Source organism: Bos mutus, chromosome X, assembly GCF_027580195.1.
Source record: "Bos mutus isolate GX-2022 chromosome X, NWIPB_WYAK_1.1, whole genome shotgun sequence".
Classification (NCBI taxonomy): Eukaryota; Metazoa; Chordata; class Mammalia; order Artiodactyla; family Bovidae; genus Bos; species Bos mutus.
The window spans coordinates 83,162,947-83,235,035 of NC_091646.1; the positions used below are offsets into that span (position 1 = coordinate 83,162,947).

Sequence of the window (72,089 nt, forward strand, 5' to 3'; positions counted from 1 at the left end):
AAAGCTGAAACTCCAGTACTTTGGCCACCTCATGCGAAGCTTTGACTCATTGGAAAAGACCCTGATGCTGGGAGGGATTGGGGGCAGGAGGAGAAGGGGATGACAGAGGATGAGATGGCTGGATGGCATCACTGACTCGATGGATGTGAGTCTGAGTGAACTCTGGGTGTTGGTAATGGACAGGGAGGCCTGGTGTACTGTGATTCATGGGGTCACATAGAGTCGGACACGACTGAGAGACTGAACTGAACTGAGACTGACTTTTGTTGACAAAGTAATGTCTCTGTTTTTGAATATGCTATCTCGGTTGGGCATAACTTTCCTTCCAAGGAGTAAGCATCTTTTAATTTCATGGCTGCAGTCACCATCTGTAGTGATTTTAGAGCCCCCAAAAATAAATTCTGACACTGTTTCTACTGTTTCCCCATCTATTTCCCATGAAGTGATGGGACCAGATGCCATGATCTTAGTTTTCTGAATGTTGAGCTTTAAGACAACTTTTTCACTCTCCTCTTTCAATTTCATCAAGAGGCTTTTTAGTTCCTCTTCACTTTCTGCCATAAGGGTGGTGTCATCTGCATATCTGAGCTTATTGATGTTTCTCCCAGCAATCTTGATTCCAGCTTGTGCTTCTTCCAGCCCAGCGTTTCTCATGATGTACTCTGCATAAAATTTAAATAAGCAGGGTGAAAATATACAGCCTTGACGTATTCCTTTTCCTATTTGGAACCAGTCTGTTGTTCCATTTCCAGTTCTAACTATTGCTTCCTGACCTGCATACAGGTTTCTCAAGAGGCAGGTCAGGTGGTTTGGTATTATTCCCATCTCTTTCAGAATTTTCCACAGGTTATTGTGATCCACACAGTCAAAGGCTTTGGCATAGTCAATAAAGCAGAAGTAGATGTTTTTCTGGAACTCTTTTCCTTTTTTTGATGATCCAACGGATGTTGGCAATTTGATCTCTGGTTCCTCTGCCTTTCCTAAAACCAGCTTGAACATCTGGAAGTTTACAGTTCACGTATTGCTGAAGCCTGGCTTGGAGAATTTTGAGCATTACTTTACTAGTGTGTGAGATGAGTGCAATGTGCGTTAGTTTCAGCTTTCTTTGGCATTGCCTTTCTTTGGGATTGGAATGAAAACTGACCTTTTCCAGTCCTGTGGCCAGTGCTGAGTTTTCCAAATTTGCTGGCATATTGAGTGCAGCACTTTCACAGCATCATCTTTCAGGATTTGAAATAACTCAACTGGAATTCCATCACCTCCACTAGCTTTGTTCGTAGTGATGCTTTCTATGGCCTACTTGACTTCACATTCCAGGATGTCTGGCTCTAGATGAGTAATCACACCATCGTGATTATCTGGGTCGTGAAGATCTTTTATGTACAGTTCTTCTGTTTATTCTTGTCATCTCTTCTTACTATCTTCTGCTTCTGTTAGGTCCATACCATTTCTGTCCTTTATCGAGCCCATCTTTGCATCAAATGTTCCCTTGGTATCTCTAATTTTCTTGAAGAAATCTCTAGTCTTTACCATTCTGTTGTTGTACTCTATTTCTTTGCGTTGATCGCTGATTGGGCTTTCTTAACTCTCCTTTCTATTCTTTGGAACTCTGCATTCAAACGGAAATATCTTTCCTTTTCTCCTTTGCTTTTCACTTCTCTTCTTTTCACAGCTATTTGTAAGGCTTCCCCAGACAGCCGTTTTGCTTTTTTGCATTTCTTTTCCATGGGGATGGTCTTCATCCCTGTCTCCTGTAGAATGTAATGAACCTCCACCCATAGCTCACCAGGCACTCTGTCTATCAGATCTAGTCCCTTAAATCTATTTTTCACTTCCACTGTACAATCATAAGGGATTTGATTTAGGTCATACCTGAATGGTCTAGTGGTTTTCCCTTCTTTCTTCAATTTACATCTCAATTTGGCAATAAGGACTTCATGATATGAGCCACAGTCGGCTCCTGGTCTTGTTTTTGTTGACTATCTAGTGCTTCTCCATCTTTGGCTGCAAAGAATATAATCAATCTGATTTCGATGTTGACCTTCTGGTGACGTCCATGTGTAGAGTCTTCTCTTGTGTTGTTGGAAGAGGGTGTTTGCTATGACCAGTGCATTCTCTTGGCAAAAGTCTATTAGCCTTTGCCCTGCTTCATTCCGTATTCCAAGGCCAAATTTGCCTGTTACTCCAGGTGTTTCTTGACTTCCTGCATTTGCATTCTAGTCCCCTATAATGAAAATGACATCTTTTTTGGGTGTTAGTTCTAAAAGGTCTTGGAGGTCTTCATAGAATTGTTCAACTTCAACTTCTTCAGCATTACTGGTTGGGGGATTGGATCCCCATGATTTTGAATGGTTTGCCTTGGAAACAAACAGAGATCATTCTGTCATTTTTGAGATTGCATCCAAGTACTGTATTTCAGATTCTTTTGTTGACCATGATGGCTACTCCATTTCTTCTATGGTATTCCTCCCCACAGTAGTGGATATAATGGTCATTTGAGTTAAGTTCACTCATTCCAGTCCATTTTAGTTCACTGATTCCTAGAAGATCGACGTTCACTCTTGCCATCCCCTGTTTGACCACTTCCAATTTGCCTTGATTCATGGACCTAACATTCCAGGTTCCTATGCAATACTGGTCTTTGTAGCATTGGACCTTGCTTCTATCACAAGTCACATCCACAACTGGGCAATATTTTTGCACATATATATGTATATGTATATAAAACATTCCATCAAAAAGCAATAGAATGCACATTCTTTACAAGCATGGGACATTCTCATGTTAGATCACATGTTAGGCCACAAAAACTCCTTGGCAAATTAAGAAAATTGAATGCTTTCAGGCATCTTTTCTGACTACAACACTATGAGACTAGAAATCAACTACAAGGAAAAAAATGCAAACAACAATGACAACAAACAGACAGATACTAAACAAGATACCACTAAGCAACCAATGTATCACTAAAGTAATCAAAGAATAAATAAAAAAAATACTTGGAAGCAAATGAAAAAGAAAACACAATGATCCAAAATCTATGGGATGCAGGAAAAACAGTTCTACTAGGGAAGACTAAGTTATACAAACTTACCTCAGGAAACAAGAAAAATCTCAAATAAACAATCTAACCTTATATCTAAAGGAACTAGACGAACACACAAAACCTAAAGTTAGTAGAAGGAAAGAAATCATAAAGATCAGAGCAGAAATAAATAAAATAGAGGATATTAAAACATTTTTAAAATCATTTCATGCAAAATTAATTGAAGACTTAAGTGTAAGACCAGAAACCATAAAAGTCCGAGATGAAAACATGGACAGAATGTTCTTTGACAAAAATTGTAGCAATATTGTTTGAATCTATCTCTTAAGGCAAAGAAATCAAACACAAAAATAAACAAATGGAACCGAATTGAACGTAAAAAGCTTTTGCATAGCAAAGGAAACCATTGACAAAGTGAAAAGACAGCTCATTGAATGGGAGAAAATATATGCAAATGATATGACCAACAAGGGACTGATATATAAAATAAATTTATAGCTAATACAACTCTATGTCAAAAAAAAAAAAACTCAGCTGCAAATAGGAAACATTAGAACAAATGCTGCTGGGTTAATAAATTGCTTCATTCATTAAAAAAAAAAAGAAAGAAATGGGCAGAAGACCAGAATAGACATTTTCCTTTTCTTAATCTTTATTAAAATATAGTTGATTTATAATGTATTAGTTTCAGGTGTACTACAAAGTTACTCAGTCATATATATGTATGTGTGTGTGTGTGTGTGTGTGTGTGTGTATAAAATATTCCTTCTTACATTCTCTTCTCTGGTAGCTTATTTTAAGATATGGAATGCATTTCCCTGTGCTATAGAATAGATCCTTGCTGCTGCTGCTGCAGCAGCTGCTACGTCACTTTAGTCACGTCTGACTCTGTGCAACCCCATAGACGGCAGCCCACCAGGCTTCCCCGTCCCTGGGATTCTCCAGGCAAGAACACTGGAGTGGGTCGCCATTTCCTTCTCCAATGCATGAAAGCAAAAAGTGAAAGTGAAGTCGCTCAGTCGTGTCTGACTCTAGCGACCCCATGCATTGCAGCCTACCAGGCTCCTCCATCCATGGGATTTTCTAGGCAAAAGTAATGGAGTGGGGTGCCATTGCCTTCTCCAAGAATAGGTCCTTACTGGTTATCTATTTTATATATAGTAGTATGTATATTTTAATCCCAAACTCACATTGTATCCCTCCCATTATCCCTTTTGGTAATCATATTTCTTTTCTATGTCTGTGAGTCTATTTCTATTTTGTATATAAGTTTGTTTTTACAATTTTTAAAAAAGATTTCACATATAAGCAGTATCTATGATATTTGTTTTTCTTGATCTTGTTCAATTCGTTGTAAATGGCAGTATTTCCTTCTTTTATATGGCTGAGTAATATTTCATTATATATACATATACATGTACCACATCTTGTTTATCCATCCATCTGTTGGTGGACACATAGGTTGTTTCCATGTCTAAGCTACAGCATGCAAATAGTGGTGCTGTGAATATTGGAGAGCATGTATCTTTTCAAATTATGGTTTTCTCCAGATATATGTCTAGGAGTGGGATTGCAGGATCATATGTTAGCTCTATTTTTAGTTTTTTAAGGAACCTTCATACTGTCCTCCATAGTGGCTGTACCAATATACATTTCACCAACAGTTTAGAAGGATTTTTCCTCTACATCTTCTCCAGCATTTATTTTTTGTAGACTTTTTGATATTGATAACTTTGGCTGCTGGGAGGTGATAGCTCTTTGTAGTTTTGACTTGCATTTCACTAATAGTGATATTGAGCATCTTTTCATGTACTTTTTAGCCATCTGTATGTCATCTTTGGAGAAATATCTATTTACATCTTGTACCCATTTTTTGACTGGATTGTTTGTTTTTTGTGATATTGCTTGGTATGACCTGTTTGTATATTTTGCATAATAATCCCTTATGAGTTGTTTTGTTTGCAAATATTTTCTCCGACAGACAGATTGCTATTCAGTGACTATTCTTCAGTCACTAAGTCATGTCCAACTCTTTGTGACTTTATGGGCTGTAGTACATCAGACTTCCCTGTCTTTCACTATCTCCTGAAGATTGCTCAAACTTACGTCCAACATTTAGAATGGGAGTAAATATTTCCAAATGAAGCAATCAACAAGAGAAATCTCCAAAATATACAAATAGCTCACGCATCTCAATGTAAAAATATCAAACAACACAATAAAAAAAAAAAAAAAAAAACGGGTAGAAGATCTAAATAGACATTTCTCCAAACAGAACATACAGATGGTTAAAAAGCAAAAGAAAAGATGCTCAACAGCTTTCATTATTCACTTCAGTTTAGTTCAGTTCAGTCACTCAGTCGTGTCCGACTCTTTGCAACCCCGTGAATCCCAGCATGCCAGGCCTCCCTGTCCATCACCAACTCCCGGAGTTCATTCAGACTCACGTCCATTGAGTCAGTGATACCATCCAGCCATCTCATCCTCTGTCATCCCATTCTCCTCTTGCCCCCAAACCTCCCAGCATCAGAGTCTTTTCCAATGTGTCAACTCTTCACATGAGGTGGCCAAAGTACTGGAGTTTCAGCTTTAGCATCATTCCTTCCAAAGAAATCTCAGGGCTGATCTCCTTCAGAATGGACTGGTTGGATCTCCCTGCAGTTCAAGGGACTTTCAAGAGTCATCTCCAACACCACACTTCAAAAGTATCAATTCTTTGGCGCTCAGCTTTCTTTCTTTCTTTCTTTTTTTTTTAATATTTCTTTTTTTTAATTTTATTTTATTTTTAAACTTTACATAATTGTTATTAGTTTTGCCAAATATCAAAATGAATCCGCCACAGGTATACATGTGTTCCCCATCCTGAACCCTCCTCCCTCCTCCCTCCCCATTCCATCCCTCTGGGTCGTCCCAGTGCACTAGCCCCAAGCATCCAGTATCCTGCATCAAACCTGGACTGGCAACTCGTTTCTTACATGATATTTTACATGTTTCAATGTCATTCTCCCAAATCTTCCCACCCTCTCCCTCTCCCACGGAGTCCATAAGACTGTTCTATACATCAGTGTCTCTTTTGCTGTCTCGTACACCTGGTTATTGTTACCATCTTTCTAAATTCCATATATATGTGTTAGTATACTGTATTGATGTTTTTCCTTCTGGCTTACTTCACTCTGTATAATAGGCTCCAGTTTCATCCACCTCATTAGAACTGATTCAAATGTATTCTTTTTAATGGCTGAGTAATACTCCATTGTGTATATGTACCACAGCTTTCTTATCCATTCATCTTCTGATGGACATCTAGGTTGCTTCCATGTCCTGGCTATTATAAACAGTGCTGCGATGAACATTGGGGTACACGTGTCTCTTTCCCTTCTGGTTTCCTCAGTGTGTATGCCCAGCAGTGGGATTGCTTTCTTCACAGTCCAACTCTCACATCTATACATGACCACTGGAAAAACCATTGCCTTGACTAGACAGACCTTTCTGGCAAACTAATGTCTTTGCTTTCAATATGCTATCTAGGTTGGTCTAACTTTCTAACTATCTTTTCTTCCAAGGAGTAAGCATCTTTTAATTTCATGGCTGCAGTCACCATTTGCAGTGATTTTGGAGCCCCCAAAAATAAAGTCTGACACTGTTTCCCCATCTATTTCCCATGAAGTGATGGAACCAGATGCCATGATCTTCATTTTCTGTATGTCGAGCTTTAAGCCAACTTTTTCACTCTCCTTATTCACTTTGATCAAGAGGCTTTTTAGTTCCTCTTCACTTTCTGCCATAAGGGTGGTGTCATCTGCATATCTGAGGTTATTGATATTTCTCCTGGCAATCTTGATTCCAGCTTGTGCTTCTTCCAGTCCAGCGTTTCTCATGATGTACTCTGCATAGAAGTTAAATAAGCAGGGTGACAATATACAGCCTTGGCATACTCCTTTTCCTATTTGGAACCAGTCTTTTGTTCCATGTCCAGTTCTAATTGTTGCTTGCTGACCTGCATATAGGTTCCTCAAGAGGCAGGTCAGGTGGTCTGTTATTCCCATCTCTTTCAGAATTTTCCACAGTTTATTGTAATCCACACAGTCAAAGGCTTTGGCATAGTCAATAAAGCAGACATAGATGTTTTTTTCTGGAACTCTCTTGCTTATTCAACGATCCAGTGCATGTTGGCAATTTGATCTCTGGTTCCTCTGCCTCTTCTAAAACCAGCTTCGACATCTGGAAGTTCACTGTTCACGTATTGCTGAAGCCCAGCTTGGAGAATTTTGAGCATTACTTTACTAGCGTGTGAGATGAGTGCAATTGTACAGTAGATTGAGCATTCTTTGTCATTGCCTTTCTTTGGGATTGGAATAAAAACTGACCTTTTCCAGTCCTGTAGCCAGTGTTGAGTTTTCCAAATTTGCTGGCATATTGAGTGCAGCACTTTCACAGCATCATCTTTCAGGATTTGAAATAGCTCAACTGGAATTCCATCACCTCCACTAGCTTTGTTCGTAGTGTTGCTTCCTAAGGGCCACTTAACTTCACATTCCAGGATGTCCGGCTCTAGGTGACTGATCACACCATCGTGATTACCTGGGTCATGAAGATCTTTTATGTACAGTTCTTCTGTGTATTCTTGCCACCTCTTCTTAATATCTTCTGCTTCTGTTAGGTCCATACCATTTCTGTCCTTTATCGAGCCCATCTTTGCATCAAATGTTCCCTTGGTATCTCTAATTTTCTTAAAGAGATCTCTAGTCTTTACCATTCTGTTGTTGTACTCTATTTCTTTGCGTTGATCGCTGATTGCAGTAAGGCTTTCTTAACTCTCCTTTCTATTCTTTGGAACTCTGCATTCAAATGGAAATATCTTTCCTTTTCTCCTTTGCTTTTCACTTCTTTTCACAGCTATTTGTAAGGCCTCCCCAGACAGCCATTTTACTTTTTTGCATTTCTTTTCCATGGTGATGGTCTTCATTCCTGTCTCCTGTACAATGTCATGAACCTCAGTCTATAGTTCATCAGGCACTCTATCTATCAGATCTAGTCCCTTAAATCTATTTCTCACTTCCACTATATAATCATAAGGGACTTGATTTAGGTCATACCTGAATGGTCTAGTGGTTTTCCCTACTTTCTTCAATTTACATCTCAATTTGGCAATAAGGACTTCATGATCTGAGCCACAGTCAGCTCCTGGTCTTGTTTTTGTTGACTGTATAGAGCCTCTCCATCTTTGGCTGCAAAGAATATAATCAGTCTGATTTCGGTGTTGACCATCTGGTGATGCCCATGTGTAGAGTCTTCTCTTGTGTTGTTGGAAGAGGGTGTTTGCTATGACCAGTGCATTTTCTTGGCAAAACTCTATTAGTCTTTGGCCTGCTTCATTCTGTATTCCAAAGCCAAATTTGCCTGTTACTCCAGGTGTTTCTTGACTTCCTACTTTTGCATTCCAGTCTCCTATAATGAAAAGGACATCTTTTTTGGGTGTTAGTTCTAAAAGGTCTTGTAGGTCTTCATAGAGGCCTAATAATAATAATTTCATTATTAGAGGAATGTAAATCAAATCTATGATGAGGTATCATCTCATACTGACCAAAATTGCCGTCATCTAAAAAATCCACAAATAATAAATGCTGGAGAAGTTGTGGAGAAAAGGGCACTTTTCTGCACTGTTGGTGGGAATGTATATTGGTACAGCCATTATGGAGCTTCTTTTAAAAACTAAAAATAGTACTAACATATGATCTCGCAATCCTGTTCCTAGGCATATATCTAAAGAAACCATAATTTGAAAAGACATTGCAACTCTATTTACAATAACCAGGATATGGAAGCAGCAACCCAAGTGTCCATCAACAGATGGATGGATAAAGATGTGGTATATATATATATATATATATATATATACATATATATACATTATATATATTATACATATATATATATACATTATAATGTATAATATATACATTATATATACACATATATACATTATGATGTATAATATATACATTCTCTAAATATATTTATATAAAATTGAACATTACTCTTCCATAAAAAGGAAACAATGCCATTTATAGTGACACAATGGACCTAGAGATTCTCATACTGAGTCAAATAAGTCAGTCAAAGACAAATATCATATGATATCACTTATATATGGAATCTAGAAAAGGGTACAAATTAACTTATCTACAGAACAGAAATAGAGTGACAGATGTAGAAAACAAACATGGTTACCAGGGGGCAAGCAGGGGAGGGAGAAATTGGGAGGCTGGGGTTGACATATGCATACTACTATATATAAATGGATAACTAATAACAACTTACTATAGTAAAAGGAACATGACTCAATACTCTGCAATGGTCTATACAAGAAAATAATCTAAAAATGAGTGTATATATATATGTGTGTGTGTGTGTACATATATATACATATATATATATAACTGATTCTCTGCTGTACACTTGAAACTAACAAATTGTAAATCAACGTTTATTCCAATAAAAATGTTTAAAAATTAAAGTAAAGTACCTATGGTAAAAATAAACAAATAAAAATAAAACTAGTGAATGCAACCCAAAAGAAATAGACTTACAAATATAGAGTGAAAACTACTGGTTACCAGTGGGGAGATGGTAAAGGAAGGAACAAGATAAAAGTAGAGGTTTAAGAGGTACAAATTACTATGCATAAAATAAACTACAAGGATATATTGTAAAGCAAAGCAAAAGAATACAGCCAATGTTTTTAATACTATAAATAGAGTATAATATATAAAAATTTTTTGAATCACTATGCTCCTTACCAGAAACTAATATAATATTATATTTCAACTATACCTCAATTTAGAAAATAAAATTAGTAAACTACAGACAAACACTTTAAAAATGCATAATATAGACATAGGAGAATATTATTCAGTTTTATAAAAAGAAGGAAATTCTGATATATGCTATAACATGGATGAAACTTGAGGACATTACACTAAATGAAATAAACCAGTCACAAAAAGAGAAATAGTGCATGATTCCGTATATATGAGGTATCTAGAGTAATCACATTCACTGAGACAGAAAGTAGAATGGTGATTTCCAGGGACTGGAGAAGGCAATGGCACCCCACTCCAGTACTCTTGCCTGGAAAAATCCCATGGACGGAGGAGCCTGGTGGGCTGCAGTCCATGGGGTTGCTAAGAGTCGGACACGACTGGGCAACTTCACTTTCACTTTTCACTTTCATTCATTGGAGAAGGAAATGGCAACCCACTCCAGTGTTCTTGCCTGGAGAATCCCAGGGACGGGGGAGCCTGGTGGGCTGCCGTCTGTGGGATCACACAGAGTCAGACACGACTGAAGCGACTTAGCAGCAGCAGCAGCAGAGGAAGGTGAAAATAAGAAATTATTGTTAATAGATACTGAGTTTCACTTTTGCAAGACGAAGAGTTCGGTAGATTGTCTGCACAACAGTGTGAATGCATTTAACACTACTGAACACTTAAAATTTTCTAAGATTGTAAACATTGCTTTATGCATTTCACCATAATTTAAAGTAAATAAATAAATATCAAAAGCTTAAAAAAAAGAATGGAAATTAAGGGTTGGCAAACTGTGGAGAAATTTGGACCCTCTTATATTGTTAACATCTGCTGGATCATTGAAAAATCAAGAGAGTTCCAGAAAAACATCTATTTCTGCTTTATTGACTATGCCAAAGCCTTTGACTGTGTGGATCACAATAAAACTGTGGAAAATTCTGAAAGAGATGGGAATACCAGACCACCTTACCTGCCTCTTGAGAAACCTATATGCAGGTCAGGAAGGAACAGTTAGAACTGGACATGGAACAACAGACTGGTTCCAAATAGGAAAAGGAGTACATCAAGGCTGTATATTGTCACCCTGCTTATTTAACTTATATGCAGAGTACATCATGAGAAACGCTGAGCTGGAAGAAATACAAGCTGGAATGAAGATTGCCAGGAGAAATATTAGTAACCTCAGATATGCAGATGACACCACCTTATGGCAGAAAGTGAAGAGTAACTAAAGAGTCTCTTGATGAAAGTGAAAGAAGAGCGTGAAAAACTTGGCTTAAAGCTCAACATTCAGAAAATGAAGATCATGGCATCTGGTCCCATCACTTCATGGGAAATAGATGGGGAAACAGTGTCAGACTTTATTTTTCTGGGTTTCAAAATCACTGCAGATGGTGACTGCAGCCATGAAGTTAAAAGACGCTTACTCCTTGGAAGAAAAGTTATGACCAACCTAGATAGCATATTGAAAAGCAGAGACATTACTTTGCCAACAAAGGTCCGTCTAGTCAAGACTGGTTTTTCCAGTGGTCATGTATGGATGTGAGAGTTGGACTGTGAAGAAAGCTGAGCACCGAAGAGTTGATGCTTTTGAAGTGTGGTGTTGGAAAAGACTCTTGAGAGTCCCTTGGACTGCAAGGAGATCCAACCAGTCCATTCTGAAGGAGATCAGCCCTGGGTGTTCTTTGGAAGGAATGATGCTAAAGCTGAAACTCCAGTACTTTGGCCACCTCATGTGAAAAGTTGACTCATTGGAAAAGACTCTGATGCTGGGAGGGATTGGGGACAGGAGGAGAAGGGGATGACAGAGGATGAGATGGCTGGATGACGTCACTGACTCAATGGATGTGAGTTTGAGTGAACTCCGGGAGTTGGTGATGGACAGGGAGGCCTGGCATACTGCAATTAATGGGGTCGCAAAGAGTCAGACACGACTGAGCGACTGAACTGAACTGAATTGATATTGCTGTGGGAATGTTAAATAGTGCAGCCACTGCAGAAAACAATTTATTAGTTCCTCTAAAAGCTAAACATTGAATTACATATGACCAAGCAATTCTTTTCATACTGTTCATGGGGTTTTCAAGGCAAGAATGCTGAAATGGTTTGCTATTTCCTTCTTCAGTGGACCACGTTTTGTCAGAACTCTCTGCTGTGACCCATCTGTCTTGGGTAGCCCTACATGGGATGGCTCATAGATTCATTAAGTTACACAAAACTGTGGTTCATTTGATCATTTTGGTTAGATTTTTGTGATTGTGGAAGACTGATGCTGGGAAAGATTGAAGGCAGGAGGAGAAGTGGGTGAAAGAGAATGAGATAGTTGGATGGAATAATCAACTCAATGAACATGAGTCTGAGCAAACTCTGGGAGATAGCGAAGGACAAGGAAGCCTGGCATACAGCAGTCCATGGGGTCGCAAAATATCAGACATTACTAACACACTGAACAACAACAGTAGCAATTCTACTTCTATGTGTATACCCAAAAGATTTGATGCTATACTAAGTCACTTCAGTCGTGTCCGATTCTGTGTGACCCCGTAGATGGCAGCCCACCAGGCTCCCCTGTCCCTGGGATTCTCCAGGCAAGAACACTGGAGTGGGTTGCCATTTCCTTCTCAAAAGATTTGAAAACAGACTCAAATAGACATTTGTATACTAATATTAATTGTTGCATTATCCACAATAGCCAAATGTGGAAACAACAGAAGTAATCATGAACGAATGAAAAGATAAATAAAGTGGATACATACATACAATAGAATCTTATTCAGTCATTTAAAAGTTTTGAAATTTGATACAAGTCAATGATACATGGATGAACCTTGAAAACATGCTGAGTGAAACAAATCAGAAACTAAAGGACAAGTATTGATTTCATGCTTCCACATACATGAAATATCCAGAATAGGAAAATTCACAAACAGAAAGTAGATTGTGGGCTACCAGGGGCTAGAGGTGGGAGGAGAGTAAAGAATTATTGATTAATAGTTACAGTTTTTATTTGGGATAATGGAAAAGTTTCAGAAATATTAATAGGTAGGTGGTAATGGTGGAAGAAACACAAGCTGGAATCAAGATTGCCAGGAGAAATATCAATAACCTCAGATATGCAGATGACACCACCCTTATGGCAGAAAGTGAAGAGGAACTAAAAAGCCTCTTGATGAAAGGGAAAGAGGAGAGTGAAAAAGTTGGCTTAAAGCCCAGCATTCAGAAAACGAAGATCATGGCATCTGGTCCCATCACTTCATGGGAAATAGATGGGGAAACAGTGGAAACAGCGGAAACAGCGTCAGACTTTATTTTTTTGGGCTTCAAAATCACTGCAGATGGTGATAGCAGCCATGAAATTAAAAGACGCTTACTCCTTGGAAGGAAAGTTATGACCAACCTAGATAGCATAGTCAAAAGCAGAGACATTACTCTCCGAACACAGGTCTGTCTAGTCAAGGTTATGGTTTTTCCAGTGGTCATGTATAGATGTGAGAGTTGGACTGTGAAGAAAGCTGAGTGCCGAAGAATTTATGCTTTTGAACTGTGGTGTTGGAGAAGACTCTTGAGAGTCCCTTGGACTGCAAGGAGATCCAACCAGTCAATTCTAAAGGAAATCAGTCCTGGGTGTTCATTAGAAGGAGTGATGCTGAGGCTGAAACTCCAATACTTTGGCCACCTCATGTGAAGAGTTGACTCATCGGAAAAGACTCTGATGCTGGGAGAGATTGGGGACAGAGGGAGAAGGGGACGACAGAGGATGAGATGGCTAGATGGCATCACTGAGTCGATGGACATGGGTTTGAGTGAACTCTGCGAGTTGGTGATGGACAGAGAGGCCTGGCATGCTACGACTCATGGGGTCACAAGGAGTCGGACGAGACTGAGCGACTGAACTGAACTGAACTGAATGGTTGTACAACACTGAATATAATAATGCCATTTAAGTGCACAGTTCAAAATGATTCAATTGGCAAGTGTTATATTGTATACATTTTATCACAGTAAAATATGTCCAAAAAAGAGGGGGAAGTGAAAAATAACACCTACAAGTTCTACTCTTGCTGCTATGATCTAGTGTAACCATTTGTTTTACCTCCTCCATGCCAGGTACTATTTTAGGTCCTGGGCAAACAGCTGTGAAGAACAGTGAGAAAACAAACAAACAAACAGATGATATATAAACAAACAAGGAGTCAGGACACCTAATTTATAGCCCAACATTTTTATGACTGGCACTATGTGGTTTCTGTTCTCCATGACCACTTCATGAGCTCCTGCTTTGGGCCAGACTGTAGAGACCTAGGCTGTAGAACTATGCTTGGCATATGGTCAAGTTCATGGCAATGAGTAGCTACTCTGCAAGCAGTTTTTCCCCTCTGCTTTCTAGGTAGCCCATTTTACCTTGTACGGGAAGGAACTGAGCCTCAAACTCAAGAGATGCCTTGGAATAACAGAACTTAGGCCAGACCTGAAGAATTTAGATTTTTCTTACCCTTCACAATATTCCCTTGACTCTTGGCACCTCACTGTCTTCACCTCTCTTTGAATCAATTCCTTAAGTGACTGGGAAGCTCCTGGCACTGTTCATTTCCCTGTTTTGTTGTCAAGGCTTGGCTGATTGACTTCAGTCATCTTCTAACTTCCTCATCTCACCCATCATGGACTTTGAAAGTCCAGGCCTCTGAACATAGACAAAATAATAGTCCAATTCAAGACCCAATTTAGTTATCAACTGAGTGCTTGGTGTCAAACAAGCAAAACCAAACCAAAGTCACTCATTCCTCAATTTGACAAATATTTAAAGAGCCCCTGCTCTGACCCAGATGTTAGCCACTTCACTTTGTAACCAGAATAATGGTAATAACCATTTTTTGAGCATGTATTATGTGCTGGAAATGTCCCATAGATTAACTCACTGACTTCATACAACCCTGCGTAGGGGTGTGGGTTATCCCCATTTTTCAGTAGAGAAGCTGAGGTTCAAAAAGACCTGGCTAAGGTCACTGAGGGGCCTGATGCACCTAAACCATTCCACAGTTCATGTATTATCCACACAGCCAGTGCACCATGCACTCTCCAACACCTTATTTTTCAATGTACCTCTACAATCCACAGCACACAGTGCTCATTTCACCCACGTTTCTCTTGCATTGTTGTTTTCCAGTTGCTAAGTCGTGTCCAGCTCTTTGTGACCTCATGGACTGAAGTACGCCAGGCTTCCCTGTCCTTCACTATCTCCCGCAGCTTGCCAAAACACATGTCCATTGAGTCGATGATGCCATCCAACCATTTCATCCTCTATTGCCCCTTTCTCCTTGTTAGATAAATTAAATAGATAATCTCATTTAGGTTTAGGAAACAAAGCAGAGCAGGCCTCTGACCTTACTTCTAACCTGCCTGGACATGGTCCTGACTGTAAGTGCCCTGACTGCCTGCTGTGAGTGCAAGACTTGCAATATCATACATAGGGGACAAATCTTGAGATTTTTGAGCTCCTCGATGAAGTCTGGTACACCATGCTCTGAGCTTAGCAACATTCCAAGTTTTACAAGACAAAACAAACAACATTAACGTGAATCCAGAGCTGCAACTTGGTCACAGACTGATGACATATAAATTTATGTCCTGGGATTATAATTATAAGCAGAACACAAACTGCAATTTTTAAAGTCTCACATACAGAGTGGATGCCCTGCCTGGGGCCTTTTCCCAATTGGAACTCCAGATGTGCTGTGTCAAGGGACTTCCCAGCACTGTTTACGTCTGGATGTTAGTCAAAACCCATTTTGGTGAAGTATTCTTTGTTATTTCTATTTATCTTTTCTTTTAATGTTAGTATATTGAAAGTAAGACTAGATAATTCCCTAATATTGGCATTATTTATTTGCATATAATGAGTGGCTTACTTTGTTAATAAATCTTTCAACCTGAGGGGCTTCCCTGGTAGCTCAGCTGGTAAAGAATCCGCCTGCAATGCGGGAGACCTGGGTTCGATTACTGGGTCAGGAAGATCTGCTGGTGAAGGGATAGGGTACCCACTCCAGTATTCTGGGATAGGCTACCCACTCCAGTATTCTGCCTGGAGAATTTCTTGGATTGTATAGTCCACGGGGTCACAAAGAGTCGGACATGACTGAGCAACTTTCACTTCACTTCAACCTGAGATAAAAGTGAAAACTTTCTGTAAAACACTCCTCCATTCTCAATCTTTCCCAGCTTTAGGGTCCTTCCAGTGAATATTCATGGTTGATTTCCTTTAGGATTGACTGGTTTGATCTTCTTGCAGTCCAGCGGACTCTCAAGAGTCTTCTCCAGCATCACAATTCAAAAGCATCAATTCTTCAGTGCTCAGGCTTCTTTATGGTCCAACTCTCACATTCGTACATGATTACTGGAAAAGCCATAGCTTTGACTATATGGACCTTTGTCAGCAAAGTGATGTCTCTGCTTTTTAATACACTGTCTAGGTTTGTCATAGCTTTTCTTCTAAGGAGCAAGTGTCTTTTAATTTCATGGCTGCAGTCACTGTCTGCAGTGATTTTGGAGTCCAAGAAAATAGTCTGTCATTATTTCCATTTCTTCCCTTCCTATTTGACATGAAGTGATGGGACCAGATGCCATTATCTTAGTATTTTGAATGTTGAGTTTTAAGCCAGCTTTTTTACTCTCCTCTTTCACTTTCATCAAGAAGCTCTTTAGTTCCTTTTTGCTTTTTGCCATTAGAGTGGTATCATTTGTATATCCAAGGTTGTTGATATTCCTCCTGGCAATCTTGATATCAGCTTCTGATTCATACAGCCTAACAGTTTTCATGATGTACTCTGCATATAATAAGCAGGGTGACAATATATAGCCATGACATAGTTATTTCCCAATTTTGAACCAGTCCATTGTTCCATGTCTGGTTCTAACTGTTGCTTCTTGATCTGCATACAGGTTTCTCAGGAGATAGGTAAGGTGAACTGGTATACCTATCTCTTTAAGAATTGTTAGTTTGTTGTGATCCATACAAAGTCTTTAGCATAGTCAATGAAGTAGAAGTAGATGTCTTTCTGGATTTCCCTTACTTTCTCTCTCAGACATACTGTCTATACCTAAAGTTTGTTGAATACCACACAGAAACCGACATGCAATCCATACAGACAGATTTTACAAAAACACCGGTACAGCTCCTCTTCCCCTGGCACTTTACACATACACATATGCTTACATAGGCCATGAAAATGATAAGTCCTGCCTCCTTCCAACCCATCCAAGTATGAACGTGTCTCTCAGAAATAGACAATCACTCTGTCTTCTGGGAATAAAACTAGTCAGAGATTCTTCACTTACTCTGCCACACCAACCTCTGAATCTCCTCCCTTCCCAGACCTGGTCTATCTCCATGCCAAGTTGTCTTCATTTTACCCACAAACAGACCCCACTCACAGGCTTATACTGATAGGCCATGCCCAGGTCACACCCAGGGACTGCCAACTCCTCCCCTATTTCCTTTGTTTGTCTCCCTGACACTGTGGATTGGGAATCACTTAGCAGAAGGTGAGTATGCAGACAAAGCTCTGTCCTAGACCTCAGGGAAGACCTGTCTGGTAGGGTTATGCCCCCTTCTACCTGTTCTTGCATCTTACCCCCACTTTCAGTGTTGGAGTCATTTCTTTACATCTGCCTTTATAGTAGTAGAAGATGAACCACTGAACCATTTCCTCTGGCTCTTATCTTCCAGATACTTGGCCCAGGGTAAGGAGGAATTGGAGATCAGTGCTCATATAAAGACATGGAAATGAGGTCTTCCTTAGGAGTTGAGATTTTAGAGTGACAATAAATTATGGTTCTATGACTACTACTGCCTTCTCCTTTCCTGGAGTTAACCCTCAGTGTCCTATTCTATGGGCCTTAAATAAAAGAATACCAGAGTCTTTCTTCTCAGTCAATATGCCTCTGGGTGACTCTTTCCCTGACTCTCTATTTCCCGCATCTGCCCAATAGAAACCAATTGTGAGATCTACCCCATCACTCTGAGAGGTGGAGAATGCAAAAAGAGCCATATCAGGCCTGATTTAGACTGGAAGTTTTTTGTGTGCCTACATTTTCTCAAGGTCTCCTTCTGGGTCAGCAACCCTGGGGGGTTCTTGTGTATCATTTTAGGCCCAGAACTGACATGTCAAAAGTAGCCTGCTACATTGTGGCAAATAAGCTAGCAGGCCTTGTGGCCAAATTGCCTGCACTTGACTCCTTACTAGTTATTTGACCTAAGATATGTTGCTAAATCATTCTGACTTCAGTTACTGTGTTCTAGAAATGGGATTCATGATGGTATCTCTTTCATAGGAGTGTTTTGAGGATTAAATGAAAGGATGCAAAAGTCCCTGATCAGAAGATATTTGTTGAATAAATGAATAAACTAAATGATACAGTTTCTATTCTGGCTCAGGATCACAGATCCAATAAATACCAAATATAATACCTGCCACTCACTGTGTGTCCCTCTGTAATGCAAGCTTCATGAGGGCAGAAGCTTTATGTCTGTTTTGTTCCTCAACCTTTTAGAGCAGGGCCTAAGAAATAATAAGGGCTTGATAAATATATTTCTTGAATGAATGAATACTATATTCCAAGTACTATGTTAGGCATGTGGGACAGAGTTCTAAGACAGACAATACCTGTCCTCACAGAGTTTGCAATCTAATCATTAAATTGACATGTGCTTAGTCACTCAGTCATGTCAAACTCTTTGCAACTGCATAGACTGTAGCCTGCTAGGCTCCTCTGTCCATGGGGATTCTCCAGGCAGGAATACTGGAATGGGTTGCCATGTCCTCCTCCAGGGGATCTTTCCAGCCCAGGGATCGAACCCAGGTCTCCCTCATTGCAGGTGGATTCTTTACCACTTGAGCCACCAAGGAATCACAACAATAATTGAATCTTGGATAAATACTGTGAAAGAATAAGGAAGGATTCTGTGACAGTGATACACAAAAGGAATTTCCTAGTCTGGGAGGTTAGAGGGAGTCTTCCAGGGCCAGTACCATCTGAACCTGAAGAAGGAGTGAATCAGATGACATGTAAAGAGGAGAATGTGGCAATGAGCTTGGATCACTCAAAGATTAGAAAATGGTGAGCATGGCTGGATTGTGGTAAGAAAGGGAATGAGTAACAGGAAGTAGGATTGGAGAGCCTGGAAGGGGCCAGATTATGTAGGGCTTCGTGGACCATGGTAAAAAATTTGTCTTTGTGGACCATGGTAAAAAAAAAAAAAAAAAAAAAACTGGAGGCTTTTCCGCAGGGTAAAGGCATAATCTATGTTTTACAAATATTCTTCTGGGTTCCTTGTGGAGAATGATTTGTAGGGGGCAAGTATGGAAACAAGGAGACCTGTTAGGATTCTAGGGCAGCTGTCCAGGTGAGAGGTGATTGGGACTAAGGTCCGACAGTTGGAAGTAAATGAGGAGAGAGGTAGATATATTAGGGATATATTCTGACTATAACAAGACTTGCTGATAGACTGAATAATGAGGGATGATAGAGAAAGAGGAGACCAAAATAACTTAAGTTTCTGACTTGTCACGTGGGTATATAGTGATGCCATCTTCTTTGATAGGAACAGGCTTTGAGGTGGAAGGAGGCAGTTCTGGTTCAGTTGTCTTTGGTTTACCAGCAAGACATCCAAATGGAGATATTAAACATGAGCCTGGAACCCAAGAGAGAGGCTGGACATCATTTTTTAAATTAATTTATCTATTTTAATTGGAGGATACTTACTTTACAATACTGTGATAGTTTTTGCCATACATCACCATGAATCAGCCATAGGTATACATGTGTCTCCCATCCTCCTGAACCCTCTCTCATATCCCTTCCCACAGTATCCCTCTAGGTTTTTCCAGAGCACTGGCTTTGAGTGCCCTGCTTCATGCATCAAACTTGCACTGGTCATCTATTTTACATATGGTAATGAATTTGTTTCAATGCTATTCGCTCAAATCATCCCACCCTCACGTTCTCACACTGACTCCAAAAGTCTGTTCTTTACATCTTTGTCTCCTTTGCTACCCTATATGTAGGATCATCGGTATCATCTTTCTAAGTTCCATATATATATGTGTTAATATTCAGTATTTGTCTTTCTCTTTCTGACTTACTTCACTGTGTATAATAGGCTTGAGGTTCATCCATCTCATTAGAACTAACTCAAATGCACTCATTTTTATAGTTGAGTAATATTCCATTGTGTATATGTACTACAACTTCCTTATCCATTCATCTGTCATTAGACATCTAGGTTGCTTCCATGTTCTAGCTATTGTAAATAGTGCTTCAATGAACATTGGGATACATAGGTCTCTTTCACTTCTGGTTTCCTTGAGGTATATGCCCAGCAGTGGCTTTGCTGTGTCATATGGTATTCTATTTCCAGTATTTTAAGGAATCTCCACACTCTTCTCCATAGTGACTGTACCAGTTTGCAATCCCCCCGGCAGTGCACCCTCTCAAGCATTTATTGTTTGTAGATTTTTTTTTAACTCAACAGTGACAATTTATTTTCTGAGGATTATCAGTTTTACAAAACAACAAAAAATGGGTATCAAAAACAGCAAAAAGTTTACAGAATCACTGCATCAGTTTTCACACAGGTCAGTGCTTATGAAACTGGCATTGAATGTAAATACTAGATATAGTTTGATTTCCCACTTGGTCATAAGCATCCGGTGGTTTGTTTCAGAGCTACTGAATAATAACTTTTCATAAGCACTGGTTATTTTTTTGAGAACCCATTTGGTTTGTCAGTAAACACTTTTTGATGTGTGGCATTTTCTTAAAAAAAAAAAAAAAAAAGCTGAGCTAAAATACAGAATATGTATGTGTTTGGAACTGGACCACATCTTTTGAGGTCCCATTTACCCTGAATAACACTGAAGACACTTATCAGTTCAGTTCAGTTTGGTCACTCAGTCGTGTCTGACTCTTTATGATCCCATGAACCGCAGCATGCCGGGCCTCCCTGTCCATCACCAACTCCTGGAGTTCACCAACCCCGTGTCCATTGAGTTGGTTATGCCATCCAACCATCTCATGCCCTGTTGTGCCCTTCTCCTCCTGCCCTCAATCTTTCCCAGCATCAGGGTCTTTTCAAATGAGTCAGCTCTTCTCAGCAGGTGGCCAAAGTATTGGAGTTTTGGCTTCAACATCAGTTCTACCAATGAAGACCCAGGACTGATCTCCTTTAGGATGGGCTGGTTGGATCTCCTTTCAGTCCAAGGGACTCTCAAGAGTCTTCTCCAACACCACACTTCAAAAGCATCAATTCTTCGGCACTCAGTTTTCTTTCTTTTTTTTAAATATTGTAGTTACATTTTTATTTTTTTAATTTTAAATATAAATTTATTTATTTTAATTGGAGGCTAATTATTTACAATATTGTATTGGTTTTGCCATAGGTCAACATGAATCCACCATGGGTGTACACATGTTCCCCATCCTCAACCCCCCTCCCACCTCCTTCCCCATACCATCCCTCTGTGTCATCCCAGTGAACCAGCCCTGAGCATCCTGTATCATGCATCGAAACTGGACTTTCACATATGATAATATACGTGTTTCAATGCCATTCTCCCAAATCATCCCACCCTCGCCCTCTCCCACAGAGTCCAAAAGACTGTTCTATACATCTGTGTCTCTTTTGCTGTCTCGCATACAAGGTTATCATTACCATCTTTCTAAATTCCATATATATGAGTTAGTGTACTGTATTGGTGTTTTCTTTCTGGATTACTTCATTCTGTATAATAAGCTCCAGTTTCATCCACCTCATTAGAACTGATTCAAATGTATTCTTTTTAATGGCTGAGTAATACTCCATTGTGTATATGTACCACAGCTTTCTTATCCATTCATCTTCTGATGGACATCTAGGTTGCTTCCATGTCCTGGCTATTATAAACAGTGCTGCAATGAACATTGGGGTACATGTGTCTATTTCAACTCTTGTTTCCTCAGTGTGTATGCCCAGAAGTGGGATTGCTGGGTTGTATGGCAGTTCTATTTCCAGTTTTTAAAGGAATCTCCACACTGTTCTCCATAGTGGCTGTAGTAGTTTGCATTCCCATCAACAATGTAAGAGGGTTCCCTTTTCTCCACACCCTGTCCAGCATTTATTGCTTGTAGACTTTTGGATAGCAGCCATTCTGACTGGCGTGAAATGGTACCTCATTGTGGTTTTGATTTGCATTTCTCTGATAATGAGTGACGTTGAGCATCTTTTCATATGTTTGTTAGCCATCTGTATGTCTTCTTTGAAGAAACGTCTGTTTAGTTCTTTGGCCCATTTTTTGATTGAGTAGTTTATTTTTCTGGAATTGAGCTGCAGGAGTGCTTGTATATTTCTGAGATGAATTCTTTGTCAGTTGCTTCATTTACTATTATTTTCTCCATTCTGAAGGCTGTCTTTTCACTTTGCTTATAGTTTCCTTTGTTGTGCAGAAGCTTTTAATTTTAATTAGGTCCCATTTGTTTATTTTTGCTTTTATATCCAATATTCTGGGAGGTGGGTCATAGAGGATCCTGCTGTGATTTATGTCGGAGATTGTTTTGCCTATGTTCTCCTCTAGGAGTTTTATAGTTTCTGGTCTTATGTTTAGATCTTTAATCCATTTTGAGTTTATTTTTGTGTATCGTGTTAGAAAGTGGTCTAGTTTCATTCTTTTACAAGTTGTTGACCAGTTTTCCCAGCACCACTTGTTAAAGAGATTGTCTTTTCTCCATTGTATAGTCTTGCCTCCTTTGTCGAAGATAAGGTGTCCATAGGTGCGTGGATTTATCTCTGGGCTTTCTGTTTTGTTCCACTGATCTATATTTCTGTCTTTGTGGCACTCAGTTTTCTTTATAGTCCAACTCTCACAACCATACATGGCCAATGGAAAACCCATAGCCTTGACTAGACAGAACTTTGTTGACAAAGTAAAGTCTCTGCTTTTCAATATGTTGTCTAGGTTGGTCATAACTTTTCTTCCAAGGAGTAAGCATCTTTTAATTTCATGGCTGCAGTCACCATCTGCAGTGATTTTGGAGTCCAGAAAAATGAAGTCAGCCACTGTGTCCACTGTTTCCCCATCTAATTGCCATGAAGTGATGGGACCAGATGCCATGATCTTAGTTTTCTGAATGTTGAGCTTTAAGCCAACTTTTTCACTCTCTTCTTTCATTTTCATCAAGAGGCCCTTTAGTTCTTCTTCACTTTCTGCCATAAGGGTGGTGTCATCTGCATATCTGAGGTTATTGATACTTCTCCTGGCAATCTTTATTCCAGGTTGTGCTTCTTCCAGCACAGCATTTCTCATGATGTACTCTGCATATAAGTTAAATAAGCAGGGTTACAATATACGGCCTTGATGTACTCCTTCTCCTATTTGGAACCAGTCTGTTGTTCCATGTCCAGTTCTAACTGTTGCTTCCTGACCTGCATACAGGTTTCTCAAGAGGCAGGTGAGATGGTCTGGTATTCCCATCTCTTTCAGAATTTTCCAGTTTCTTGTGATCCAATAGTCAAAGGCTTTGGCCTAGTCCAACAGTCAAAGGCTTTGGCCTAGTCAATGAAGCAGAAATAGATATTTTTTCTGGAACTCTCTTGCTTTTTTGATGATCCAGCAGATGTTGGCAATTTGATCTCTGTTTCCTCTGCCTTTTTTAAAACCACCTTGGACATCTCAAAGTTCACGGTTCACGTATTGCTGAAGCCTGGCTTGGAGAATTTTAAGCATTACTTTACTAGTGTGTGAGATGAGTGCAATTGTGTGGTAGTTTGATCATTCTTTGGCATTGCCTTTCTTTGGGATTGGGATGAAAACTGACCTTTTCCAGTCCTGTGGCCAGTGCTGAGTTTTCCAAATTTGCTGGCATATTGAGTGCAACACTTTTATAGCATCATCTTTGAGGATTTGAAATAGCTCAACTGAAATTCCTTCACCTCCACTAGCTTTGTTCATAGTGATGCTTCCTAAGGCCTACTTGACTTCACATTCCAGGATGTCTGGCTGTAGGTGAGTGATCATGCCATCGTGATTATCTGAGTTGTGAAGATCTTTTTTTGTACAGTTCTTCTTTGTATTCTTGCCACCTCTTCTTAATATCTTCTGCTTCTGTTAGGTCCCTACCATTTCTGTCCTTTGTCAAGCTCTATACAGTCAGCACAAACAAGACTGGGAGCTGACTGTGGTTCAGATCATGAACTCCTTATGGTCAAATTCAGACTGAAATTGAAGAAAGCGGAGAAAACCTCTAGATCATTCAGGTATGACCTAAATCAAATCCCTTATGACTATACAGTGGAAGTGAGAAATAGATTTAAGGGATTAGATCTGATAGACAGAGTGCATGATGAATTATGGATGGAGGTTCGTGACATTGTACAGGAGACAGGGATTAAGACCATCCTTAAGAAAAAGAAATGCAAGAAAGCAAAATGGCTATCTGAGCTGGCCTTACAAATAGCTGTGAAAAGAAGGGAAGTGAAAAGCAAAGGAGGAAAAGAAAGATATACCCATTTGAATGTAGAGATCCAAAGAATAGCAAGGAGAGATAAGAAAACCTTCCTCAGCGATCAATGCAAAGAAATAGAGGACAACAACAGAATGGGAAAGACTAGAGATCTCTTCAAGAAAATTAGAGATACCAAGGGAAAATTTCATGCAAAGATGGGCTTGATAAAGAAGGCATTTATAGGATATATTAAATACTAGTTCTATACCTCATGAAGTCAAAGGCAGCTACTACAATTCTAAAGAAAATATTTCTTCATTCAGAGGCTGCCCAGAGTTTGAACTACATGATAGTTTCTACATCTTTCCTGATTTGGAGTAGTTTCCCAAAATAAGTCATATTATTGGAAAACAAAGTTTATGCTTATGCAAAACAGGCTCTGGCATTTTATCAATACATTTGTGTACAGCAAGAATCCTTGCTCTGTACCCTTGGTGACCACAGAGAAATCAAGAGGCCATGATTACTGGTGTTGAGAGGAAGAAGCATACTTAAAACTGACATAATCTGGAGGCAAGCAGAAACAGAGATGGACTTTGTTGTGGTTTTCAGCCACCATTTGTTCCAGAAACACATTTCGCTTAAATAAGGGAAGTTTGGTCCAGTTTTGTAATGTTAATAGCTGCCAGTCTCTCAAACATTTTTTTTTTTTTTTGATAAATATCTTTTCCTGGCTAACAACGAGTTAAGAAGCTGGCCTCCAATTCTGATCAAATTTCTCACCATTAGTCAAAAACAAAACAAACAAACAAAAACCCTCCCCCAAACAAACAACAAACAAACCCCCCCCACACCAGCCAATAGAAGTTAGCAATTGCACAATTAAAGTTGAATGCAAATTATGCTATTTACGGGCTTCCCTGGTGGCTCAGCGGTTAAAGCATCTGCCTGGAATGTGGGAGACCCGGGTTCGGTCCCTGGGTCGGGAAGATCCCCTGGAGAAGGAAATGGCAAGCCACTCCAGTACTCTTGCCTGGAGAATCCCATGGGCGGAGGAGCCTGGTAGGCTACAGTCCATGGGGTCGCAAAGAGTCGGACATGACTGAGAGACTTCACTGTCTTTCTTTCTTTATGCTATTTACAGACTGGTATACCCATCACTGAAATCATTCTGAGATTGTGATACACTTCTGTTGAAACATTTCATCTATTTTATACCAATTTTCATTAAAGGAAAACTGATATGTAATTTTCTTCTTTATAGATATGAAAAGGAAGCAAGAAGGCAAAGATGAGAGAAACAGATGCTACCCGAATAGCAACGGTGCCATTTGCTTGTTTGGTCTTTGTACCAGCAACTCCCACACCATGGGGATAATCCAGTTCCCTCCAGATTACACGGTTTTCCTTGCAGTCAAGACTCACACAATGGACCCCACTCCTTCTCATGCCACTGCAATAACACAGACTGCTATTGTCAAGGGGGCTTTCAAAGCCTATATAAATATACTTCATTAGGAGATCCATACCTTTATCATCCAAGGATTGGACTGTATTTTCAATATCATTAGCTTTAAATGAGAGGAACACCTTCAAGACAATGTTCCCTGCTGGATCCTTCCCTGTCTGACTCTTGGTGTTGATGTGTGTGTGTCTGTGTGTGTGTGTGTTGGGGGCGGGGTGGGTTTCAGAGGTGCTTGTGGGGCCGCTGTCATTTTTCTTTGCTGCAGGAAGGAATCCACCTCGTCCTGATTGGTCTTGGCCTGCCCATTACCCCTGTCTTCCTCATGTGGGAACTTCTTCTCATCGTACTCATCCTAGTCCACCTTCTGGAAATAGGCTAAGGACATTGTTCTTTGACGTCCCCATCCGTACCGATAGTGAAAGCCTCCTCTAGATTCTGCCTCTACCTTAGCAAGCCCAGCCCAGCTGGAATCCACAGATTTGTGTCTCCCTGTTTGTAGACTTTTTGATGATGTCCATTCTGTCAGGCATGAGATGATTCTTTACTGTGGTTTTGATTTGCATTTCTCTACTAATGAGTGATATTGAGCATCTTTCCATGTGTTTATTAGCCGTCTGTATCTCTTCTTTGGAGAAAAGTCTGTTTAGGTCTTTTGACCATTTTTTGATTGTGTTTTTTTTTTTTTTTTCCTAGTATTAAACTTCGTGAGCTGCTGTATATTTTGGAGATTAATCCTTTGTCAGCTGTTTCATTTGCTAATATTTTCTCCCATTCTGAGGGTTGTCTTTTCACCTTGCTTAGAGTTTCCCTCTTTGTGCTAAAGCTTTTAAGTTTAATTAGATCCCATTTGTTTATTTTTGTTTTTATTTCCATTACTCTGGGAGGTGGGTCATAGAGGATCTTGCTGTGATTTATGTCAGAGAGTGTTCTGCCTATGTTTTCTTCTAATAGTTTTATAGTTTCTGGTCTTACATTTAAGTCTTTAATCCATTTTGAGTTTATTTTTGTGGATGGTGTTAGAAAGTGTTCTAGTTTCATTCTTTTACATGTAGCTGACCAGTTTTCCCAGCACCACTTGTTGAAGGGACTGTCCTTTCTCCATTATATATTTTTGCCTCCTTTGTCAAAGATAAGGTGTCCATAAGTGTGTGGATTTATCTCTGGACTTTCTATTTTGTTCGATTGATCTATATTTCTGCCTTTGTGCCAGTACCATACTGCCTTGGTAATAATTGTAGTTTTGTAGTGTAGTCTGAAGTCAGGCAGGTTGATTCCTCCAGTTCCATTCTTCTTTCTCAAGATTGCTTTGGCTATTCGGGGTCTTCTGTGTGCTGGGCAACTTTAACAGAATTATAAATCCTGGGTGTGAGGGGGAGCCATGGGACAGTTGTGAGCAGAGCAGCAATATGAACTAACTTTTGTTTTAAAATTATCATTCTGGATCCTGGGCTGAGAACTGATTGTAAAGGCTGACTATAAGAACCAACTATAAGTACGACCAAGAAGGAGGCTATTTTAGTCTTATGGGAAAAAATTAATGGTAGCTTAGACAAGAGAAATGGAGATGAAGGCAAGTGGTCAAGTTCAGAATATATTTTGGAAAAAGACCCAACAGATCTTTATAATAGATTGGATATGATAGGTGAAGGAGATGGAAAAGTCGAAGATGATCCCCAGGTTTTAGATTTGCATGATTTGCAAAAAGTTGTGTTCATGATGGAGCCATAGTCTGAGCTAGAGACCACTGGGTAAGCATAGGTTTTGGGGAGAGACATTCACGCTGGGGGAACCCAGAGACGACTCCCCCACAGGGGAAAATGTTCAGTTTCTTGTTTCTTTATTTTTTCTTGCCTATCTGCAATAAGCTTCAAAACAAGTTCATACATTCTACATCAAATTCCACTATCAGAGAATCTCTCCCTCATGTTGATGCATAGTATTTTCTGGCCTTTGTTAATAGTAAAAATTATACCTGGGAAATCACATCTACTCCTCTGACTTCAATTACCATTATTATTCTGAATACTTTCAATGTTCTATCTATAGCTGTGCACACTTCTCTGAGCTCCAGACCCACATGGCCAACCATCTACTGGATATCTTCCCCTGGACATCTTACATGCATCACAACCCTGCTATGAACCAAACCGAAGTCTTCATATTGCACCCTGTACATCTGTTCCTCTGCCCCATATGTCCTACTGGATACCCAGAGTTCCCTGACCAAAACAAAACAAAACAAAACATGTAAGTCATCTTTGATTGAGATGAGTCCTCAGATCTCACCCAACACTGAGTCCCACAGAAACTATCATCTTCTGCACAATATGGAGTGGTGACTAAGATCAGGTTCTAACACTGGCTTTTCTTGGCTTCTATCCTGGCTCTGTAACTTACTAGTCACTTAAATTTTCTGTTCCTCAGTGCCTTCACCTGAAAAATGGCGATGATAATAGTACTTATATCTACTTTATAAGGTTGTGAATTAATCCACATAGAGCACTTAGAACAGTTCCGTCTCACATAGGGAGCATTTCATGCCTGTTGGCTATCTATGATAATGGCTGTTACAATGATTTCTCAAATATCCCTCCTGACTATGACTGCCATAGTATAGACCTCCTTCTTGCCTGAATCACAAAATCCTCCTAACTTTGCTGAATTTGAACTTAATATACATGCCATGACCCAAGTTTATTAAGTATGATTCCTATCCTTCTGGAGTCTGGAGAAGCAGGATAGCCTATATGTTCTCTGTCTAAGATGATAGCCACTAGTTTCAGGTGGCTATTAAACTTTAACTTTATTTAATAAATATTAAAATAAATATATTTTAATATAACATCTAAAATTAAATTCCTTCTGCTCAACGTTATGTGGCAGCCTGGATAGGAGGGGGGTTTGGGGGAGAATGGATACATGTATATGCATGGCTGAGTCCCTTTGCCATTCACTCAAAGCTATTAAAACATTGTTAAATGGCTATGTGTGTTAGATGCTCAAATGTATCTGACTCTTTATGACTCCATGGACTGTAGCCCGCTAGGTTCCTCTGTCCATGGAATTCTCCAGGCAAGAATATTTCAGTGAGTTTCCATTCCATTCTCCAGGGGGTCTTCCTGGCCCAGGGGTCGAACCTAGGTCTCCCACATTGCAGGCAGATTCTTTACCTCCTGAGCCACCAGGTAAACCTGCTATACACCAATACAAAATAAAATAAAAATTAAAACATTAAATTCCTTAGTAAGAGTAACCACATTTTAAGTGCTCATCAACTTGAAGTCAGGTAATAGGCTACTATTTACATCCCAGACCTGTCATTTCTAGCACTGTAAACTTGGGCAAATTATACAACCTATCAGAGCCTATCTTTTCATCTATTAAATGGGTCTAATAATATTAGTACCTACCTTAAAGGGTTGTTGTAAAGATAAAATGAGTTGATACTTATAAAGTGTTCATAATAATGCTTGATAAAATTATTATTGTAATTTAGCAGTAGTGATACTACACAAACACACACACATTAATACACACATCATCTCAGAGTAAAGAAGTATTACAGTTGATGAATCTTAAGGGCTAAGTGTTTATTCTATCAGTTGGTTCTATATAAGTTCAGCATGGTGCACTGGAACCATTGTTAAGCTAGGATTCTGGAGAATCCAAGTTTTAGTTCTAGTAGTGGTTTTAGCCATGATTATAGAATTTGTTTTCTATATAACCTTGGGCACATTGTTTCCCCCTCACTGGCCTCAGTGGAGTGATTGGACAACTGTAGGTGATATCTCTGCTCTACAAGTTGAAGCAAGCTTAAAGAGAAAGGATCCTGTTTCAGATGGCATAAAGAAGCTAAGATAGATGAAAAGAAAAGTTGGTACATCTGTCCATCAGCAGATGAATGGATAAGGAACTTGTGATACATATGTGCAATGGAATATTACTCAGCTATTAAAAAGAACACATTTGAGTCAGTTCTAATGAGGTGAATGAAACTGGAACATATTACACAGAGTGAAGTAAGTCAGAAAGAGAAACACCAATACAGTATATTAACACATATTCATGGAATTTAGACAGTAACAATGATCCTATATGCAAAGCAGCAAAAGAGACATAGACATAAAAAAGTTTTTTGGACTCTGTGGGAGAAGGCGAGGGTGGGATGATTTGAGAGAATAGCACTGAAACATGGATATTACCATATGTAAAATAGATGACCAGTGCAAGTTCAGTGCATGAAGCTGGACACTCAAAGCCAGTGCTCTGGGACAACCCAGAAGGATGGGGTAGGGAGGGAGGTGGAAGAGGGGTTCAGGATAGGGGGCACATGTGCACTGGTGGCTGATTCGTGTCAATGTATGGCAAAAATCATCACAATATTATACACTAATTATCCTCCAATTAAAATAAACTTTAAAAACTTGGTATATCTGAGAGATAGTAATTAAAATCACCATTTATCAAGTGTTAACTCTGCACTGGACACCATATATGCCATACATTATTTCATTTAATTCTCAGAACATCCCTGTGCATTAGTTTTTATCCTCATTCAGCTAATGAAGAAACTGAGGCTAGAGAAGCAAGGGTTTGGAAAAGCAAAGCCACTGTTCACTTTCAAATAGCAGTGGTGAATGATAAGGTAGACATTCAAACTCAGGTCTGCCTGCACCAAGACAACTTTCTGAACCACTCTGTCATCCTGCCTAGGAGCTTGAAGAAAATGAGGGGGGCTAGAGAGGTGGGACAGAGTCACTTCAGTATAAGGCATGGGAGGGGAAAAGAAGGGAAATAGAGACCAGTTAAAAGAACGTTGCATTAGTATACTGTATTGGTGTTTTTCCTTCTGGCTTACTTCACTCTGTATAATAGGCTCCAGTTTCATCCACCTCATGAGAACTGATTCAAATGTATTCTTTTTAATGGCTGAGTAATACTCCATTGTGTATATGTACCATAGCTTTCTTATCTATTCATCTGCTGATGGACATCTAGGTTGCTTCCATGTCCTGGCTATTATAAACAGTGCTGCGATGAACATTGGGGTACACGTGTCTCTTTCCCTTCTGGTTTCCTCAGTGTGTATGCCCAGCAGTGGGATTGCTGGATCATAAGGCAGTTCTATTTCCAGGTTTTTAAGGAATCTCCACACTGTTCTCCATAGTGGCTGTACTAGTTTGCATTCCCACCAACAGTGTAAGAGGATTCCCTTTTCTCCACACCCTCTCCAGCATTTATTATTTGTAGACTTTTGGATCACAGCCATTCTGACTGGTGTGAAATGGTACCTCATAGTGGTTTTGATTTGCATTTCTCTGATAATGAGTGATGTTGAGCATCTTTTCATGTGTTTGTTAGCCCTCTGTATGTCTTCTTTGGAGAAATGTCTATTTAGTTCTTTGGCCCATTTTTGATTGGGTCATTTATTTTTCTGGAGTTGAGCTGTAGGAGTTGCTTGTATATTTTTGAGATTAGTTGTTTGTCAGTTGCTTCATTTGCTATTATTTTCTCCCATTCTGAAGGCTGTCTTTTCACTTTGCTAATAGTTTCCTTTGATGTACAGAAGCTTTTAAGGTTAATTAGGTCCCATTTGTTTATTTTTGCTTTTATTTCCAATATTCTGGGAGGTGGGTCATAGAGGATCCTGCTGTTACTAACACATATATATGGAATTTAGAAAGATGGTAACAATAACCCTGTGTACGAGACAGCAAAAGAGACACTGATGTATAGAACAGTCTTATGGACTCTATGGGAGAGGGAGAGGGTGGGAAGATTTGGGAGAATGGCATTGAAACATGTAAAATATCATGTATGAAACGAGATGCCAGTCCAGGTTCGATGCATGATACTGGATGCTTGGGGCTAGAGCACTGGGACGACCCAGAGGGATGGTATGGGAGGGGAGGAGGAGGAGGGTTCAGGATGGGAACACATGTATACCTGTGGCGGATTCATTTTGATATTTGGCAAAACTAATACAATTATGTAAAGTTTAAAAATAAAATAAAATTAAAAAAAAAAAGAATGTTGCATTACTGATTGACTCTTCTTTATTTCTTCTGTGTGTGTGTTAGTCACTCAGTCATGTTGGACTCTTTGCAACCTCATGGACTGTATAGACTTTAGCCTGCCAGGCTTCTCTGTCCATGGAATTCTCCAGGCAAGAATACTGGAGTGAGCTGCCATTTCCTTCTTCAGGGGATCTTCCTGACCCAGGGATCAAACCCAGGTCTCCTGCATTCTAGGCAGATTCTTTACTGTCTGAACAACCAGGGAATTTCTTCTATGTCCTTGTTAAACATTTCTTGAATTTTCTCAATCCTTGTCTCTAGTCTATTTATCTGTGATTCCATTTTGTTTTCAAGATTTTGGATCATTTTTACTATCATTATTCTAAATTCTTTTTCAGGTAGACTCCCTATCTCCTCTGGAGAGAGTGCGGAGAAAAGGGAACCCTCTTACACTGTTGGTGGGAATGCAAACTAGTACAGCCACTATGGAGAACAATGTGGAGATTCCTTAAAAAACTGGAAATAGAACTGCCATAGGACCCAGCAATCCCACTGCTGGGCATACACCCCAAGGAAACCAGAATTGTAAGAGACACATGTATCCTAATGTTCATTGCAGCACTGTTTGCAATAGCTAGGACATGAAAGCAACCTAGATATCCATCAGCAGACAAATGGATAATGAAGTTGTGGTACATATACACAATGGAATATTACTCAGTTATTAAAAAAAAGAGTACATTAGAGTCAGTTTTGATGAGGTGGATGAAACTGGAGTGAAGTAAGTGAAGTATGTCCATTCCATATACAGAGTGAAGTAAGCCAGAAAGAGAGACACCAATACAGTATATTAATGCATATATATGGAATTTAAAAAGACATTAATGATGACCCTATACACAAGACAGCAAAAGAGACACAGATATAAAGAACAGACTTTTGGACTCTGTGGGAGAAGGCAAGGGTGGGATGATTTGAGAGAATAGCATTGAAACATGTATATTACCATATGTAAAATAGATGACCAATGCAAGATCGATGTATGAAGCAGGGCACTCAAAGCCAGTGCTCTGGGACAACCAGAGGGATGGGGTGGGGATGGAAGTGGGAGGTTGGTTCAGAATGGGGGGACACATGTACACCTGTGGCTGATTCATGTCGATGTATGGCAAAACCACCACAATATTGTAAAGTAATTACCCTCCAATTATCTAATTAAAATAAATAAATTGATTAAAAAATACTGCTGCATGAAAGTGGGAAGTGATAGGGGCCCTGAACTGGTGGAAAAACCTGAGAGGTGAAAGAACAAAATAGATGGAGGAAATCCCACTGCCACTATATCACTCTATCATCAGTTGTTGAGGGTAAGAACTGTCTTTTCCATTTTTGTATCCCATGTAGACACACACACAGCACAGCACTTAGCACACAAATTCACTGTTTATTAAATGGATTCAATTCAGTTGAATTCATAAGACTTGGTGATTGATTTGATCTAAGAAGAAGACCAAGATGGCTTCCAGGCTTATAACTTAAGTCCTAGGAAGAATTCTGAAGTTGTTCTCTGTGGAGTTGCATAGCACTAAGAGCATATATTCTAACTACCTTGCTTCCCCTCCTAAGGTCTGTGCTTGGCAGGGCCCCAGCTAGAGTAATTCTTGCCTTCTCTCCCAATCACCTAGCCCTCTGGGCTGGGAAGGAGGCTGTTTCTTCTGAGGTCCTCCCTTCCGCTTTTCCTGGCCTGGTCAGTGAGTCCTTCTTCATAGTATTTGAATCAGAGGAAACAGATAGACTGAGGAAGTGAAGAAAAAACAGGCTGCCTGGGCTCTACAAGCCAATGTAAACACTCAGTGGTTTCCTGTTGTTGCAGCCCAAAGCGTCCCATGACATCATTCCTGTCCTTTCCAGAACACACTGGCTTGGCGCAGTCTTCCAATCTGCCCAGGGCTGAGTGGTAGTTGCACCCCCCTTCCCCACCAGGATTATATCCTCCGGAACTGTATAACTTCTCTGGGCCAATCATTCCCCACCTGCTCAGCCAGTCATTTAGGTCTTTCTAGCCCTATAAGGTTTTCGAGGCTACAGAGGCCCAGTGGCTTTTGGGTCAGAGTAAGATTTCCTAAACTGGAAAAGTTATTTTACTTCTTTTAATGGAGACTTGGAGTCAGGAGAAGGGGGAAGGGTGTAACACACAGACTGTGATACAGGCCCTAACTGCTTCCTCCCTTCTCTACTTCAGCAAAGAGCATACAAGTTTCTGTTCTCAGTGTTGGTCACAAATTCCTAGGAACAGAATTGTAAAGGCCCATTTAAGACCTCATAGTCTAATCTTTCCATGGTAAAGATGAGAGCACTAAGGCCCAGAGAGGGAAAAGGAACCGGTCCCAGTTACATCATTGGTCAGTGCAGCATAAGCCATTCACTCCAGAGGTCTGAACCTGAGCTATCTCAATCATGAGCAGCATAATACGGTTACAAGAGCTCGTAACAGGAAATTCAGAAACCAGGGTTCAAGTTCTCATTCCTTATGAGAGCTTACATAAATTTCTTTTTTTTTTTTCTTTGAGCCTTGACTTATTTCAATTCAAGGCAACGCAAACCTATTGACAGCTTACTCGGCATGGTGGAACTGATGACTCCTGGGGATGAGAACAAAGCATGATGAGAACACTCCCCATTTCACAGGTTGAAATGAAAAGAAAATGAAGTGGATGATCTAAACTCTAAATGACCTAAAGCCTGTGGACTCCATGCTTCTGTCTTGAGGCAGAATCAAACCATAATCAGGGATCTGGAGTCCTTCAGGGCTGCAGCCTCCTCCTCACTTCATTCAAGGCATCAGAGTGCTCTCATTGAGCTGGAGTTCCATTTGCAAAATATCTCCCAGTTATGGTCTCATTTAGCTGGATACATTTGCACAGATAGGTGGTAAGGCCCTGAATCCTTGTCTGGAAATTAAGCCAAACACATTATGGTAATTCCTACAGGCAGCAGTAATTTGATTTCAAGTTGTAACTATGCCATGGAGCTCAGGCAATTTGAAATAGCTGTTTTAATCAATCAAGTTCATCAGAGTCTAGTTTAACAAGTAGAATACAGAAGCACATATAGGGAAAAGGATGACTATTCCTGCACCCAAAATTGCATAAGACATTGTTAAGTCATTCTGTTAGTCAACAATTTAACCACAGCATGGATTAGACAAAACACACAGAAAATATAGACTCATTTAGATGACTGGAGACACGCATCCATACACAGATTGAGGAAACTGCACAGGCATATTGGGAAACACAAAGTAACACACATACACACACTCTCAGAGTAACATACAGAAAAAAAAAAAAAAGACATGCACATATATACGTGCATGTGCAAGCTTGCACTCCAATGGGAAGCTATGAAAAAAGACACCTGTCTGGGAGTTCTGGGGGGCTACTTCCTGAATCTCTACTCATCTTTCTCCTTCCCCCCACAACAATTGTCCTAATTCAAATTCTATAAAAGTATTTTATCCAAAGAAGCCTTAGAAAGCCATCGTCTCATTACCCCACATCCATAGCCTCTTCCACTCCACTGCATCAGACTCTCATTACTCGTCTATCATTGGACAACAGCAAAGATCTTCTGTCAGGGTTCCCTGAGGCCAGTATCTTTCCACTAATACATCTTCTCAGAGATTGCTTGCCAGAAGGGAATCTTTCTATAGCTCAGCCCTTTTCTTATCTCTGCTCAAAAATCCTTCCTTTTCTCCCCACTGTCAGCACAAGCCAATCCAGGCACCTGACATTCATGGAGTGAACAAAATCTGGAGATCTTGTCTCTGTTCATGCCCTCTGCCCTTCAGAAAGCAGATGGCACCTTACCCAGCCCCTACCCATGCCTACACTAAGCTGTCCTTCCCCTTGTGTTATTCACTTGAACTAGAACCACTCTCTCTGCACTTATTAAAATTTTACTCACATTAGATTTTCTTGGGTTGTTTGAATTTTTCAGAAGGATGACTCCAATTTTGCCATTACAATTTTTTTTTAATGTTTTCATCCTTTAAGGTCCAACCATCAAGTAACCTTTTCCATGAAGTCTGCCTCCAAAATTACCCAAAAGCACTATGTAAGAGAACTTACCCCATTCAGCTTTTACAGGTATGTGTGTCTTAGTCCTCAGAGGAAAGCTGATGGGGGAAAAGGACAAAATTCCCTCATGCTTGTGGCTCCTCTGGGGCAAATGATGTGCTGGCAGTCTTCTTGTGTTGCTGCATTGCCCATAGTCCAGCAAAGACTGGCAAAGCCCAGGCCTCTGGAGTATCATTTCAGTCTCTTTTTGAATTACCTTAACTCAAAAAGACTCATGGGTTTGCTTCTTGACACTGCCACTAGCTTACTGTGTGACTATGTGCCGTGGGCTTAGTCACTCACACGTGTCTGACTCTTTACGACCCCCATGGACTGTAGCCCACAAGGCTCCTCTGTCCATGGAGATTCCCCAGGCAAGCATACTGGTGCAGGTTGCCATACCCTCCTCCAGGGGATCTTCCCAACCCAGGGATCAAACCTAGTTCTCCTGCATTGCAGGCAGATTCTTTACCAGCTGAGCTACCAAGGAAACCCAGTCTCAAGCCCTCTCCAGCCTCATTTTCTTCAAGGATTCTTCCAGTTTTGGACTCTATTATTTCAAGATGCAGGATTTTATCCAGCTACTCTCATGAAGATGTCAGGGACTAGGTATGTACTGTATCATTATCATTCTCTCTTTCTCTGCAACCTCCCCCTATCCCCATTGTTGCCTGTCTCTCTCTCCTCTGTTCCCCATTTCCCTTTCTCCTTTCTGTCCCTCTCTCTTCTCTTTTTGTCTCTTTCTCTTTGGCTTTCTCTCTCCTTCCCTTTCCCTCTCTCTCCCCTTAAATCTTTGTCTCTTTTTCTTCTCTGTCTTCCTCTCCCCCTTCTCTGTCCTTCTTTCTCCTCCCTCTTTGTTTCTCTTCCTCTCCCTTTCCACCTCTCTTTCTTCTGTCTCTCTGTTTCTGATTCTATCTCTCTATCTCTGCCACACTGCTGATCCCAGAGAGTGAATCAGGCTGAATAGCTTCTAACTCAAAACAGCTCTGATACTTCCTGAATGTCACTGGTGAGTAGAGGTAGAAATGAGATCCCTAAAAGGGCTCAGGATACTCATATCCCTCACCTCTCCCCTCAGAAAGTTCTCATAGAGCTAAGGAGGGCAGCAGGATGAAGGGTCTTACTGCAAACTCAGATGACTCCTACCCTCCAACTTTTCACCCAAACCAGAGGGCATTGCCCATGGACCACAAAGAATCCCCATCTCCTAGACGATCTGAATCAGAGGTTCTTCACACCCAAATGCTCCATATTCCCATTCCCCAGCCCTATCACTTTTAAAAATTTGTTTATTTTTTAATTAAAGGATAATTGCTTTACAGAATTTTGTTGGTTTCTACCAAACAGCAACATGAATCAGCCATAGATATACATATGTCTTCTCCCTTTAGAACCTTCCTCCCATCTCCCTCCCCATCCCACCCCTCTAGGTTGTTACAGAGCCCCTGTTGGAGTTCCCTGAGTCATACAGCAAATTCTTATTGGAAGAACACTTGAGTGGGTTGTCATGCCCTCCTCCAGGGGATCTTCCAGACCCAGGGATTGAAACTACATCTCTTATGTCTCCTGCTTTGACAGGCGGGTTCTTTACCACTAGTGCCACCTGGGAAGCCCCTATCATTTTACAGATGTGAAAATGAAGGCCCACAGACAACAGAGAAGGAATGGCCCAGCACTCCACAGTAAAGTAATGAAAGAACTGGCACTAGAATGCTGGTCTCCTGACTCCTAATCAAGCACCCTGAAAAAATTATAAAATTGATTCAACACCATCAGTTGAAAGGCATTTTCAGAGCATTTTGCTAGGAAAAGAGAAGGCTGAGGATAATGATGGGTGAACTGGAGACTTGATAGATATTCAGATTGTGAATATTCAAAGACAGGGTTCAGATTTTCTTCATCTCCAATGATAGTTCAATACAGTGTCTGATACTGATGAATAAATGAGGAAGGGAGCTGCCATCAGGGCAGTTGGGGGCTGCTTCTTTTGGGGCTCTGGGTGTTTATGTGGAAAACTCCAGAAACTTGGAAATCAAAGAACCAAAGGATTTAGTCTCAGTCTATTCTAAACATGTTCAGTCAAGAGTTCCCCCTCACCAATCGTCATAAATCAGTTTCTCTTTGTAAAAGAAGTAATGATATCTGCCTCATCTAGCTCCCTGGGGCTTGCATCAGTTACAGTAAAAGAAAAAAGATATATAAGAACCCTGACAAAAACAAGACAGCACCCTACAAATGTGATGGCTGGGTGCTATGGTGATGTCCCAGCTAGCAATTATGTTCTAAGTGGGGGCAACTGTGGGTGCCGAATGAGTCATCCTCTCACTCTCAAAGCCAGAGGCCTTGAAAGGGGAGAAATGAGGTGAGTCTTTCATTAAGGGTTTTTTTTTTTTTTCCAAGAAGAGGAGCTGGAACAAAGATGGACAGAGTCCACCCCCCTCCAACACACAAACATATTGTGCCCCAGATTCCAGCCTTCTAGGGACTAAATGTCCAGCTGAAGCAGGTATCTGCTATATAATTCAGAGATACCAAGTCCCCAAGCCACTGGGGCTTCTGAGAGACTACAAGTCAGAATCCTAGAATTTTCTCAGTCTTCATCCTACAGCCAGCCTCGGACTCTAGTTCTGATTGTAATTAATTTATTCTGTGACATTAGGAAGATTGCATTCCCTTTCTGAGCCCTTTTCATCTATAACATACAGGATAATCTAGATGCCTAACATCTTCCTAGGGTCCCAGACTAGAATTTAGAATATCTGTGTTGCAGTCCTCACTCTGTCACAACGACTGTATGACTTTAGACAAGTTCTTTCCTGGACCTCAGTTTCTGCAACTATAAAATGAGGCATTTGGATTAAAGGCTTAGTTCTGTGTTTCAAGAGTTCTGGACAGAGATTCAGAAAATCTGAGTTCTAACTCTAATTGCCAGATCGAATCATTGTCTGGTTTAAACTTGTCTCATCCCTTCACTGGAACTGAATTTCCTCTATCTATATCATAAAAGGATTCAAATATAAGTTATTTAAACACACTCTGATTTTTTTTTTTTTTTTTTTCATGCCATGCAACTTTTGGGATCTTAGTTCCTCCACCAGGAATCAAACCCCTGACCTCTGTGTGCAGTGGAAACACCAAGTCTTAACCACTGAACTACCAGGGAAGTCTCATACACTCTGATTATAATAGCCTAACAGTGGTTTTAGAATTTTACAAATGCTAAAAATGAATTGAAGGGAGGAGGAGAAAACCACGCCCTGAATAATTTCTCATAAATTAGTAGTGGCTACCCTCTATAGGTCAGACTTGAAAGCACAGGCCCAACTATTTCTTGACCTGCTGAGGCTAACTGCTGCCCTCTATAGGTCAGACTTGAAAGCACAGGCCCAGCCATTTCTTGATCTGCTGAGGCTAACTGCCAAAGCAGGAGTGGGACACAAAAGAAAACCAGATGCTTCACTAACAAAAACCAGACACATAAACTAGGGTTGGCCAGCAGACTTTCTAGCCTCACCCTAATGAGAGGGATCCAGACAGAAGTGTGTGCTGGGAGATTGTACCTTTCTTGATAGCCACCAGTAGCAAGAGCCTTTCCAGCTGTACAGAGGCCATGGCCAGTGGGATCTCTGCCATGGATAAAGTGGGTAGATTTGAGAGAATGTGGCTCATGTGTTTGGGGGTAAATTGTGACTGTACAGTAAGGATGAGTAAAGTTAATTCTGTGACTGAGGAGTTTTCATACTTCTCAGTCATCAAAGAACTCTTCTTAACATATGATAGGAGCTGCTGAAATTAAAGTGTTTAGCATCCCCATCTATTTCTTTCTCTCCTCAGAGTAGAAGCATTTCATGCCTTTGAAGAAAACCCAGTATGACCTTAGTACATAAGTGAGAATCTAAATAATAAGAAGGAGAATAAATACTGGAAAAATTTTCAGTATTGGGGGGAAGGCCCTAAGGTTCAAAGAATTTATGGTCTTGGTTTTAGAGTTTTGCTACATTTGGGACAATCTGTGGACTCGTTCTTGCAGGGCATTATGTGCTGGAGGCTTAGGATAAATTCAGATATGGTTCTGTTACAGAAATAGGCAAACACTAAATCTTTTATTGCTGTCATTCTATGTTTTATTATAGAAGTACTAGGCAAGTCACAAAACCCTATACTCTTTTCCCCCTATCTTGGTTAAAAAGTCTGACCATCCAATGTAAATGCCAGAGCGAAAACAAAGACGGTGTTCTGTGAAAAAGGTGGTTGCAGCTCTAGTTCTGCTCTTGACTCATGATATAAATCAGGTCAAGTCCCACTCCCTCTCTCTGGGTCTCAGCTTCTCCATCTGAAACAGGAGGAGGTTGGACTTGATAAGCCCTAGTCTTCTCCCAGCCCTGACATATTATTTGCCTCTTTTTATGATGTTCTGTGATATTTTCTTAGCCAAATAAAATCCAGCTATTCCCTAAGATCTTCCAAAGTTCTTCATAACATCTTAGAAAGTTGTTAACGCCACCTCAATCCCTTCATCCCATTTCTACCACTGTTGCTGCCTATGACAGGATACAGTCTTCTCTACTTTTAGTTGGAAATTCTAATCATCCACTTCTGATGCTGCTGAGTTAACAAAGATTGATACTGTATTCCTCTGAAGTGACAGAACTCTCAGCTCTGCCACTACTTCTGCATGCTTTTGGGAAAATCCCCTCCCTTTGCTACATCTCATTTTTCCCATTCTTAACTTAAGGGCAGTGGACTAGAATGGTTTCTGAAAGCAGTTAACTGTTATAAATATATTTCACTTCTAGGTAGTGAGAAGATGGGGATTGTCGTTGATTCTTTTGTCATACTCTTGATCCTTTTTTTTTTTATTCTTCTTTTTAAAATTAATTTATTTATTTTAATTGAAAGCTAATTACTTTACAATATTGTAGTGGTTTTTGCCAAACATCAACATTTTAAATGGAAACCTCTCCCCCATCAACCTCACACCTATGGTAACAGTTTTCACCACCATGCCCTAAACAGGAAAGTCAGAGTTCCATTGTTATGTTGTGTGTGTGTGCTCAGTCATATCCAACTATTTGAGACCCCATGGATTGCAGCACAATAGGCTTCCCTGTCCATCACCAATTTCCAGAGCTTGCTCAAACTCATGTCCATCGAATCAGCGATTACATCCAACCATCTCATCCTCTGCCTTATCCTCTTGCCTTCAATCTTTCCCAGCATCAGGGTCTTTTCCAGTGAGTCAGTGCTTTGCATCAGGTGGCCAAAGGATTGGAGTTTTAGCTTCAGCATCAGTCCTTCCAATGAATATTCAGGACGGATTTACTTTAGGATGGATTGGTTGGATCTCCTTGCAGTCCAAGGGACTCTCTAGAGTCTTCTCCAATACCACAGTTCAAAAGCGTCAGTTCTTCGGCATTCAGTTTTCTTTGTAATCCAACTCTCACATCCATACACGACTATTGGGAAAACCATAGCTTTGACTAGACAGACCTTTGTTTGCAAAGTTATTTCTCTGCTTTTCAATATGCTGTCTATGTTGATCATAACTTTTCTTCCAAGGAGCAAGCAACTTTTAATTTCATGGCTGCAGTCACCATCTGCAGTGATTTTGGAGTCCAAAAGAATAGTCTCCCACTGTTTCTACTGTTTCCCCATCTATTTGCCTTGAAGTGATTGGACCTGAAGCCATGATCTTAGTTTTCTGAATGTTGAGTTTTAAGCCAACTTTTTCACTCTCCTCTTTCACTTTCAAGAGGCTCTTTAGTTCTTCTTTGCTTTCTGCCATAAGGGTGGTGTCTTCTGCATATCTGAGGTTATTGATATTTCTCCTGGCAATCTTGATTCCAGCTTGTGCTTCATCCAGTCCAGTATTTCTCATGATGTATTCTGCATATAAGTTAAATAAGCAGCCTTCCATTACACTAACTCAATTCCTGGACCTGTCTCCTTCCCTTCCCAGCCCTGTTCCCACCACAAACAAAAAGTTCTTCTTTCCTAGTCAAGGTGTCTGTAAGTGATAATACTTTATTGTGCAGAACACTGCAATAAAGACACAAATTTATTTTTTATCTTACCAAAGGATTTGCCCACACATCTTGTCAATTAGTTTAGTACACCACCCCTATCCCTGTCGATACGCATAATCTACTGTCAGAAAAACAGCAGATGGACCCTGGAATGGGGACTTCAAAGGATATTTTATTTAAAAGCTTTGTATAAACAGAATTATGCCCACAGTTTCTGCAACTGTGAAAATTCAGTTCAACCTCCCAGGTTAGCCTAGTTGCCTGGGGCACTTCCTTAGACACCTCTGTGGCTTCACTTGAAGTCAGACCTAAGGAAATCCCTTCTCTCCTTCCTGGAAGCCTGTACTAACAGAGGTGTGTACTTGTGGGCATCACAGGAAAAGCTAGGAGGGAAAAGCATGCAATAGTAGAAAAAGAAGGAGGGGGGAACGAGAAGGAGAAGAAGAAAAGATAAGAAGGTGGGAATACTCAATAGCAGCAAGGATTGAAGGCAGACCCATTGTCAGTACTGAAAAACCTTTGGAAGAAATAAAAAAAAACAAAAAGAATTGTAAATTAGTAAAAATCCAAAAATACGTAAAAAATCTTGAAGTGGAAATCACTTGCCTATTCTTATAAACTCCTTCATGGATCACAGTATGCCATGGTGAAGGGGTAGCATAACTCAACAAAGATATGTGCCATGCTGTGCAGGGCCACCAAAGACAGATGGGTCACAGTAAAGAGTTCTGACAAAATATGGTCCACTGGAGAAGGAAATGGCTGAACCCCACAGACAGTATCAAAAGGTAAAAAGATATGATACCACAATATGAGCTCTCCAGGTCAGAAGGTATCCAGCATGCTGCTGGGGAAGAGTGGAGGGCAATTACTAATAGCTCCAGGAAGAATGAAGCAGTTGGGGCAAAGTGGAAATAGCACACATCTGTGGATGTGTCTGATAGTGAAAGTAAAGTTCGATACTGGAAAAAAGTAATATTGCATAGGAACCTGGAATGTTAGGTCCATAAATCAAGGTAAATAGGATATGGTCATGCAGGAGATGGCAAGACTGAACATCAACATCTTAGGAATCAGTGAATTAAAATGGATGGGAATGGGAAATTTTAATTCAGATTACCATTATATCTACTACTGTGGGCAAAAATCCCTTATAAGAAATAGAGAAACCCCTCATAGTCAACAAAGAGTCTGAAATGCAGTACTTGGGTGCAATATCAAAAACAACAGAATGATCTCCGTTTATTTCCAAGGCAAACCATTCAATAACACAATAATCCAACTCTATGCCCCAACCACTGATGCCAAAGAAGCTGAAATTGAACAATTCTATGGAGACCTACAAGATATTCTAGAACTAGCACCAAAAAAAAAAAAGTCTTTTTCATCAGAGAAGATTGGAATACAAAAGTAGGAAGTCAAGAGAATTTAGAATAGGCAAGTTTGGCCTTGGAGTACAAAGTGAAGCAGTGCATGTGCTAAGTCACTCCAGTCATGTCCGATCTATCCATAGGGATACTCCACACAAGAACACTGGAGTGGGTTGCCATGCCCTCCTCCAGGAGATCTTCCCTGCACAGGGATCAAACCTGCCTCTCTTACATCTCTTGCACTGACAGGCAGTTTCTTTACCACTAGTGCCACCTGGGAAGCCCCAAAATGAAGCAGGGCAGAGGCTAACAGTTTTGTCAAGAGAACATGCTGATCATAGCAAACATCTTTTTCCAAAAACCCAAAAGATGACTCTACACATGGACATAGCCAGGTGGTCAATACTGAAATCAGATTGATTATATTCTTTGCAGCAAAAGATGGAAAAGTTCTATACACTCAGTAAGAATGAAACTGGGAGCTGACTGTGGCTCAGATCATGAATTCCTTATTGCAAAATTCAGACTTAAATTGAAGAAAGTAGGGAAAACCACTAGGCCATTCAGGTATGACCTAAATAAAATCCCTTCTGATTATACGAGGGACATGATGAATAGATTCAAAGGATTAGATCTGGTACACACAGTGCCTGAAGGACTATGGACCGAGATTCATAACACTGTACAAGAGGCAGTGACCAAAACTATCCTAAAGAAAAAGAAATGAAAGAGGCAAAATGGTTGTCTGAGGAAGCTTTACAAATAGTTGAGGAAAGAAGACGTGTGAAAGGCAAGGGAGAAAGGGAAAAATATATCCAACTGAATTCAGAGTTCCAGAGAATAGCAAGGGGAGATAATAAGGCCTTCTTAACAACAATGAAAACAAATAAAGGAAAACAATAGAATCAGAAAGACTAGAGATCTTTTCAAGAAGATTGGAGATATCAAATGAACATTTCATACACAGACAGGCAAAAACAGTAAAGACATAACAGTAACAGAAGAGATTAAGAAGAGGTGGTAAGAAACAAAGAACTATACAAGAAAGGTCTTAATGACCTGGATAACCACAATGGTGTGATCACTCACCTAGAGTCAGACATCTTGGAGTGCAAAGTCAAATGGGCCTTAGGAAGCATTACTACAAACAAAGCTAGTGGAGGTGATGGAATTCCAGCTAGCTATTTCAAATCCTAAAGGATGATGTTGTTAAAGGGCTGCACTCAGTATGTTAGCAAATGTGGAAAACTCAGCAGTGGCCAAAGGACTGGAAAAGGTCAGTTTTCATTCCAATCCCAAAGAAAGGCAATGCTAAAGCATGTTCAAACTACCATACAATTGCACTCATTTCACATGCTAACAAGGTTATCCACAGAATCCTTCAAGCTAGGCTTCAACAGTGCAGGAACTGAAAACTTCCGAATGTACAAGCTGGGTTTTGAAGAGGCAGAAGAATCAGAGATCAAATTGCCAACATCCATTGGATCATTGAAAAAGCAAGAGAGTTCCAGAAAAACATCTACTTCTGCTTCATTGACTATGCTAAAGCCTTTGGTTGTATGGATCACAACAAACTGTGGAAAATTCTTAAAGTGATGGGAATACCAGACCACCCTATCTGTCTCCTGAGAAACCTGTATGCAGGTCAAGAAGCAACAGTTAAAAATAGACATGGAACAACTGATTGTTTCAATTTGGGGAAGGAGTACAAGATGGCTGCATATTGTCATTCTGCTTATTTAAGTTATATGCAGTGTACGTTATGAGAAATCCCATGCCAGATGATTCACAAGCTGGAATCAAGGTTGCCAGGAGAAATATCAACAACCTCAGATATGCAGGTGATACCACTCTAATTGCAGAAAGCAAAGAGGAACCAAAGAGTCTCTTGATGAAGGTGAAAGAGAAGAGTGAAAAAAGCTGGCTTAAAACTCAACACTCAAAAAACAAAGGTTGTGGCATTTGGTCCCATTACTTCATGGCAGTTAGAAGGGGAAAAAATGGAAGCAGTGAAATGTTTTATTTTCTTGGGCTCAAAAATCACTGCAGACAGTGACTGCAGCCATGCAATTAAAAGATGCTTGAAGGGCGGTCCTAAGATGGCAGAGGAATAGGATGGGGAGACCACTTTCTCCCCCACAAATTCATCAAAAGAACATTTAAACACTGAGTAAATTCCACAAAACAGCTTCTGAATGCCAGCAGAGGACATCAGGCACCCAGAAAAGCAGCCCATTGTCTTCAAAAGGAGGTAGGAAAAAATATAAAAGACAAAAAGAGAAACAAAAGAGGTAGGGATGGATCTCCATCCCAGGAAGGGAGTCTTAAAAAGAGAGAAGTTTCCAAACACCAGGAAACACTCTCACTGCTGAGTCTGTGGCGAGCCTTGGAACCACAGAGGGCAACATAACTGGGAGGAAAAATAAACAATTAAAACCCACAGATTATGTGCCCAACGGTAACTCCCCCAGTGGAGAAGCAGCGCAGACGCCTGCACCTGCCACTAGCAAGTGGGGGCTGGGCAGGGAGGCACAGGCCGCATTGCTTAGAGTAAGGACCAGGCCTGAATGCTCCAAGGGAAATCTGAGGCAACTAACTTGGGCTAGCAAACCAGACTGTGGGATAGCTACCACACGAAAAGCCCTAACCTATGACACCGCCAGGCTCACTCACAGAACAAAGGACTGAACAGAGCTAGCCGGCTGCAGACCATCCCCCTCCGGTGACAGGCAGCCAGAGCCGGAAGGGGGCAATCGCAGCCCCAGAGAGGCATTATCTACCAAACTGCAAGCAGGCTTCTTTGCTAACTAAGACTTCTTAGGGTTCTGGATGGTCAACATCTGCCTGAGAAGAGGTGCGCCCATTGTACACCCAGAAAACCGAGCTGTAGGGACGGGGGAGGCGATAAGTCGCAGCGACCTCGCTCACCAAACACCCGGTCACCTGAGCTGCTCGCAACTGGGAAAGGCACAAAATGCAGGCCCAACCGAGTCTGCACCTCTGAGGACTACCCGAGTGCCTGAATCTGAGCGGCTAGACCGGGGAGATGAATGCAGCCCAGGGCCAGCCTCAGACAGTTCCCAGTAGAGCAACCTAGAGCCTGAGCAGTGTGGGCAGGGAGGGCACACATGCCATGAGCGGGGGCAGGCCCAGTGTGCCTGAGACTGCGAGCACATGCCAGTGTTATTTGTTGGCAGTGTCCCTCTCTCCCCACAGAGCGACTGAACAAGTGAGCCTAAAAAAGTGTCCACCACCGCCCCCTTGTGTCAGGGTGGAAATCAGACACTAAAGAGACCAGCAAACAGAAGAAGCTAAAACAGAGGGAACCACCTTGGAAGTGACAAGTGCAATAGATTAAAACCCTGTAGTTAGTACTGACTACATAGGAAGGGGCCTATAGATCCTGAGATATATAAGCCAGACCAAGGAACTATACTAAAATGAACTGACCCCACACTGCCTACAACAACACCAGAAAAAGTCCTAGATATATTTTTACTATAATTTTTTAAATTTTTTCAATTTTAAGTCCTCTATTACTCCTTTAATTTTCATTTTATAACCTACTATTACCTTGCAAAAAAAAAAACCCTATGTTTTAAAGGAAACTTCATATACATATATAATTTATAATTTTTGTGACATTTTTTTCTTTTCTTTAAAATATATATATTTTAAATCCAACTTCTACTCTAGATTTTTAATCTTTGCTTTTTGGTATTTGTTATCAATTTTGTACCTTTAAGAACACAATCTTCAGTGCCCATTTTTACTTGGGAGTGAGATTACTGGCTTGACTGCACTCTTCCCCTTTGGACTCTCCTTTTTCTCCACCAGGACATCTCTATCTCCTCCCTCCCCCTTCTCTTCTCTACCCAACTCTGTGAATCTCTCTGTGTGTTCCAGACAGTGGAGAACACTTAGGGAACTGATTACTGGCTGGATCTGTCTCTCTCCTTTTGATTCCCCCCTTTATCCTCCTGGCCACTTCTGTCTCCTTCCTCCCTCTTCTCTTCTCTAACTCCATGAACATCTCTCAGCAGTCCAGACTGTGGAGCACACATAAGGAAGTGATTACTGGCTAGCTTGCTCTCTCCTCTTTTGATTCCACCTCATCTCATTCGAGTCACCTCTAACTCCCTCCTCCCTCTTCTCTTCTCCATGTAACTCTGTGAACCTCTCCGGGTGTCCCTCACTGTGGAGACACTTTTCATCTTTAACCTAGATGTTTTATCAACAGTGATGTATACATGGAGAAGTCTTGAGGATAATGCAAAAATAAGACTGAAACCAGAAGCAGGAGGCTTAAGTCCAAATCCTGAGAACATCAGAGAACTTCTGACTCCAGGGAACAATAATCAATAAGAGCTCATCAAACGCCTCCATGCCTACACTGAAACCAAGCACCACCCAAGGGCCAACAAGTTCCAGAGAAAGACATACCATGCAAATTCTCCAGCAACACAGGAACACAGCCCTGAGCTTCAATATACAGGCTACGCAAAGTCACTACAAACACACTGACATCTCATAACTCATTACTGGACACTTAATTGCACTCCAGAGAGAAGAAATCCAGCTCCACCCACCAGAACACTGACACAAGCTTCCCTAACCAGGAAACCTTGACAAGCCACCTGTACAACCCCACCCACAGTGAGGAAACTCCACAATAAAGAGAACTCCACAAATTGCCAGAATACAGAAAGGTCACCCCAAACACAGCAATATAAAAAGAATGAAGAGACAGAGGAATACCCAGAAGGTAAAGAAACAGAATAAATGTCCACCAAACCAAGCAAAAGAGGAAGAGACAGGGAATCTACCTGATAAAGAATTCCAAATAATGATAGTAAAAATTATCCAAAATCTTGAAATCAAAATGGAATCACAGATAAATAGCCTGGAGACAAGGATTGAGAAGATGCAAGAAATGTTTAACAAGGACCTAGAAGAAATAAAAAAGAGTCAGTATATAATGAATAATGCAATAAATGAGATCAAATACACTCTGGAGGGAACAAATAGTAGAATAACAGAGGCAGAAGATAGGATTAGTGAAGTAGAAAATAGAATGGTATAAATAAATGAATCAGAGAGGAAAAAAGAAAAATGAAATAAAAGAAATGAGGTCAATCTCAGAGACCTCCAGGACAATGTTAAACGCCCCAATGTTCGAATCATAGGAGTCCCAGAAGAAGAAGAAAAAAAGAAAGACCATGAGAAAATACTTGAGGAGATAAATAGTTGAAAACTTTCCTAAAAGGGGGAAGGAAATAATCACCCAAGTCCAAGAAACCCAGAGAGTCCCAAACAGGATAAACCCAAGGCGAAACACTCCAGTTCAGTTCATTTCATTCACTTAGTCGTGTCCGACTCTTTGCGACCCCATGAATCGCAGCACGCCAGGCCTCCCTGTCCATCACCAACTCCCGGAGTTCTCTCAGACTCACATCCATTGAGTCAGTGATGCCATCCAGCCATCTCATCCTCCGTCGTCCTCTTCTCCTCCTGCCCACAATCCCTCCCAGCATCAGAGTCTTTTCCAATGAGTTAACTCTTTGCATGAGGTGGCCAAAGTACTGGAGTTTCAGCTTTAGCATCAAGCCTTCCAAAGAAATCCCAGGACTGATCTCCTTCAGAATGGACTGGTTGGATCTCCTTGCAGTCCAAGGGACTCTCAAGAGTCTTCTCCAACACCACAGTTCAAAAGCATCAATTCTTTGGCACTAAGCCTTCTTCACAGTCCAACTCTCACATCCATACATGACCACTGGAAAAACCATAGCCTTGACTACATGGACCTTTGTTGGCAGAGTAATGTCTCTGCTTTTGAATATGCTATCTAGGTTGGTCCTAACTTTCCTTCCAAGGAGTAAGCGTCTTTTAATTTCATGGCTGCAATCACCATCTGCAGTGATTTTGGAGCCCCCAAAAATAAAGTCTTACACTGTTTCCACTGTTTCTCCATCTATTTCCCATGAAGTGATGGGTCCGGATCCCATGATCTTCGTTTTCTGAATGTTGAGCTTTAAGCCAACTTTTTCACTCTCCTCTTTCACTTTCATCAAGAGGCTTTTTAGTTTCTCTTCACTTTCTGCCATAAGGGTGGTGTCCTCTGCATATCTGAGGTTATTGATATTTCTCCCGGCAATCTTGATTCCAGTTTGTATTTCTTCCAGTCCAGCGTTTCTCATGATGTATCTGCATATAAGTTAAATAAACAGGGTGACAATATACAGCCTTGACGTACTCTTTTTCCTATTTGGAACCAGTCTGTTGTTCCATGTCCAGTTCTAACTGTTGCTTCCTGACCTGCTTACAGATTTCTCAAGAGACAGGTCAGGTGGTCTGGTATTCCCATCTCTTTCAGAATTTTGCACAGTTTACTGTGATCCACACAGTCAAAGGCTTTGGCATAGTCAATAAAGCAGAAATAGATGTTTTTATGGAACTCTCTTGCACCCCAAGACACATATTAATCAAATTAACAAAGATCAAATACAAAGAACAAATATTAAAAGCAGCAAGGGAAAAACAACAAATAACATGCAAGGGGATTCCCATAAGGATAACAGCTGATCTTTCAACAGAAACTCTTCAGGCAAAGAGGGAATGGCACGACATACTTAAAATGATGAAAGAAAATAACCTACAGCCCAGATTACGTACCCAGCAAGGATCTCATTCAAATATGAAGGAGAAATCAAAAGCTTTACAGACAAGCAAAAGGTGAGAGAATTCAGGACCACCAAACCAGCTCTCCAACAAATGCTAAAGGATCTTCTCTAGACAGGAAACACAACAAGGGTGTATAAACTCGAGCCCAAAACAATAAAGTAAATGGGAATCGAATCATACTTATCAATAATTACTTTAAACATAAGTCGGTTGAATGCCCGAACCAAAAGACAAAGATTGGCTGAATGGATACAAAAACAAGACCCCTATTATACGTTGTCTACAAGAGAACCACCTCAAAACAGGGGGCGCATACAGACTGAAAGTGAAGGGCTGGAAAAAGATGCTCCACACAAATAGAGACCAAAAGAAAGCAGGAGTAGCAATACTCATATCAGATAAAATAGACTTTAAACAAAGTCTGTGAAAAGAGACAAAGAAGGACACTACATAATGATCAAAGGATCAATCCAAGAAGAAGATATAACCATTATAAATATATATGTACCCAATATAGAAAAGCCACAATATGTAAGACAAATACTAACAAGCATGAAAGGGGAAATTAACAATAACACGATAATAGTGGGAGACTTTAATACCCCACTCACACCTATGAATAGATCAACTAACCAGAAAATTAAGAAGGAAACACAAACTTTAAATGATACAATAGACCACTCAGACCTAAGTAATATCTTATAAGACATTTCACCCCAAAACAATGAATTTCATCTTTTTCTCAATCGCACACGGAAACTCTCCAGGATAGATCACATCCTAGGCCATAAATCTAGCCTTGGTAAATTCAAAAATATTGAAATCATTCCAAGCATCTTTTCTGACCACAATGCAGAAGATTAGATCTCAATTACAGGAGAAAAACTATTAAAAATTCCAACCTATGGAGGCTGAACAACACGCTGTTGAATAACCAACAAATCACAGAAGAAATAAAAAAGAAATCAAAATATGCATAGAAATGAGTGAAAATGAAAACACAACAACCCAAAACCTGTGGGACACTGTAAAAGCAGTGCTAAGGGGAAGGTTCATAGCAATACAGGCATACCTCAAGAAACAAGAAAAAAGTCAAATAAATAACCTAACTCTACACCTAAAGCAACTAGAAAAGGAAGCAGTGAAGGACCCCAGGGTAAGTAGAAGGAAAAATATCTTAAAAATTAGGGCAGAAATAAATGCAAAAAAACAAAGGAGACCATAGCAAAAATCAACAAAGCCAACAGCTGGTTCTTTGAGAGTATAAATAAAATGTACAAGCCATTAGCCAGACTCTTCAAGAAACAAAGGGAGAAAAATCAAATCAGTAACATTAGAAATGAAAATGGAGAGATCACAACAGACAACACAGAAATACAAAGGATCATAAGAGACTACTATCAGCTATTATATGCCAATAAAATGGACAACGTGAAAGAAATGGACAAATTCTTAGAAAAGTACAACTTTCCAAAACTGAACCAGGAAGAAATAGAAAATATTAACAGACCCATCACAAGAACAGAAATTGAAGCTGTAATCAAAAATCTTCCAGCAAATGAAAGTCCAGGTCCAGATGGCTTTACAGCTGAATTCTAAGAAAAATTTAGAGAAGAGCTAACACCTATCCTACTCAAACTCTTCCAGAAAATTGCAGAGGAAGGTAAACTTCCAAACTCATTCTATGCGGCCACCATCACCCTAATACCAAAACCTGACAAAGATGCCACAAAAAAAGAAAACTACAGACCAATATCACTGATGAACATAGATTCAAAAATCCTAAACAAAAGTCTAGCAATCAGAATCCAACAACACATTAAAAAGATCATACACCATGACCAAGTGGGCTTTATCCTAGGGATGCAAGTATTCTTCAATATCCATAAATCCATCAATGTAATACATCACATTAACAAACTGAAAAATAAAAGCCATATGATTATCTCAATAGATGCAGAGAAAGACTTTGACAAAATTCAACATCCATTTATGATTAAAAAAAAAACTCTCCAGAAATCAGGAATTGAAGGAAGATACCTCAACATAATAAAAGCTATGTATGACAAACCCACAGGAAGCATTATCCGCAATGGTGAAAAATTGAAAGCATTTCCCCTAAAGTCAGGAACAAGACAAGGGTGCCCACTTTCACCACTACTATTCAACATAGTTTTGGAAGTTTTGACCACAGCAATCAGAGCAGAAAAAGAAATAAAAGGAATCCAAATTGGAAAAGAAGAAGTAAAATTCTCACTGTTTGCAGATGACATGATCCTCTACATAGAAAACCCTAAAGACTCCACCAGAAAATTACTAGAGCTAATCAATGAATATAGTAAACTTGCAGGATATAAAATCAACACACATAAATCCCTTGGATTCCTATACACTAATAATGAGAAAACAGAAAGAGAAATTAAGGAAACAATTCCATTCACCATTGCAACAACAACAACAAAATACTTAGGAATATATCTACCTAAACAAACTAAAGGCCTGTATATAGAAAACTATAAAACACAGGTGACAGAAATCAAAGAGGACACTAAAAGATGGAGACATATACCATGTTCATGGATTGAAAGAATCAATATAGTGAAAATGAGTATACTACCCAAAGCAATCTATAGATTCAATGCAATGCCTATCAAGCTACCAATGGTATTTTTCACAGAGCTAGAAAAAATAATTTCACAATTCGTATGGAAATACAAAAAACCTCGAATAGCCAAAGCAATCTTGAGAAAGAAGAATGGAACTGGAGGAATCAACCTGCCTGACTTCAGGCTCTACTACAAAGCCACAGTCATCAAGACAGTATGGTACTGGCACAAAGACAGAAATATAGATCAATGGAACAAAACAGAAAGCCCAGAGATAAGTCCATGCACCTATGGACACCTTATCTTTGACAAAGGAGGCAAGAATATACAATGGAGAAAAGATAATCTCTTAACAAGTGGTGCTGGGAAGACTGGTCAACCACTTTTAAAAGAATGAAACTAGAACACTTTCTAACACCATACACAAAAATAAACTCCAAATGGATTAAAGATCTAAACATAAGACCAGAAACTATAAAACTCCTAGAGGAGAAAATAGGCAAAACACTGTCCAACATAAATCACAGCAGGATCCTCTATGACCCACCTCCCAGAATATTGGATATAAAAGCAAAAATAAACAAATGGGACCTAATTAAAATTAAAAGCTTCCACACAACAAAGGAAACTCTAAGCAAGGTGAAAAGACAGCCTTCAGAATGAGAGAAAATAATAGCAAATGAAGCAACTGACAAAGAATTCACCTCAAGAATATACAAGCAACTCCTGCAGCTCAATTCCAGAGAAATAAACGACCCAATCCAAAAGTGGACCAAAGAACTAAACAGACATTTCTCCAAAGAAGACATACAGGTGGGTAACAAACACATGAAAAGATGCTCAACATCACTCAGTATCAAAGAAATGCAAATCAAAACCACAGTGAGGTACCATTTCATGCCAGTCAGAATGGCTGCTATCCAAAAGTCTACAAGCAATAAATGCTGGACAGGGTGTGGAGAAAAAGGAACCCTCTTACATTGTTGATGGGAATGCAAACTAGTACAGCCACTATGGAGAACAGTGTGGAGATTCCTTAAAAAATTGGAAATAGAACTGCCTTATGACCCAGCAATCCCCCTGCTGGGCATACACACCAAGGAAAACAGAATTGAAAGAGACACGTGTACCCCAATGTTCATTGCAACACTGTTTATAATAGCAGGACATGGAACCAACTTAGATGTCCATCAGTAGATGAATGGATAAGAAAGCTGTGGTACATATACACAATGGAGTATTACTCAGCCATTAAAAAGAATACATTTGAATCAGTTCTAATGAGGTGGATGAAACTGGAGCCTATTATACAGAGTGAAGTAAGCCAGAAAGAAAAACACCAATACAGTACACTAACGCATATATATGGAATTTAGAAAGATGGTAACGATAACTCTGTATGCGAGACAGTAAAAGAGACAGAGATGTATAGAACAGTCTGTTGGACTCTGTGGGAGAGGGCGAGGGTGGGATGATTTGGGAGAATGGCATTGAAACATGTATAGTATCACATAAGAAACGAATCGCCAGTCCAGGTTTGATCCATGATACAGGATGCTCGGGGCTGGTGCACTGGGATGACCCAGAGGGATGGTACAGGGAGGGAGGTGGGAGGGGTTTCAGGATGGGGAACACGTGTACACCCATTGCAGATTCATATTGATGTATGGCAAAACCAATACAATATTGTAAATAATTAGCCTCCAATTAAAATAAATAAATTTATATAAAAAAGATGCTTGATCCTTGGAAAGAAAGCTATGACGAACCTAGACAACATATTAAAAAGCAGAGACATCTATTTACAGAGAAGGAATGGAGACACAGATGTAGAGAATTCACTTGTGGACACAGTGAGGGAAGGAGTGGGATGAATGGAATAAGGAGCATGAATATGTATACACTGTCATGTGTAAAATAGATAGCTGCTGAGAGGTTGCTATACAACACAGCCTGTATTGACTTAGAAGGTGGGCTGGGGGGAGGAGAGGGAGGCTCAAGAGGGAAGGGATATATGTATAATTATGACTGATGTGCATTGTTTTTACATTGTTGTAAGGCAGAAACCAACATAATTAAAGCAATTTTATCCCAATTAAAAAATAAATGTATACAAAAGAAAATTTAAAAATATTAAATTTTTTTAAAAAGCAGAGACATCACTTTGCAGACAAAGGTTCTTATAGTCAAAGGTGTGGTTTTTCCAGTAGTCATGTATGGATATGAGAGTTGGACATAAAGAAGGCTGAGCACCAAGGAATTGATGCTTTTGAATTGTGGTGCTGGAGAAGCCCTCTTTGGAGTCCCTTGGACAGCAAGGAGATCAAGTCAGTCAATCCTAAAGGTACTTAAACCAGAATAGTCATTGGAAGGACTGATGCTAAAGTTGAAGTTCCAATACTTTGGCCATTTGATGTGAAGAGCTGACTTATTGGAAATGACCCTGTTGCTGGGAAAGATTGAAGGCAAGAGGAGATGGGGTGACAGAGGGTGTAATGGTTGGATGGCATCACTGACTCAATGGACATGAGTTTGAGCAAACTTCAGGAGATAGTGAAGGACAGGGAAGTTGATGTGCTGTAGTCCATGGGGTTGCAAAGAGTAGGACATGACTTAGCGAATAAACAACAACAACAACCCATCTAGAGGGGGTTTTAATATCTGCAAAATAGCTTAAATATTCAAAGGCCCCTTTATGATTCTAAGGAGCATTTGTGCCAGGAGCAGTACAGGGAGCAATGGTATAATGTGGCTATGCCTGAGCACTGCTGGAACTGTTCACCCACAACAAGTTAGAAATCCTTAGCCAATCACCACTGATATCTATAGGTGACTGACACTGATATTCTATTCCCAGCACCACTCCTAGTTTCCCCATCTGGACCACTGTCTAGTTGGGGCATTTGGATTAGGTGATGGGAATGGAGAATGTGTTGAGAGGGGGATATAACATCAATTTAGAAAGAACTATCCTCTATCCTTCCTGGTCACTCTAGAATTAAAAGAAAAGTCTAGGGTGGGGTGAGGGGAAGCTGAAGCCTAGCTAGCCTTGTCCCTAATCTTCCTCCTTCAAGATGCCCCCCCATCCCCAGTGATGGAGAGGAGTCTACCCTTCAGGCCATGGCTAGCTGATCCTGATTAGCAGGGATTGCCATGATCTGGGACTACTCTTGAAGGATTCTTTGCCACATCCAAAGCTAGAAACCCTTATCTGTAACCAAAAACTGACAAGAGGAAAGAAAGGAAAGTGGGGTACAACCTTCTATACCACTGGACTATCACAGGTTCCCACTGGGTCTTGGATTCTGGCAAGCCAGGGTTACAGCAGAATAGCTCTGAAAGTAAGTGAGGAGCACAGGCACCAGCAAGACACTAGTGCACATGCCAACAATGGCAGTGACAGCAGCACTGAGCTGGCCCAGAGTAGAGAGAGGGTCAACTTCTCCATAGACAACAGTGGCGAGAGTTATGACAGTCCACCAGAGACATAAAGATGTTTCCGAAGTGAGGCTTACACTGACCCAGGGTAGACACACAGGAGCTCCCCATAGAGGAAGAGTAAGCCAAAGAATAAGATCTCAGCCACCCAAATCAGGAGAAAGGCACACATCTACTTCCAGGAGGAACAGAGTGTATGAACCAGGAACCCAATGGCCAGGGACGTGTCAAGGAAGCCCAGGAGATGAACCAGCTTGAGGACATAGAGAGAATGCATGGGCTCGAGCATTAGGCTGAGACAGGGTTGCCATTCAATTTTGTCATCCAGTATCCATTCCATCAACACAGGGAACAGGCAGAAGATGTCAGCTAGATTGAGAAGACTACACAGGAAGCATACCTTATCAGGAGAGGAAATGGCATAGGCAAAGAGCTCAGCTCCAAACCAAAGGGCACAGAGTAGTTTCAGGTTGAGCAAGTTGTGGGGAATGATGATAAATTAGACCATTTTTCTGCTGCTGCTGCTCCCATCCATTTCTCATAGGAGTGAAGCTGCCAGAGACAGCTGGACCCCTGTCTCCTGGAAGAAGATGATCAGAGGACACGTGAGAAAGAGTGTGGAGATCATGGAAAGGCACTGGAAAAAAATAAGCATGTCAAAAGTACCCCCATATACAAGTCATCCCACCTCTCCATCTAGACCCCCAACCTTTTTCCCTCCCAAATTTTTGTCTTGGACGTCTTTTTGATTCAGGTGTCAAGTGTGTAGCCATTGTGGCAACTTGGCAGGCTTCTTTAGGAGTACAAGAGTCTAGCATGGCACCACACACTGAGTTACCTTGGCCCCTAAAGAAGAAGGGGGTTGGTCAGGAAGCACCCAGAGCCATGGCTTCCAAACATTCCACAGTCTGGCCTGCAGTGGGGTTCTGCTGAAGGGACTCATCCTTGTGGGTATTCTCACAGGCCTCCCAAGGCAGGAAGTCCCGGGTTTGAGTGTCCTTGCCACTCAGCTTGAGCCAGCATCAAGCTGCCAGCAGTGCTTCTGCTAGGCCTTAATAAGCCAGATCCTCCTCTGGTATACTCTGACAAATGTTAGCAGGGCAGCACAGCTGTTGAGTACAATAGTAGCCCAGCACATAACCAAAGAGCTCAGGATTTTGGTCAAAGAGAAATTTTTGAACCAGTGGACCCTGAGTAGCTGAGGTGCCAGGTGGGGGTGGCTCAGTTGACTTGTACAGGCTGGTGCCTGGAAAAGCCTGAACAGTGCTATGTAGGTCTCATGATGTTTGCCCACCACGTTCAGGATCAGTTTATCATCTGAGCCTTCCATGCAAGCCATGAGCCTCCTTCTTGACTGGCTCATATCTGCTAGCAAGAGGAGAGATGACAGGGATTAGGATGGGGTCCTGCTGCCTTCCTCTCCCCTCCCAGGCTTTGCCAGAACAGGGAGGGGCCTGAGGGTCACAGGAAGTAGCTCAGGCATCCCAGAGAAGCCACCCTAGGCAGGAAGCTGGGAGTGTCTTTTCCTCCTGGGTCTTTAGGAATCAGGAGAACAGCCAGCTCTCAGGTGTGGTCACAGTGACTGACTAGAATCTCTCCTGGGCACAGCAATTCCAGGAGAAAAACCAGACTAGCATGGAAATAGATGTCTTTCAGATGCTCTTGAGGGATGCCGGGTAAATCATAGACTGGCAAATGCAGAGAGAATAGCTAAGATGAGACAGAGATGTCTCTCAATCCTCTGTCCTTCACTTTGAAAACTTGGGACAGGAGTGGAGTGGGGGAGGGAATAAAAAGAGGAGCACTGAGGGAGGCTAAGTGCATGGAATGTGGAGTGAAGATGGGGGTAATAGGGGAAGCTGGAGGACCTTAGAGATCCCTTGACCTCCACAGAGAGTAGAAAGTTCCTGACATGAGAAACTGGCTGGGGGCTAGGCAGGCTTAACAAGGATGATTTTTGACTCCAACTCCCCTGGTACCCAGTCCTGGGCATTCTTCAGCAGCACTACCAGTATCACCAGCACTAGCAGCAGAAGCAGCAGCCTCTGTGGATCTCTACTGGGTGCCATAAAGTTGGTTTGAGCTTAATTAGTTCCTTGTCTGGGAACAGAAAAGAGTAAGAACAGAGTGAGAGGAGATAGGGAGAAGGGGTACAAAAGAGAGAGAGGGTAGGAGGAGTATAGAAAGGCAAGCCAGAGGAGTCAAAATACCTACAGAGATCAACATTACAGTGTTCCCTACCCTCTGACAGGCAGCCTTCTGGAGCCTCCTGTGTTTGTCCCTGAGGGCATAAAAAAGGGCAAGGGCAGCCACCTCCAGTTTGGGAACCTCACACCCCCTACCTCTTCCTTCCCCCACTCCTTGGTCAGCCTTTTCTCACTCACTTGGTGTTTTATGTGGTCCATGAACACTGGCAGTGAAGGCACTGACAGATGACTGGGCTCTGGGGCCGGTGGTGCTGGGATGAGTGGTGTAGCCAGCATTGCCACCACCTCCGGAGTTTGTGACAGCTCCTGCATGGAGAGAGAACAGGCCCCAGGACCAGAGTGTGCTCATGGAGGAGTTGGAGAGGAGCCTCTTGTTCCTGCTGTGGCCAGAGGAGCAAGTACTGAGAGGTAACAATCTGGTTCAGGATTGTATGTATTATTGCCTGCTTGCTTAAGGAGACTGTCCTGGCCCCCAGCCGGCCCGGAAAGAGACAACAGACACAGTCCAACTTTCCTGGTCCTCCTTCCTCCTCCAGGCTCAGTTCCAGTCCAGAGCAGAGGGAGGGTAGGAGGCAGTTGGAGGAAAAACAGGACGTTAGGTGGTCAGGCTCTAGCCAAAAGGCCACCTCACAAGACCAGTTAATATTTCAAACACCTCTCTCTCCTAATTCCAACCAACCCAGTCCCATTTTAAGAGTTTTTACAACTTTCTCCTTTTCTCCTCCTCCCTCCCCCTCTATTATAGTTCTCCTGTTAGAAGCTTGCAAGGGAGAAAGGGGTGTCGGAGGAGGGAGAAGTGAGGGCCAGAAGACAGGCTGGGAGGCCAGATGCGTTCCTGGATATATCAGCTGTTTCTGCCCAGTCATTTTTCTTCCCTTTTCTCCAGAGGTCCTGATTCCAAGAATGAGGGTAGCAGTGGGAGAAGGGAAAGGGCAAAGGAGCAAGCCACCTTAGAGAGAAGCTTGATTGCCTCTGGTCTTAGGATTCACAGGGGCTTCAGCTCCTTGGGACAAGCTTTGTCTCCCTGCCTTCTCCCACAACCTCTGCCTCCAGGAATTGTCCCTGAGAATTGAAACAGTCCTTATTTTTCTGCTGGTGAGTTTGCCAGTGGAGCCCCCAGATGATCCTAAATTCCGAGGTAGCCTTCACCCCCAGTTCTTGGCCCATCCTCCATGCCTCTATCCCATCACCAGACCAGAAATTCCCAAGAGAAATGAAGATTCTTACCACAATCCAATACCCTCCTCAACTCTGCCTTTTCAGCCTAAGCCTCAGAACCAAAATCTTTTTGAATTGAGAACTTCAAGACATGGCTTCTCTCCTCCCTCTTGGTCACTGTCTTGATGTGGGGCTGCTATGAAGAGGGTCCCCTCAGTAGATTTTCTGGTGAGGATGGATAGAGGAGAGAGTGGTGGTTACAAACACAACTGTGTCAGGCCCTAGTTCTACAAAGCTGAATTCTTACCTCAGCCAAAGAGAGCAGAAAATAATTTGGGCATTTTCCAAGTGGGAAGGGTAGCAGCAGCAGCTTTCTTTCTCACTCTATCCATCCCTGCCCCTTTCCCCTCAAGCATCCTGCCCTTCATCCACACTAGCCCATTTGCCTTTTGATTCCCCAAACCAGCCAGTCTTGAGACTTCCCTGGCAGTCCAGTAACTAAGATTCTGTGCTTCCACTGCAGAGGGCAGGGGTTCAATCCCTAGTCAGGGAACTAACATCCCGCATGCCACAGGGTAACAACAACAACAAAAATCTAAACCAGCCAGTCTCTAAATGACTATCTCATCCTCTCCAACTATCTATCAACAAGACCACTTATTCTTCCATAGTCATTTTCAATGCCACCTATTTGGGGGAGCCTTCTCTGAATCCTACCTAATACAATATCCTGCCCTCTGCATTCTCAAAACCTGCTTTGGGGTTTTTTTTCTAGAGCACTTTTCATCAGTTCAGTTCAGTCCAGTTCAGTCGCTCAGTCGTGTCCGACTCTTTGTGACCCCATGAATCACAGCACACCAGGCCTCCCTGTCCATCACCAACTCCCGGAGTTCACCCAGACTCACGTCCATCGAGTCAATGATGCCATCCAGCCATCTCATCCTCTGTCGTCCCTTTCTCCTCCTGCCCCCAATCCCTCCCAGCATTAGAGACTTTTCAAATGAATCAACTCTTCGCATGAGGTGGCCAAAGTACTGGAGTCTCAGCTTTAGCATCATTCCTTCCAAAGAAATCCCAGGGCTGATCTCCTTCAGAATGGACTGGTTGGATCTCCTTGCAGTCCAAGGGACTCTCAAGAGTCTTCTCCAACACCACAGTTCAAAAGCAACAATTCTTTGGCGCTCAGCTTTCTTCACAGTCCAACTCTCACATCCATACATGACCACTGGAAAAACCATAGCCTTGACTAGACAAACCTTTGTTGGCAAAGTAATGTCTCTGCTTTTGAATATGCTATCTAGGTTGGTCATAACTTTCCTTCCAAGGAGTAAGCATCTTTTAATTTCATGGTTGCAATCACCATCTGCAGTGATTTTGGAGCCCAAAAAAATAAAGTCTGACACTGTTTCCCCATCTATTTCCCATGAAGTGATGGGACCAGATGCCATGATCTTTGTTTTCTGAATGTTGAGCTTTAAGCCAACTATTTCACTCTCCACTTTCACTTTCATCAAGAGGCTTTTTAGTTCCTCTTCACTTTCTGCAATAAAGGTAGTGTCATCTGCATATCTGAGGTTATTGATATTTCTCCCGGCAATCTTGATTTCAGCTTGTGCTTCTTCCAGCCCAGCATTTCTCATACTAGAACATAATTATGTGTGTCTCCATTGCTCCATTGTATTAGTTTTCTAATTGTTGCTGTAACAAATTGCCACATACTTAGTGGTTTAAAACAATATAAATGTATTATCTTTCAGTTCTATGTCAGAGATCTGACACTAGTCTCAGTGGACTAAAAATGAAGTGTTGGCAAGACTTCGTTCTTTTCTGGAGGTTATAACAGAATCTGTTTCTTTGACTTTTCCAGTTTCTAGAGGCCACTTACATTCTTTGGCTCTTAGTCCCATTACTCTCTATCTTCAAAGCCAACAACAGCAAGTGGAGTCTTCAAATCTCATAATTCTGATCTCCTTTTCTTCTTCCTTTCTCCACTTACAAAGTCCCTGTGATGACACTGGGCCCATGGTGATAATCCAGGAAAAATCTTCCTATTGTAGGATCATCTGATTAGCAAACTTAATTCCATCTGCAGCTTTAATTTCCCCTTGCCACGTAATATAACATATTCACAAGTTCAGGGATTAGGACATGAAAGTCTCTGGGGGTCCATTGTTCTACCTACCATATCCATCTCAACTATAAATTTGCCAAGGGGTAAGCCATGTATGATTTATCTTTGCAATCCCTGACCCTGCACTCCTCCCTACAGCCATGTCTCTGGCCCAAAGTGGGCACTCATCAGTAATTGAGCAAACATCTTTACCTGTCATGTTTACCAGATCTTTCATTTCTCAGAGACTAGAACCTTCTATAAGTCTAACCTAAATTTCACCTGCTTTGTTACCATAATTGGACTAATGCCAAGTCCTGTGGTGCCTCAATCTTTTTGCTATTTGCCCCTGTCTAGGGAGGCGAAGAAGAAGGGAACCCCCCTTCTTCTTCCCAGTTCATAAAAGGAACTAAGAAACTGAAACTCACAGAGAGCAAGGGATTTGCCTAAGCACCTTCATTGTATTAGGCAGGCAGGAAAAAAAAAAAAAAAAAAACTGGCAACTAGCTCTGCCAATGTAGCCATAGCAGAGAAAGGTAGCCAGGTATCCTAGGATGGTTATCCCATTCTTGAGACGAGGTTTCTTCCTGTTCCTCATAGGTTAGGTCTTTAAAGCCTCTGCCATCTGTGTTGCAGGGGAAAGTAGGAGAATGAATACTACCCACAGGAACACCATCCTCTTTGAGGGGCCCTCCCAGGCACCCCCTCCTTTGAGGCCTGCCTGCCCCATTCACCCAACAGTTACTTGGTAGCCTTCTATATGTGTGAGGGAGTAGGCCTTGTCTTCTCCAAGCTATAGAACTAGTACCATACCCACATCTTGGGAGTCTGTCCCTTAAATGCTGTACAGAACTGGGCATGTGAAAAATGCTCTATAAACCCAAAATCTGGCCCCAAACTAGTTTTTCAAACTCTATTTCTCCTATCACCTGAGACTACTCTCTATTTCCTTAAAATGGCATAAATGAACTCATCACCTTGTCTTTCCCTAAGCTATTTCTTCTGCTAAGAATGCCTGCCTTTCCCTCTCCATACTGCCCTCCCTTCCTCAAACTACATACACACCACCACCACCGCATCTATTTATCTTTCAAAGCTCAGCCAAAATTGTTCCTTCTCTGTGTGATATTCCTTACCATTATGTAGAAATTTACCCCTCCTTCTTTTTCATCCTCTCAGAAGTTCATAATTCTATTTACCATGGACTCCATTCTCCCTTGGTGCTAGTTGTTTGCTTACTCATCTACTTTTCTACTGATTGGTGAATACTTTTGGGGTTTACTTACTTCAGTGTCCTGCCCACCACCCAGCATTCCCTTCATCACATAGAGCCTGACACCAAATTTGAGGTCAGTCAGTGTTTACTCAGCAAATGAATGTCTCTCTCATCTTTTCCTTGGTACCACGGAAAGCTCAGGACAAGTCTTGGTCCATGTGTTGCAAAGTCCTCCTGCTTTCATGGCCCCTGTCCTTCTCACTCCCAATTCCACACACATACTTTGGCCCTTGTGCTCTTCTCTATACTCATCTTCTATTCGGCCCAAAATTGCACCACTGAGATGACTATTGGAGATTACTCATATATGCCCAGTAATGAAGTTGGAAGAGATTTTAGGGAACCCCCCTTCTTCTTCCCAGTTCATAAAAGGAACTAAGAAAGTGAAACTCACAGAGAGCAAGGGATTTGCCTAAGCACCTTCATTGTATTAGTAACCAAGTTAGAAGTAAATCCCTGAAAAGTTTTCAGATTTTTAAATTCAGTTTGCTTTGCACACAGCTGCTATCCCTTAGCCTTGCATGGAAAAGTGGGTAAATAGTGCCACACAGTGGCTGAGAGGCTTTGCTTCATCTATCAGCCTTGTCCCTCAGAAGTGAAATTCCCAGCCACATTCTGCTCTTCTTTTCTCTCCTGAAGGATGAGAGGACAGAGAGGTCACCTTCCAGGGATAGTTCACAGTATATCCACATAGCCTCACTTTCTTCAGGCAAGGGATAGGACCCAAACATAATTCCATATCTTTACCGTGAAAGGTGGGGAAGTAGGGAAAGCAAGTAGCTTGGAACCTAGAAGTAGGTCTTCCTGGAGGGATTTGAAAGAGGGAATTCAGACCTTCCTTCCCTGAACCAGCTCTGAAAACCGATCCCAGGGCTTGTGCTACTGGTCTGGCTGTTATCCAAATGTTTCTTTGCTACATGGTCTGCTAAAGATTGGCTTCATATCTTGGCACAGGACTCCCTATCCAGAATTCCAGAATTTGCAGATTTAAAGACTCAGGGCTGGACAGGTAGACATCCCCAAATTGATCCTTTCTTTCTTTCTCTTTTCTTCTTCCTTTCTCTCTCTTTCTTTCACTGAAGTACAATTGACTTACAATATTATATTACTTTCAGGTGTAAAACATAGTGACTTGATACTTTCATACTTTACAAAATGATCATCACAATAATTCCAGTTATCATCTGTCAGCATAAAAAAGTTGTTATAATATTATTGACTATATTCCCAATCTTGATTTATGTATTTTATAAATGGAAGTTTGTACCTGTTAATCTCCCCCATCTAATTCACTTATATCCCCACAGCCCTCCCCTCTGGCAACCATCAGCTTGTTCTCTGTATCTCTAAGTCTAGTTTGTTACGTTTGTTCATTTTTTTGTATTTGAGATTCCCCCTATAAGTTAAATCATGTGGTATTTGCCTTTCTCTGACTTACTTCACTTAGCATTATACCCTCAGCATATATTAATGTTGTCACAAATGGCAATGTTACATTTTTTAAATGACTGAGTAATAGTCCATCACACACACACACACACCCTACATCTTCTTTATCCATTTATCTATTGTTGGACACTTAGGTTGCTTCCATATCTTGGCTATTATAAAGAATGCTGCTATCAATATAAAAGTAAATATATATATATATATATATATATATATATATATTCACTAATTCACTAATTCCAAAAGATATATATATATATATCTTTTGGAATTAGTGAATACCCAGAGGTGAAATTGGTGGATTACATGCTAGTTCTATTTTATGGAGGAAACTCCATACTGTTTTCCACAGTGGCTATACCAATCTATAATCCTTGCAACAGTGCACAAGGGCTCCCTTTTCCCCACATCCAATACTTTTTTATTTGTGGTCTTTTTGAGGATAGTCATTCTGACAGGTGTGAGGTTGCATTTCACTGTGGTTTTGACTTGTACTTACCTGATGTTTAGTGATGTTGAGCATCTTTTTGTGTATGTTAGCCATCTGTATGTCTTTTTTTTTTTTTTGGAAAAAATGTCTATTCAAATCCCCTGCCTATTTTTCAATTAGGTTGTTAATTTCTCTGATGTTGAGTTACATGAGTTCTTTGTATATTTTGGATATTAACTTGTTTTCAGATATATTGTTTACAAATATCTTCTCTTATTCATCAGGCTTCCCTGGTGGCTGAGGCAGTAAGGAAACTGTCTGGAATTCAGGAGATCCAGGTTCAATCCCTGGGTCAGGAAGATCCCCTGGAGAAGGGAATGGCTACTCACTCCAGTATTCTTGCCTGGAGAATTCCATGGACAGAAAAGACTGGCAGGCTACAGTCCACGGGGTTGCAAAGAGCCAACTGAATGACTTTTATTTTCACTTTTTCCTATTCATTAAACTGCCTTTTTGTTTTGTTGATTATTTCCTTCACTGTGCAAAAGCTTTCTAATTTGATGTAGTACCACTAGCCTATTTCTGCTTTTGTTTCCCTTGCTTGAGGACACATATGCAAAAAATATTGCTAAGACCAAAGTCTCCTTCTAGGACTTTTATGGTTTCAGGTCTTACATTTAAGTCTAATTCATTTTGAGTTTCTGCTTGTATATGGTGTGAGAAAGTAGTCCCAGATTCTTTCAATAAGTTTTTTTGTTTTTTGTTTTTTTTAAAAAGCATTTATTTATTTTTGGCTGTACTAAGTCTTCATTGTTGTGTACAGGCTTTCTCTGGTTGTGGTGAGTGGGGGCTACTTTCTAGTTGTGGTACATGGGCTTCTCATTGTTGTGGCTTCTCTTGCTGTAGAGCACAGGCTCTAGGGCATGCAGACTTCAGTAGTTGTGGCACATGGGCTCAGTAGTTGTGGTGCACAGGATTAGTTGCCCTGTGGCATGTGGAATCTTCCTGTACCAGGGACCAAACCCATGTCCCCTGCATTGGCAGGTGGATTCTTAACCACTGGACAGCCACGGAAGTCCTCAGTAAGGGTCTAAACAAACTAGTTAAGAGGTTTAAAAAAAAGTCCTTTCTTTCTTTGGACACAGAACTATATCTTAGTTAACCTCCCAAATCTTTCTTGGTCCAGTTCCTAGCAAAAATCTTCTACATTATAGGTCAAAAGAAAGGGAGGTTTAGTTTTAGGCAGAAGAGGGGGAGGAGGACAGATTTTGTGTCATCTGCAAAGAACTAACAGCATGCCTCATCTGGGAATGGAGATTCTAGGAAGTTTAAGAAACAAGGAGGTTCTTGGGATTGAACTTAAGCCAGGGCCATCTAGTTGGCCCCTCCAATGAGCCATCATCCTTGACACTCAGCTGGCTTATGGCTGGATGCCTGGGTGGAAGGAAAGACAGGGGCAGTTGAACTGCTAAGAAAATGAGGTTTGACCTAGCCTAGTTCCAGAATAAAATTAGGGAAAGATACCTACATATCAGGCAGGAGCTCAGGGATAAATGAATCTTTCTTCATTTCTATATCTTCTGAGTTTCAAGTTCCAGAAACCTGCCCAAAGTATGGGATCCTGAGTAAGCTGATTGTTGGCAGTCTAGGGAAAACAAGGGATGCTGAGAAAGATGAGTTGGGGCACAAACAATAATATTTGGATGGAAAATGGAGAGCACTTGGCTGTGACAGGGGCTTAATCATGGGGTGAAGCATATTCCATTGGCTGGGGTGAAAGTAATGCAGCCAAATGATGTTTAAATGAAATGAAAATTGATTTCCTGAAACTCACAGGAATGGAAAATTATAGGAAAAGAGCAGGACCATTCCCCAAGCCAAGGGATCAGACCACAATTTCCTCTTCCATCTATCACCTCAGATCCAGAGCACAAAATTTCATTTTCCCCTGGAGTTGTCCTTTCACCCCAAAGAAGTGCTGATTCTGGAGATGGGGTGATTCTAATACCTTATCTAAGCCTTTTACATCCATGGAGTATTCCATGTATTTTAACTACCTTTCAACATCTGTCACTCACTTAGAACACAAGAGTAATTTGACCATGACAAGTTACCACCCAAATTGTCATCTAACTAGCAACCCATAGTTCTGTGATGTTGGCAAGACAGGGAGAGTTATCTCCATTTTACAGATGAGGAAATTGAGATTCAAAGAGATGAAGCTAATTGATCCAGAATCTTAGTGCTGGAGGGATCTAACATTAGTCTATTCAAAATCACCTTTTGATGCTCAAGACCCAACTCCACCCTCCACACCCTACTCCCAGCCATTGCCCATGTCCAATAACTTGGTAGCAGTACTTGACTCCGGGACCATGCAGATGCTGCAGTTCTGGGACATGAACACCTCTATCAACTTGTAAATAACTCTTATCTGAGTTGAGACAGGTTTTGTCCAAAGACCACAGCCTATTAATGTGGGGTCTGAAGTAGGAACCCAGAGTTTAGGCTGAGTTTAGAGAAGAGTTTGCAGACACTTGCTTTTTCCCAAGTTGGGGGTATCTTATGCAGATTTAGCTGGTTTCCACCAGGTATCCTCTTGTGGTGTAGTGAAATTAAGACTGAAGCAGAGAGAGGGGCAACCCCACCTGAACAAAGAGAAAAAATAACAAATCATGGAGTACTGAAAATAAGCCTTTATTCTGAGCCAGGATGAGGATGGTAAGTGCTGGGTGAGGCTGGTATGGGGTGGGGGAAAGGAAGTCTAGCCAACTCCATGGAACCTAGATAGTCTGAGATTAGAAGTTTGAGTGCTGTGGCAGTATGGGGGTCTAATTCCAATTTGATGTGCTAAACTAGTGCTCCACTTTGTGAAGACCACCTCGGTTAGCAACTGCCATGTTGCAGATAAATATCTCCTTACTCTTTGTTAGAATGTTAAAGATTGAAATACAAATGAAGACTCCAGCTCCCTTCTAGCACCAAACTAATTTTGAAGTTGGAGGTAGGGATGGGGTCATCCAGAACCAGAGAGGTTAAGCCCTAGAAATGATTTCATTAGTGTTGTTATTATATAACATTATATATGCTGTTATATAAGTAATAATTACCATTCATAGAACTACTATTAATAGGAAAACTGGGGCTTAGAGAGAAGTTATTATCTATGTTAACATTATAACTAAGCACAGTATTTGGTCAGTTTGGGTCAGTTTGATTTACCTGATTAATTCAGTGGAAAACAATTAGCTAGCAGAGCTTCTTGGCATGAAGCTGACCAAATAAACCATTTCTCTGACTGAAGTTTTTGTTTTCCCACCCTTTACTTTTGATTTATGAAGACGCTATGTCTGGGCTTCTCTTAGTTTTCAGTCTTCTCACATCACCTGCATGCTCAGAGCACAGAGAAAAGAAGTACTCTTGTGTCTATCACATGACCATAGTTATTCTTTGCCCATTCTACCTTTGCCAGGCCTGGACCACCTCCAAGCAAGAAAAAGAGCCTATGGAAAATAACTTGGAGCCTCTCTCTCAACTCCTCTTGTTCCTTCCCTTCTTAACCTCTCTACTATGGGCCTATGAAAGGTTCTGTACTCCTAACCTAGGGACCAGCCCTCTATACACTGCTTCCCCTCTGCTAGCAGGGGTTCTATCTTTTCCAGCCATTTTATCCACTCATCACCCACTCACTGGTTTTGACAGCAATTATCTCTCCCTGAGGAGACCCAAGGAAGCAGAGGGAATGGAAATGATTTTCCTTTCCTTCTATCTCTTAAAAATTATTTATCTGTTTATTTTTGGCTATGTTGGGTCTTTGTTGCTGCTCAGGCTTTCTCTAGTTGCAGTGCACAGGTTTCTTTCTCATCATGGTGGCTTTTTGTTGCAGAGTACAAGCTCTAGGCACACAGGCTTCAGTAGTGGCAGCATGTGGGCTCAGTATTTGTGGCTCCTGGGTTCTAGAGCACAGGATCAGTAGTTGCTCCGCGACATGTGGGGTCTTCCCAGATCTGGGATCGAACCCATGTCACCTGCATTGGAAGGTGAATTCTTTACCACTGAGCCATGAGGAAACCCCTCCTTTCCTTCTCTTGACTCAAGCAAACACTCGGGGAAAGGAGAACCATTTGCATGCTGTGGAAAGCACCTCTCTAGTTCCTCATACTGCTTCCCTCTTGGAAGGCACCTTCTGGTGAAGAAGTTTTTTTTCTAAGGAACAAGAACAGAGAAATTAAGGGAAAGAGAAAAGAAAGGGAGTGAGGCTAGTCAGCTTGATCCCTAGATTCTCATTGGGACCTTGGTTGAGTCTGGAGACTCTGGGAACAGTGAATTACTCTACACCTGCATTCTCTTTTTCTTGCTTGGTTCCCCACCCCCTACCCACTGGAGTTAGAGAGCCATCTTTTGTACAGCTGATGTCATTGAATATACTTGTGAGTGCTCATTTTGGGTGCTTAGGGTCAGGGAGTGACAGGCAGGAAGCTAAATAATGAAAGAATGGTGGGAAGAGTCATTGGGAAGGAAAGGGGTAACAGTAAAGGAACAAAAGAAGTTAAGGGAGCAAAAAGGGAGGAGCTGTGCAGAGGAAGCTAAAAGAAAAGCATGGGGTTGGGCTTCCCCCGTGGCTCAGTGGTAAAGAATCTGCCTGACAATGCAAGAGACACCCGTTAGATTGATCCCTGATGGGGAAGATCCCACAGGCTGTGCAGTAACTAAGCCTGTGCCCATATGCCACAACTATTGAGCCTGTGCTCTACAGCCTGGCAGATGCACCTACTGAAGCCTGCACACCTTAGAGCCAATGCTCCACAACAAGAACAGTGATCACAATGAAAAGCCTGTGAACTGAAACTAGAGAGTAGCCCCCACTCACGGCAACCAGAGAAAACCCTGTGCAGCAACAAAGACCCAGCACAGCCAAAAATAAATAAATTTTAAAAAATTTAAAAAGAAAAGAAAGAAAACAAAAGCATGGGGTTGAACCTGCAGCAAGCCATCTCCCATCTCTTGTGCGGCTGGATCTAGTCTAACTAGATGGCACCTCAACAACTAGATTGATAGTTCTTCCCTTCTTAGTGAGTAAGGGGCCAAAATATGAAGATCCTTTTCTAATTTCCATGAAAACTCCATCCCAATAGAATGTCTAATAAATACAGCTCTGCTAAAAAATATGAATTACCATATGTAAAATGATGACCAGTGCAAGTTTGATGCATGAAGCAGGGCACTCAAAGCTGGTGCTCTGGGACAACCCAGAGGGATGGGGTGGGGAGGAAGATAGGGGGCAGGAAGATGGATAGGGGGTTCAAGATGGTAGGACACGTGTACACCCATGGCTGATTCATGTCGATGTATGGCAAAAACCACCACAATATTGTAAGGTAATTAACCTCCAATGAAAATAAATAAATAAAATTTAAAATATGAATTAGTAAAATAGACTCTTATTACTGGAAAAGGGACCTTAGTAACCCTTTAGCCCATCACCCTTCTCTCCACCACTGCCAACACAGAACTAAAGAAACCTAAAGAGAGGGTACACCAAGTTGCTGCTGCTGCTGCTGCTAAGTCCCTTCAGTCGTGTCCGACTCCGTGCGACCCCATAGACGGCAGCCCATCAGGCTCCTCCTTCCCTGGGATTCTCCAGGCAAAAACACTGGATCGGGTTGCCATTTCCTTCTCCAATGCATGAAAGTGAAAAGTGCAAGTGAAGTCGCTCAGTCGTGTCCGACTCTTAGCGACCCCATGGACTGCAGCCTACCAGGCTCCTCTGTCCATGGGACCCTCCAAGCAAGAGCACTGGAGTGGACTGCCATTGCCTTCTCCGAGCTCACCTTTACCACCTCCTTATTTTTATCCATGAGATTGAAGAGCAAGGGAATTAGGCTGCAGCAAACCTGATTGTGGAGGAAGGCAATGTTCTTCTTGTCCTCCTGAATACCAACAAAGTTCTAAACATAGTGATAGTTTACACAGACACAGTTTCACTCCCATGAGAAATAAGGGCTGTGTGTCCACGAGCTTTGAGTGCTTCAGCTCCAGCACAGCCATGCTAGCTCACCTCCATAGCACTCAACCTCTGCCCACCAGTTCAGAGGAACAGGACATAGTATCCTTAGGCTCACTGCCCTGAGTGACATTTTGCTGGCATGCACACACACTGAGTCATCCAAATTCACCATCACATACTGATATATAACCTGCTTCTTGATTGCACACATGCACCCCTCAGATGTGTGTGTATGTGTATGCAATATGTATGTCCATATATAGAATCATAAAGTATCCACAATTACACATCCCTGAATATACAAATTCTTACACAACTCTATATGTATATACCTGACTTTCCTGGTGCCTCAGACGGTGAGGTGTCTGCCTACAATGCAGGAGACCTGGGTTCAATCCCACCTAAAGCTGTACATGCACATCAACCACTCACAGCACTTACATTCCTCCCCTTTAGGCATAAACATGACCGAAATCTGTCACCTCCTTTGCATACACACACAACCATAACACTATACACCCACAGGTTGATCTGCATATGCAAAGACACACAACTCCCATTCACACAGACTTTCACCCTCTGTGCTTACCTACACACATCCAACAATACCTTTACATATACTCAGCATACTGGTTTGCAGATACTAGTGTTTTATATTGTTTTCTAAGCACTTCTAGGTCTTTTGCATGACATTCTTGTTTCCTGTTTCCTGCTGCTTGTCTTGGATATTTTTTCTTGTTCTTTTTGGAAACTTTTGTATGTAGGAGGGGCGGTCCTAAGATGTTGGAGGAATAGGACAGGGAGACCACTTTCTCCCTCACAAATTCATTAAAAGATCATGTGAATGCTGAGAAACTCCCACAAAACAACTTCTGAGTGCTGGTGGTGGACACCAGACACCCAGAAAAGCAGCCCATTCTCTTTGAAAGGAGGTAGGACAAAATATAAAAGACAAAAAGAGAGAAAAAAGAGTTAGGGATGGAGACCCCTCCTAGGGAGGGAGTTGTGAAGGAGGAGAAGTTTCCAAACACAAGGAGACCGTCCCATCAGCGGGTCTATGGGGAGTTTTGGAATCTCAGAGGGCAACATAACCAGGAGGGGGAAAAAACAAACAAACAAACAAACACATAATACCTGCCTAACCACAACTCCCAGTGAAGTAGCCCAGATGCTCCACTCGTGTCCACCACCAGTGTGTAGGGACTGAACAGGGAGGCGTGGGTTGCATGCTTAGGGTCAGGACCAGGCCTGAATGCCCTGAGGACAATCTGAAGAAGCTAACATGAGATAGCAACCCAAACTGTGGGATAGCCAGAGAGAGAGAAAGAGAAAAAGAGAGAGAGAGAAATTTCCTGCAAAAAGCTCTAACCTAAGGCACAGCCTGGCCTGTTCACAGAACAAAGG

The 72,089-nt window shown here is 41.2% G+C and overlaps 1 pseudogene; it reads right to left on the reverse strand.

Moving 5' to 3' along the window:
• Positions 1–25,721: 25,721 nt before the first annotated feature.
• Positions 25,722–26,177, reverse strand: LOC102281999 (actin-related protein 2/3 complex subunit 5 pseudogene; annotated as a pseudogene).
• Positions 26,178–72,089: the final 45,912 nt, after the last annotated feature.